Raw genomic sequence first — 70228 nt, 5'->3', positions numbered from 1 at the left:
AGCAGAGGTTTTTGGAGAGTTCTGGAAACCACCTGAGAGAATATTAACAGAGAAAAATAGACTAGACATAATTCAGCCCTGAACTGTGCAGGTCCAGCTCTCAATGGAGCCAATGGAAATTGCACCCAGTTATGGCAGGGCTGAATATAACATTAAGATTTTATTCCTTCCTCTTTTATTAATGAGACTTGTATGTAAATAGGATCTGTGTTTAACGGTTCATCTCCTCTTGCTGATAGTCCCCCATTTGATTGCCATAATCCTCTTGTGAACTTATGATCATTCCCAGGGCAAGTAATTGTGACATGACAGACACAGGATTCTGACTTCATTTGGGGGTTACATAGCAGCAGAGAGCAAGCTTTTAGGAAACAAAAGATCTGTTTTCATGGAAGTGTCTTTAAGTACTAGAGAATAAAGGGAGGGAAAGCCAGAATAATACATTTCAGCAAATTTGTTTCTAATTACTATAATATACTGGCTACTGTGTATTTGTACCATTGCCCCCTACAGCATACATTTAGTATTATTCAACTGTGTGTCATGAGTCCTATACTGCTAACAGTTAATGGAGAGTTCCCTCTAGTTTAAGTGGTAAAAGGCTGGGCTTTTTTGAATCAGGAGATTCTGATCCACATTTTCCAAAGTGACAAGTTAGTTTGGGTACCTGAAGTTCTGGGTAGACAAAGGGAGTCCTTTTCCAGGGGCCTAGTTTTCAGATGGGGTGCTCAGCGCTTTCTGAAAAGCAGGCCTCCTGAAGGCATCTCAAGTTGTGCACCCAAAACTGGAGAAACCTGAAATCATTATCCCCTTTGGAGACTTATGGCCAGAGCTAAGCTCAAACCCAGTGTAGCTGTGAATGCATTGTAGCCATAGTGCGTCTCAGAATGACTCAGTAAAGTACCAGGTGGCCCAGGTGTGTTTCCATATGTAGCTTTGCCATCAACTTTAACATTTTCTTTCAGATTCAGGTCTCCAATACAATAGCCAAAATGGACAGAGATTCTTAAACTTATCTGCATCTTAGCCTGGGAATTCCCACGCCTGTGGAGACAATGTCAGCCACACTTTTAATGTAGTTTTCCTAAGGTGACTAAAAGGGAGAACAGAGACCCTGAGAAATCCCAGTACCAGTCTGTTCTAATGCAATGGCTTTGGGATTAACTAACTCTCTCTTTCACAGCCAAATCGCCTACTCCCGTGGAATGTTGCTTTGATTACGTGACTGGCGCCATTCAGCTTGCTAAACTGGTCGATTTCTACTGGACCCCCAGCGAGTGTCACTTACAAGCCATTGTGTAAGTAGAGACCATTCCCTCCAGGGCTGATTGTCCTCCTACCCTGTTACGGTGCACCTCACTGGCAAGCCAGAGAAGGTGTGAGCCTGAGATGCCAGCTGTCACCTCAGATCACAGAGACCCCAGGGTCACATTAAGCTCTTGTATATGGGAGGTTTTCTTTATAAAGAGAGTAACACGGTGTAATCTCCAGAAGTGAGAAGTATCGTTAATCTTGCTGCAGGGTATTATTGAAACAAATGGCCTAGCAAGACTCAAGAGGATGAGCTACCTAGATGAATGGTATAGCATTCATTAATAATTATTTGTATTATAATTGCATCTAAATGCCCCAGTCTTGATCAGGGCCCCGATGTGCCTGGTGCTTTAGATACGTTTATAAATTATAGTCCCTGCTCCAAATAGTTTACACTCTAAATCGACAAGACGGACAAGGGTGTGGGAAACTGATGCAAGGAAAGGGAAGGGCAAGATTTTTCCAAATTAAAATACAAAGGTGCCCCTTTTTAATGAGCTCTCTTGCTTTTCCATCTGCAGGTTGGAGACGGTTGCTGGCCGCAATGTCTGTGCTGACCCCTCAAAGCTTTGGGTGAAGAGAGCAATCAGGGTCTTGCAGGCAAAGAGGAAACAAGCCCTACGTTCTGAGAACCACAGATAAAAGCTCTATTCCAGAGCCAGGCCAGAAACTACTGCCTCCGGTTGTCTCTGAACATTTCCTGTCTTCATTCCACATACGTCATTGGACTGTTCTTGTTTCAGCACTGACAGACAGACAGCTCAGTCCTGAGAGAGTGAGCAAGCTCTGTGCACTTACAGACGGACACACTGTGCACTACAGCCAGCTACGTTGTGTTTCAGACTGTACGGGTCCATGCAAGAACACCCACAAGCTGTAACAGATGCACATATAATAAAGCTTCATTGCTACACTGCTAGCATTTGTGACTGTTCATGCTACTCACGGGTTGGTATTAACGGCTCGTCGGGCTACACTTTGCTGATTCATTGAAAGAACCACAATTAGAAAGCCTCATTGTGAGGGTGGGTGCGGAGGGGCTCCTTTCTGTTGACCTCCCAGCTCCAGCTGTAGGGGGCAGTGCTGCAGCTCATTGCACTCTTGCTCAGCAAATGAGGTCAGTAGAGGGCAGGCCAGGGGCTAGAATTAAAAAAAAAAAAAAAAAGTCCACCACCCAATCAAAGCCAATTCCTCATGGCACGACATGCATGTGCCCTGAGCAACTGGCTCCCGACCAAGAAGTGTTTGATCAGGGGAAGCTACAGATCAGTGAAATGCTGCCTGGCCTCCAGCTTCCCCTCTCTGGCACCTACCTTCAAACTGAGTGAGGCAGAGTTTAGCCAATCCTTCAACAGAGCCAGGGATCAGTATTCCCCAGCTGTGACAACTTCACTGCCATTGCTGGACCATTTATTCCTTATGGGTGCATCCTGCGTGTAGTCATTGCTTACCCCCACCCCGCATGGGAGTTACTCCTCTGCACTCATTTTGCACCTCCAATATCTCTCCACTGTTTGCCGCCTCCCCAAAGAGGGGCTGCAATTTCTCCATAGCATCTGGCCATGGTATTAGGGGTCTGGCAAAGCAGGTGGAACCCCCAACAGTGAAAAGTAGAATACCAGGTTCTCATTGGTGGCAGTAGGGGTGCAGGCCCCAACTGCTTCTCAGGTTTGGGCCTCTGGGTTCAGTCTGTGGGTCTGGGAAAGAAGCCCACAGCAGGGCACCACTGGCCAGGTGCAATGTGGATGTTACACCTTCATCTGAATCAGCACGTACTGGTCACTGCTGAAGGCAGGTTACTCGGCTAGACGGATTCCCTGGTCTGATCTGCAGGGGAAGTTCCTATGACCTTACTGGACCACAGACAGTCTGTGGAATATAAGAGAGGAGGCCGTGCTCCCTCACGCGATCCCGAGGAGCTTAGATAGGCTCGTCTTTTCACAGCAGTGACACACACACAGTACACAACATATCAACAGGGGTCAGTAGCTCCATTCGTTAGCCAAGCAGCTCACGCAAACAGAGCAGCGCTCTCATTGTCACCTGCCCGCCTCCTCTACCCCCTGGCAGTCTCTAATGTGCATCACAGCCCCCGCTTGCCCTGCTCCAGCGCTGACCCCAGTGTCAAGCTTTCTCTCTGGGGGAATCTTCCAGGCCAGCCACTAGCTCCAGGGTCCCTGAGAAAGGACTGGGCCGACAGGCGGTTTAAATCCTCAGGTGGACGTGACCGAACACTACTATCGAGCCTGCACGCAAGCCTCCAGCAGAGATCCCAACCCAGGGGCAGCAAATCTTTTGTGACCATCTTGTAACATCAGGGCCAGCAAACTCTCCTGGGTCTCCTTGGTCTCCCTGCTAAGCCTGAATCCTCCCTCAGGTCATCGCTGTCCCCTTTGGACACTATCCACATCCTTTGGGGGGGGGGTGTCTCCATTGCATTGCGGGAGGCCGTAGTGATCCCAGGGCTGTCTTAGCCCTGTTCCTTGTCCGTGTACCGTGACACACAAGTGTGTATTGTTAACCAAGGGATGGTCAATTTACTGCAGTTTAGGCACTTATTGATTTTTCATGCTAATTGCTTTAGTGACTGGAAATGGCTTTCCAATTAGCTGGAAGCCAGGCTGCCTTGCTGCATAATGCCTTATTCCTGGAGAAATGGCATCTCCTAGTGGCCAGCTGGCAAAGCACACCTATACCCAGTTCTTCAGTACTAATCATCTAACCCAGGCTCAGCCTGGGTGTATGTGGTCTCAGGTCCAGCTACAATCTCTGGAGTGACCCTAGGTATGTTGGGATCAGTGAAGGATATGAAGGAGAGATGGGGGGGTTGGAACAAGGGCTTTACATCAGTTGTGGCTCTAGTATTCAGAGGCCACCTGCGAGTCAGAGTGACCCCTGACATAAATTACAGCAGCCCCAGGGCTGCTCTAACTGTGCCTGGCAGCTCTGGCCGCTATTCCAGCAGCAAGAAAGACACATTTTCACTTTTCGCCAGCCCCCACACTATGGAGAAGTGGCATGAAGTTGCTATGTCAGTTCTACATTGCTCCAGCATTTGCCCTACTCCAGGCAAGAGTGGTTAAGTTGGAGTGGTACAAAGGGGCTATAGTGGATCTGAGGAGAGGGCCCAGGAAGTTCCAGACATGAGAACCACTGTCAGAGAACTGGGGATCTGGGAGGAGTTGAGGCTTTGGGGGTTTGAGAAAGAAAAGCTGATGCAGGGAGCAGGGGAAGGGATTCGATCCACCTGGGGTAGACTGACCTTCCAATAAACAAATTAGGGAAAATGCAACCTAGATGGAGCTACTATAAGGTGGGTGCAAAACTGGTTGGAAACCCGTTCCCAGAGAGTAGTTATCAATGGTTCACAGCCATGCTGGAAGGACATAATAAGTGGGGTCCTGCAGCGATCGGTTCTGGGTCCAGTTCTGTTCAGGATCTTCCTCAGTGATTTAGATACTGGCATAGAGAGTACACTGGTAAAGTTTGCGGATGATACCAAACTGTGATGGGTTGCAAGTGCTTTGGAGGATAGGATTAAAATGCAAAATGATCTGGAGAAACTGGAGAAATGGTCTGAAGTAAATAGGATGAAATTCAATAAGAACAAATGCAAAGTCCTCCACTTAGGAAGGAACAATCAGTTGCACACATACAAAATGGGAAATGACTGCCTAGGAACAGCACTGTAAGAAAGGGATCTGGGTGTCATAGTGGATCACAAGCTTAATCTCAGCCAACAGTGCAATACTGTTTAAAAAAAAGCAAACATCATTCTGGGATGTATTAGCAGGAGTGTTGTAATCAAGACACGAGAAGTAATAATTCTGCTCTACACTAAGCTGATTAGGCTTCAGCTGGAGTATTTTTTCCAGTTCTGGGTGCCACATTTCAGGAAAGATTTGGAGAAAGTCCAGAGAAGAGCAACAAAAATGATTAAAGGTCTAGAAAACATGACCTGTGAGGGAAGATTGAAAAAACTGGGTTTGTTTAGTCTAGACAAGAAAAGACTGAGAGGGGACATGATAACAGTTTTCAGGTACATAAATGATTGTTACAAGAAGGGGGAAAAATAATTGTTCTTAACCTCTGAGGAGAGGACAAGAAGCAATGGGCTTAAATTGCAGCAAGAGCGATTTAAGCTGGACATTAGGAAAAACTTTCTGTTAGGTGGTTAAGCACTGGAATAAATTGCCTAAGGAGGTTGTGGAATCTCCATCACTGGAGGCTTTTAAGAGCAGGTTAGACAAACAACTGTCAGGGATGGTCTAGACAATACCTAGTCCTGCCACGAGGCAGGCGACTGGGCTAGATGACCTCTCAAGGTCTCTTCCAGTCCTACGTTTCTATGAAGTGACAGAGGGGAGCAGCAGGAAATTCTGGGAAGATTGGGGGAAGTATCAGGTGAGCATCTAAACTCTCTTTTTTGGAGAGAGAGTTCTTCAGCTTTATATGTGTGTGTCGATTCTCTGCCTGGCCATATTGGGGGTAACTTACAGCGAGGAGATACAAGGTCCCTAGTGAGTGCAGGCAGCACACAGAGTATTGGGCAAAACACAGACAGGGATGGATCGAAGAGCGAATGCTTGAACCAACTTCACTTTCAAATATAATGTCTCCTTCTTGGCCACCACTGCTGGATGCAAGACAGTCTGTTGTAGTGTTTCATGAACAATCTATATGCAAACACCAAGGCAAATTCTGCTCTCGGTTACCCAGGCAACTCCACATTGGCTTCGCTGGGGCTACACAGGTAGAAGCGAGAGCAGAACTCAGAGCAATGTATGCGATATCAAAGTAATGCTAAGGGATTTCTGAGCTGATTTACATGGACTCAGTAGGGCTGCTCTGGATTTATATCTGTTTAAATGAGATCAGGTTCTGGCCCAAGAAATTTTCTTCCCCACACCAAGGAAAGGAGAACAGGCCGCCTATACATAACAGTGAGTCAGAAACAGATGCTGTTCTAATCACTTAGCCCTGGGAAAGACCTCTTTTCCTTTCAGCAAGTCTGGTTAATCTCTGTAGAAAATCCCTTCTGTTGTTTACTTTCCCTGACCTTTGTCTATCTGGCCAGCCTTAGCCTGTGAGCATCTTGGGGCAGGGACCATCCCTTCGCATGTGGCTTGAAAGCACCTTGATCACTGCTGCAAACAAAGGGCTAAGAACCATAGCAATGAATAGAAGCATGGCATTCTATGGACTGATACACTCCCAGCCAGACTCTGCCCCCTGTCCCAGCTCTGCATTCTCAGGAAGTTGACCCTTGTTTAAAATATATGGGGGTCAAATCTTTCAGCTTTTACTCTGATGAGACTCTCAGTGAATGCCGCTGACATCGGCAGGCATTTCCTCAGAGGGCTGCAAGTTTGAGACCTAATATTATGCAAGGCCAATAGCCTCAAAGGTATTTAGGCACTTAACTCCCACTGAAATCTATGGGAGTTAGGCACCTGAATAGCTCTGAGGATCCAGGCCCAAGGGCCTTCAGCTTGTAAGTACTCACTTTAAGAGTGTAATTTGTCCCCCGGAGTCAATGGGAGGGCTAATGGACTTAATTAGGCCTGTGCGGGGATACAAGACAGGGAAATCCTGGATGCATCAGCTGTACTGTAAAGCAGAAAAAAAATCACAACAAGGAAAGTAAAAGATTAAAGTGTGGGGTTTTCTCCGCACTAAATGGAAACCCTGAACAGTCTGAGGCTGTTATTCAGGGGCATGTGAGGGGGGTGCTCACCTCTTGAGCGCCTCCTGCTGTTGTGTGGGGGACCAAAGTCTTTTCCCCACTCTTGGTGCCCCCTGTGGTTTATCGAGTTCAGCTGGCAGGTCTTCAGTGGCTCAACCCTCTGGCCAGGTCACTCAGTCAAAATGGCAAAGAGTCCGCCAAGAACTGTCTGTCTGCCCTCATCAGGGTCTTCAGCGCTGGGCCCTTTAAACTCAGCCCTTCTCTCAGGTTTCCAGATGAGCCTTGTCCATTTCTCAGGGTTCACACCACATTATCGGTGGCCGTGGGGGACCCCAGGCCCACCCACTACTCTGGGTTTGAACCCAGGAAGCCTATCTGCAGCTGCCCCATACCTCTCACTTCAATTCATTGCTGCTACTTCCCTGGGCCTCTTCCCAGCTGGCCCCTTTTTTGCCACCCCTGACTTTAGGGATCAAGATCTCAGGGTCTCTTTCTCCCAGCTTAAGAAAAGCAGCTAAAGCCAAGCTCTGGTTGTCCCTTGAGCTCCTTGGGCCAGAGAGATGCTCCTTATAAGCTCTGGTCCCAGCCAGGAACTGACCTGCAAAGGCCCTGCCCTGCCTTTTATCTGAGCCTGCTGGGCTCTGATTGACTGCTTCTGTAAGGCCTCTCTAGGCAGGCCTGGAGAACTCACCTTTGCTGCTCCTTCCGGGTGGGGGCGGGTATAGTAGGGCCCCGGGGCTTCCTGTAGGCAGCTACAAAAGCCTGGTAGACCTTGTCACAGGGCACGTGTTAACTGGGTGTTTGTTCCTAGAGAACACTCCAGCGTGGGAGGAAGATGGGGGTAAACTCCTGTAGCATCTCCCTGGGAAAAGGGACATTGGCCCAGAACCTCCAAGGTGTTCAGGCTCCGAACTGCCATTGCAACCAACGGGATCGAAGGGCTGCCTAAGCTAGCCAATGGGAGATGATGACCAGTGGGGTGTGTGCTAAGTCCCATCCGTCTCATGGAGATCAGCACCTAAATCCAGCCTGCAGGGAGGCACCTGTGCTGGTGATTCCCAGCTGTGACCGCCTCCTAACTCACGGATGGGGAATTGTAGTGATATTCTAAGCACCTAAATGGTAGGTGCTGTGACATCCGGGCCCTAGCCCATATTATCTTAAGAACAAAGGTTCTTCACGAGCTCCCATACATGTATTTTGTTGCCAGAAGTGTGACTGCTTGCTTCCCTGTGTTGGTTTCTGTGGACTGATTACTGAGCTGCAGGTGCAACGCTGTGAAACCGCAGTGCACAGAATATGATTCCACAATGTTGCCAACTCTTGCGATTTGATTGCCAATTTCATGATATTTTCCTAAAGGCCATTTTTATGGTTTTGTAAAATGTCATGGTTTGCAAGCCACGCTCATGGTTTTTGAACTCATGAGGTTGACAACCCCTCTTTTAAATAAGGATCAATAAGATCTTTCTGAACATACATGACTACACTTTGAGAGCCACAAAGTACAGCAGCAGCAGTGGGGGACCCAGGTGAGTGCCCAGTGAGAAAGAAGACTGAGGGCAGACAGACAAAAGGAGGTGGACAGAGGGTGAAATTCAGAATGCAGAATGCCAGCATAAGGCCCAGGTACCATTTAATTCCCCATGAGGCTTGGCAAATCATGTCATCGCTCTGTGCCTCAGTTTCCCATCTATACATTGGGATTAGGAGACTGACCTCCTTTGTAAAGCACAGTGAGATCTACTAGGTATTATCAGTACTTGAGCCAGGTCCTGGCTCTCCGTGGGGTTTAAACTCCCCGTAGGCAGGGATGAATGAAACTCAGACTTATTACTGAGAGAAGGGGAATGCTGGAGTAAAACCCAGGTAGAAAGGAGTTGAATGGTTAAGGCTCTATCACCTGCATATTTTGGGCTGGGCTTTTTCTGACCCTGTGCTGACCTGGCAGGCATCTCCTAAGGAAGTGCCTAGAGATCTGTATATGTTCCCTGCTTTGTTTCAGTCAGGATATGGGATGAAAAACAATGGTCCTGTGTGCACATTCTCCCTGGCCTCTTCCTTTCCACGCTGCATTTAAGAATCAAGCAGCTCTCACCAAGCCAGAACACGTTTCCCTTGAATTCCCCCTTGCCTATTTGCAGAATTAGGATGTTTCTTTTCCTCCCCCACCCCCCGGTGCATATACACTGCAGAATTCTCCAGAGGTCTGTTCAGATGAAAAGGAAACCTCAGCCACTGCAGGAACTTTCTGAAGCTTCTAGAGCAGAGATTGGCAACCTTTCAGAAGTGGTGTGTCAAGTCTTCATTTATTCATTCTGATTTAAGGGTTTTCATGCCAGTAATACATTTTAATGTTTTAAGAAGGTCTCTTTCTAGGAGTCTATAATATATAACTGAACTATTGTTGTATGTAAAGTAAATAAGGTTTTTAAAATGTTTAAGAAGCTTCATTTAAAATTAAGTTAAAATGCAGAGCCCCCCGGACCAGTGGCCAGGACCTAGGCAGTGTGAGTGCCACTGAAAATCAGCTTGTGTGCTGCCTTTGGCACACGTGCCATAGATTGCCTACCCCTGTTCTAGAGGTTAAAGGTTGCAAATCAGCTCTCAACTCCTGCCCTCTCCCCCTCCTCCAAACATCCCCACAATGAAGAATCTGTACATGCTTGTGCAACCCAGGGAGAACAATGCTTATCCAGAGCTGCCAAGTTGCCTAACTGCATGGCAATGCTACAGCAGGAGCATCTTGGGAATGTGCTGGTGGCGGGCAAGGAAAGTGGGGCCTGCTTCTGAGGGTCAATGGGCCAGATCCTCAGCTAGTATAAACTGAGGTAGCTCTGTGGGCGTGAAGGGAGCTACACAGATTTACACCAGCAGAAGATCTGGCCCAAGGTGACCTGGTTATTCCCCACATCATCTCACACCTCCCGTTCTACAGCCAAAATAGCCCCTGCCTCAATCTGTCCTGGGTTGATGGACATTCTTGCTGTCCATGGGTCTGGGGCAGGTGTCAGTTCTCACATCATGGACCTTTCCATAGCACTCAGGAGGGTCTGTCACAATGTGGCCAGAGGGAGGCAGGTATGGGTCCAAGGAATCTCATGAACACCATTTGAATTGTTCCTTGAAGGCCAGAGGTAGAGAAGGGAACCTGCACTTCAGCACTAGACCCATCCTGGGCTGAGTCCCGAAAGGCTCCGTTCTCTCCGTGATGCTATTCAGTATTTCCACAAGACTCCGGAGCTCAGTTAGCAGCACGATGCCGATGCTACACAACTCTATTGTGCTTCACAATCTAAGGTGACACCTGAGGCGTCTGGCCAGCGCAGCAACTGACCGATAGCCACACCGGGGGAGGAAGAGCTGCTAAAATCAAACAGAGATTGTGCTTGTGGGCCGAAGGAGGCATTTCAAAAGTGCTGCAGCATGCAGGGTGACCACTGCTCTAGGATGTGTCCCCACAAACCCTACAATCAGCTCACCGTCAAGGAGTTCCTCTGCACCCCTCACAGAGGCGGAGTGCTTAGAGGGTCCAGTTCTATAACAAAGTGTTGCACCATCTCTGGGTGGCTAGGTGAGTGCGTCCCATCCTGGCGAAAAGACCCGGTCTTCATCCTTTCCTCACTTCCTGTAGAATTGAGGGCCAAGTGTAGGGTCTCTGGCCCAGAGCTTCGAAGTTTTTTTGATTCCTAACAATATCTTTGAGGATCTAGGCTGCTGTCCTCATTTCCAGAGCTCTTCTTGGCTTGGGCCCAAGACACCTGCAGGAACTCCTGATGCTGAGACCCTGATCACCCCCACAAGTCCTCTCTTGAGCCTCAGTGGAGCTGCCCATGGTCGGGTGTGCAGTCCATATGCAAAGCACAGGTCGGCAGCCTGGCCTTCCCACATACCCTCACACAGCACACCAGCTAAATCAACATCACTAACTAATTATAAATATGTGCACAGAGTCTTTCCCCTTGTGGCAGGATGGTGCAGAGAGGCGCCCCCTTGCAAAGATATTAGTCACTATGTTTGTATGTTCAGATACCATGGTGATGGGCACAGTAATGCAGCAATTTTGGTTCCTCTTATTCAGGGGGCACTTGAGGATCCTAGTCCCTGAGTGTGTCCACTGAAGCAGAGGATACAGCTCCCTTACGAAACTCATTACATTGACTTGTAGTCAGCAAGTCCCACTCTCTGCACCTGTGGGTCACATGGGAAATTAGGAATTCCCCTAGCAGAACAAACCAGTGATCTCACTGCTCTGGTGTCTCATCTTTATTACTGGCTGGTCAAGATCTCTTCCCAAAGTCAAATGGATGCTTCCTTCGTCATCTTAGATAAAAAAAGAGAGATCGATAGGGAGCAATACCTTGGGGGGGGGGTTGGCCCTCTTCTTCACCACACTTGAAAAGTGATTGACCATCATCTTTGATGACACCCGGCTAGAAGCATCAGCTTGTCCTTTGTCTTTGAGAAACAGGCTTGTTCACTTCCCACACTTGTCTAGTAACCACATTTCAGTCATGATTTCAGCTTCTGTTCATAACTTTACACACAATGGAGCTACACACATTTCACCATGATATCACTGAGCAGCAAGTTCTTCGTTTTCAAATGACACCTCACAAGCCAAGTTTCCTCTAGGCTGCATGGCCGCGCAGCCACCCATTTAGCGCCGCAGTCCTGGAGCTGCCACAGCTGGAGTAGAGGCACCTACTCTCCCAGACCAGGTGCTGCTGCAGGGAGAGAGAGCTGGGGGGAGTCCTCTCTCCCTGCCGTAGCCCCAGAGCCCCACCCCAGAACCTGCACCCCCAGACGGAGCCCTCACACCCCTGCACCCCAACCCTCTCCCCCAGCCCTCAGCCCCCTCTCCCACTCCAGACCCTCAGCCCCACCCCTACCACATGAATTTTGTTATGTGCACTGGTATAAAGGTGATATGTCACACCGCCTTCATATTGGTGCACATAGAATCATAGAATCACAGGACTGGAAGGGACCTCGAGAGGTCATCTATTCTAGACTCCTGCCTCATGGCAGGACTAAGTATTAACTATACCATCCCTGACAGGTGTTTGTCCACCTGCTCTTAAAAATCCCCAATGATGGAGATTCCACAACCTCCCTAGTTAATTTATTCCAGTGCTTAACCATCCTGACAGTTAGGAAGTTTTTTCCTAATGTCCAATCTAAACCTCCCTTGCTGTAATTTAAGCCCATTGTTTCTTGTCCTATCCTCATAGGTTAAGAAGAAAATTTTTTCTCCCTTCTCCTTGTAACAACCTTTTATGCACTTGAAATCTGTTATCAAGTCCCCTCTCAGTCTTCTTTCCTGTAGACTAAATAAACCCAGTATTTTCAATCCTCCCTCATAGGTCATGTTTTCTAGACCTTTAATATATTTTGTTGCTCTTCTCTGGACTTTCTCCAATTTGTTCACATCTTTCCTGAAATGTGGTGCCAAGGACAGCTGTAGCCACTGACAGGACAAGGAGTTGTGAATCACTGTCATCAGAAACTGGCCATTGTCTTTGATACATGGGTCTTGAATTACCTGTTCCTCCTCCTTGCCTGCACAGACCTTCCTGGTTTTCCAGGTGAAGAGAGGGAGATGGAAAATTGAGCATCGGTGTTGGACGGCTAGGTCTGAAACAGTCAAACAGATACATAAATGACTTCTCCAAGCTTATGCAGAGGCTGTACTGCAGGCTAAGAGATCACTCACCTCCATCTTGGTCGGCCCTACCAAAACATGCCTTAAAGAGCTGCTGAAAGTGGCCAACTTGTTGTGTAGAATATAATTATAGGAGGTGAATTTGCTTGACTTGAAGCTATTAATTTAGGAATCAAATCCTCCTTTTTAATTTTATATGATCTGATCAATAGGAGTAGCAGTTTGATTCTTCTTGGGAGCAATGGTTGTGCTGATCCTGAATGACACGAATATATCAGAGGGGTAGCCGTGTTAGTCTGTATCCACAAAAACAACGAGAAGTCCAGTGGCACCTTAAAGACTAACAGATTTATTTGGGAGAAGAAGAAGAATTCAACAAGAAGAATAAGTCTGCGTGGACTCCTCTTGATGGTCAAAATGACAGACTGGACTGCCACGTAGAGTGCTTCCGCAGACGTGCACAGGCTGAAATTGTGAACAAACAGCATCACATGCCCCATAACCTCAGCTGTGTAGAACGCAACGCCATCCACAGCCTCAGAAATAACTCTGACATTATAATCAAAGGCGCTGACAAAGGAGGTGCTGTAGTCATCATGAACAGGTCAGATTATGAACAGGAGGCTGCCAGGCAACTCTCCAACACCACATTCTACAGGACAATATCCTCCAATCCCATTGAGGAATACCAAAAGAAACTATACCATCAACAAACTCCCTGCTACAGCATGAGAATAAATCTACACAGACACCACTTCAGAGCCCCGACCAGGGATATTCTATCTGCCACTCAAGATCCATAAACCTGGAAACCCTGGACGCCCCATCATCTCAGACATTGGCACTCTTACAGCAAGATTATCTGGCTATTTGGACTCTCTTCTCAGACCCTAAGATACCAGCACTCCTAGCTGTCTTCAAGACACCATTAACTTCCTGAGGAAACTACAATCCATTGGTGATCTTCCTGAAAACACCATCCTGGCCATCATGGATGCAGAAGCTCTTTATACCAATATTCCACATGAAGATGGACTACAAGCTGTCAGGAACAGTATCCCTGATGAGGCCAAGGCATTCCTGGTGGCTGAGCTTTGTAACTTTGTCCTCACCTGCAACCATTTCAGATTTGGGACAATTTATACCTTCAAGTCAGCGACACTGCAATGAGTACCTGCATGGCCCCACAGTATGCCAACAGTTTCATGGCTGACTTGGAACAACGTTTCCTCAGCTCGCATCCCCTAGTGTGCCTCCTCTACTTGCGCTACATCGATGACATCTTCATCATGTGAACCTATGGGAAGGAGGCCTTTGAAGAATTCCACTCCACCATCAAGATTTCAATAATTTCCACCCCACCATCAACCTTAGCTTGGACCAGTCCACACAAGAGATCCACTTTCCGGACACTACAGTGCAAATAAGTGATGGTCACATAAACACCACCCTATACCAGAAACCTACTGACCGTTATACTTACCTACATGCCTCCAGCTTCCATCCGGGACATATCACATAATCCATTGTCTACAGCCAAGCCCTAAGATACAACTGAATTTGCTTCAATCAATCACTCAGACAGAGACAAGATAGGTCTCTAGTGCAGACCTGGCCTCACTCTTAAACTCTTGTCCCAGCAACCACTGGGCTCCTTATAATATGTGGGATGGATTCTCACAACTGTTCTTTGACTTCCTAAATCCTGGTCTGGTATCGGGGAGTATAAACCCTGGGCATTGCAAGGGTCCTTCCATAAGAGAGATCATCTCACAGCCCACTCCCAACCCCTTGCTTCCCTGGCCTTCCCCACTGCAGTTTATGTCCTCTTCTAATTACCCGATGACCTACCACAAAGTGTTTTTTGGATCACTGTGATGTCCACTTGGTTCAGACTGTCGAGCCGCTAAGCCTAGCATCTGCGGTGACACAAGAGAGGACCCAAATTATACTTGCTGTTAGTCCTCATCCTCCAGGATATAAACTGATCATCAGCTGAGGTCAGGGAGACCAATTCCACCCACAATTAACGGGGATATGAAATGTGATCAGCCCTGTTGCTGGAGGCACAAGATACAGATTTTATCTTGAACCAAGTCTAATTAAGGTTTTAGCACTAGAAAGCATTTTATCTGTATTTCTCTTGTAACCAGTTCTGGCTTCAATGCCTTGTACTTGCACTCACTTCAAATTTCTCTCTTTGGAGTGAAATAAACTGGTTTTATTCCTTAATCAAAACTAATCCAGTGGCATGGTTAACTGGGCTGGGTGATAACTCCATTCAAAGAGGCAGACTGTTTGATATTATTTCAGATCTAAAATAGCTGACCTGTCCAAAAAAAGGCTGGGCAGTGCAGAATACATTTTTCTGTGTGGGAAATCCAGGACTGGGGGTCTGTGGAGGTCACCCTGCAAGAGGTAGCCAAATCTGGCAGAAGCCAGGCTATCAGACCACTGGCTAGTTTACTGAGAATGCAGAAGTGATGTGTTCTGCTTTCCAGGGCTGTTCTCAGAGTTTCCTTCCCCATAAGTTAAATCAGACACATTCTGTGGAATCTCTCCACGCTTTCCGGGTTGGTTTTTCTCTGAACTCTGCTGACACGTGGCTTGTGAAGTCGGCACAGACAGAATAAATTGCCTACCTTTGCCTCCAAGATCTCACTTCACAGCTTCCTGGGGAAGAAAAGAACACTTCTACAGTAGAAGGAAACCCACTTCAAAGTCACCATGATCAGCCTGAGGACAGCTCTCCTGGCCGCCTTCCTCCTGGGGCTTGCTTATCAATATGCAACAGGTGAGTAGGAAACTTGATACAGGAGCAGAGGCCAGATCCTCAGCTGGTGTGTGCAGGGGTAGTTCCATTGAAATCTGTGGAGCTATATCGATTTACATCAGGCAAGGTTCTAGCCCCAAGTGTCTGGAATTAGGGAGTTGGTGGCCCGCAGCAGAGGTTTTTGGAGGGTTCTGGAAACCACCTGAGAGAATAATAGTAGAGAAAAATAGACTAGACGTAATTCAGCCCTGAACTGAACAGGTCCAGCTCTCAATGGAGTCAATGGAAATTGCAACTGCTTATGACAGGGCTGAATATAACACTAAAATTTCATTCCTTCCTCTTTTATTAATGAGACTTGCATGTAAATAGGATCTGTGTTTAACGGTTCATCTCCTCTTGCCACTAGTCCCTCATTTGATTGCCATAATCCTCTTGTGACCTTATGATCATTCCCAGGGCAAATAATTGTGACATGACAGACACAGGATTCTGACTTCATTTGGGGGTTACGTAGCAGCAGAGAACAAGCTTTTAGGAAACAAAAATCTGTTTTCATGGAAGTGTCCTTAAGTACTAGAGAATAAAGGGAAGGAAAGCCAGAATAATACATTTCAGCAAATTTGTTTCTAATTATTGTAATGTACTGGCTACTGTGTATTTGTACCATTGTCCCCTACAGCACAGATTTAGTATTATTCAACTGTGTGTCATGTTTCCTATATGGCTAACAGTTAATGGAGAGTTCCCTTTAGTTTAAGTGTTTAAAGGCTGGGATTTTTTGAATCAGGAGAAGCTGACCCACATTTTACAAAGTGACAAGTTAGTTTGGGTACCTGAAGTTCTGGATAGACAAAGGGAGACCTTTTCAAGGGGCCTAATTTTCAGATGGGGGTGCTCAGCGCTTTCTGAAAAGCAGGCCTCTTGAAGGCATCTTAAGTTGTGCACCCAAAACTGGAGAAACCTGAAATCGTTATCCCCTTTGGAGACTCATGGCCAGAGCTGAGCTCAAACCCAGTGTAGCTGTGAATGCATTGTAGCCATAGTGTGTCTCAGAATGATTCAGTAAAGTACCAGGTGGCCCAGGTGTGTTTCCATATGTAGCTTTGCCATCAACTTTAACATTTTCTTTCAGATTCAATACAATAGCCAAAATGGACAGATATTCTTAAACTTAACTGCATCTTAGCCTGGGAATTCCTGCTCCTGTGGAGACAATGTCAGCCACACTTTTCACAATTTTAGTGTAGTTTTCCTGAAGTGACTAAAAGGGAGACCCTGAGAAATCCCAATACCAGTCTGTCCTAATGCAATGGCTTTGGGATTAACTAACTCTCTCTTTCACAGCCAAATCGCCTACTCCCGTGGAATGTTGCTTTGATTACATGACTGGCGCCATTCAGCTTGCTAAACTGGTCGATTTCTACTGGACCCCCAGCGAGTGTCACTTACAAGCCGTTGTGTAAGTAGAGACCATTCCCTCCAGGGCTGATTATCCTCCTACCCTGTTACGGTGCACCTCACTGGCAAGCCAGAGAAGGTGTCAGCCTGAGATGCCAGCTGTCACCTTAGATCACAGAGACCCCAGGGTCACATTAAGCTCTTGTATATGGGAGGTTTTCTTTATAAAGAGAGTAACACGGTGTAATCTCCAGAAGTGAGAAGTATCGTTAATCTTGCTGCAGGGTATTATTGAAACAAATTGCTCATGCTCTTGAGTCTTGCTAGGCCATCTAGATGAAAGGTATAGCACTTTTTAATAGTAATTTGTATTATAATCGCATCTAAATTCCCCAGTCTTGATCAGGGCCCTGATGTGCCAGGCGCTGTAGATATGTGTGCAAATTTTAGTCTCTGCTCCAAAGAGTTTACAATCTAAATCGACAAGACAGATAAGGTGTGGGAAACTGATGCAAGGAAAGAGAAGGGCAAGATGTTTCCAAATTAAAATACAAAGGTGCCCCTTTTTAATGAGCTCTCTTGCTTTTCCATCTGCAGGTTGGAGACGGTTGCTGGCCGCAAGGTCTGTGCTGACCCCTCAAAGCTTTGGGTGAAGAGAGCAATCAGGGTCTTGCAGGCAAAGAGGAAACAAGCCCCACGTTCTGAGAACCACAGATAAATGCTCTATTCCAGAGCCAGGCCAGAAACTACTGCCTCCGGTTGGCTCTGAACATTTCCTGTCTTCATTCCACATACTCATTGGACTGTTCTTGTTTCAGCACTGACAGACAGACAGCTCAGTCCTGAGAGAGTGAGTGAGCTCTGTGCACTTACAGACGGACACACTGTGCACTACAGCCAGCTACGTTGTGTTTCAGACTGTACGTGTCCACACAAGAACACACACAAGCTGTAACAGACGTACATATAATAAAGCTTCATTGTGACACTGCTAGCATTTGTGATTGTTCATGCTCCTTACATGTTGGCATTAACGGCTCGACAGGCTACACTTTGCTGATTCATTGAAAGAACCACAATCAGGAAGCCCCATTGTGTGTGTGGGGGGGAAGTGGCTCCTTCCTGTTGACCTCCCAGCTCCGGCTGTAGGGGGCAGTGCTGCAGCTCATTGCACTCTTGCTCAGCAAATGAGGTCAGTAGAGGGGAGGCCAGGGGCTAGGAATTAAAAATAAAAAGCAATTCCTCATGGCACGACATACATGTGCCCTGGGCAACTGGCTCCCGGCCAAAGAGGTGTTTGATCAGGGGAAGCTACAGATCAGTGAAATGCTGCCTGGCCTCCAGCTTCCCCTCTCTGGCACCTACCTTCAAACTGCGTGACAAAGAGTTTAGCCCAGTGGTTCTCAAACTTTTGTACCGGTGACCCCTTTCACATAGCAGCCTCTGAGTGCAACCCTCTTATTAATTAAAAACATGGTTTATATATTTAACACCTTTGAAAATGCTGGAGGCAAAGTCAGATTTGGGATGGAGGTGCCAGCTTGTGACCCCCCATGTAATAACCTTGCGATCCCAATGGGTCCCAACCTCCGGTTTGAGAAAGCCAGTTTAGTCCAATCCTTCAACAGAGCCAGGGATCAGTATTCCCCATCTGTGACCACTTCACTGCCATTGCTGGACCTTTTATTCCTTATGGGTCCATCCTGCGTGTAGTCACAGGTTAACCCCTCCCCCATGGGAGTTACTCCTCTGCACTCATTTTGCACCCCCACTATCTCTCTACTGTTTTCCCCAACACATAAGGAGCAGCTGCCATTTCTCCACAGGATCTGCCCACGGGATTAGGGTGCCAGCAAAGCAGGTGGCACCCCCAACAGTTTAAAGCAGAATGCCAGGTAGAGGTGCACCCCCACAGCTGTAAGGTAGCAGCACTAGCTTCCCTGTATAATCCATGGGTCTGGGGCGGAGCCATAAGCTTCTCTTAGTGTATTTCTGCGGCACGTGCCGAAAAGTTCATATCAACCCTACTGGCTGCTGGCGTAATTCAGTTAAAACATGACTGGTAGCAGGTAACTCCCCCCCACACCCTGGCCTCACACACACACACACTTGGGGAAAGGAGATTTTTAACGGCTCCAGAACTCAGCTGGGCAGTGGCATCTTTGCTTGCACAGCATATACGGGTTACAGGCTGTCCCAGGTCACACAGCGGGTCAGAGGCAAAACCAGGACTAGACCCTAAATCCCATGACTCCCAGGCCAATGTCCTATTCTTTGGGCCACGCTGCTACCCTGTGGGCAAAGGTGGGAATTGAGCTATTCCAGGAAGTGCTTAAGAATGAGGACACGGCCCTGCCGCTGACCCTCTTCCCCTCAGCTCCCTGGAAAGAGCTCTGTCCATTAGTACCACATAGATAGAAACCTCACTCTCACCTCAGCTTCATGGCTAAACCCATTCTCCCCCCACACCCAGCTCCTATTTGCTCTCACAACTTCAGTACATCTAGAAAGGATTTGGAGTGACAAAATGCATATGGAAAAAGAGATTCCCCAAGCCCCATAAGCACAGCAAGCCCGCTGGGGTGTGTAGCATAGAGGGAGCGGCCCCTGATGGCCTCTCTGTGGGGAGGCAGGCAACCTGCACAAGGGAGCTGAATTGATAATGGAGGGGAAAGCAGCCCACACATGCCAGGAGCGCTACAGTCCAGCAAACAGAGATACATGAAGAGAAGAGTGAAGGGGGATTTGATAGCAGCCTTCAACTACCTGAAGGCGGTTCCAAAGAGGATGGAGCTCGGCTGGTCTCAGTGGTGGCAGATAACAGAACAAGGAGCAATGGTCTCAAGCTGCGGTGGGGGAGGTCTCGGTTGGATATTAGGAAACACTATTTCACTAGGAGGGTGGGGAAGCACTGGAATAGGTTACCTAGGGATGTGGTGTAATCTCCTTCCTTAGAGGTTTTTAAGGCCTAGCTGGACAAAACCCTGGCTGGGATGATTTAGTTGGAGTTGGTCCTGCTTTGAGCAGGGGGTTGGACTAGGTGACCTCTTGAGGTCCCTTCCAACTCTAATATTCTACGTATTAAAATCTCAGCATCGGTCTAGGGGTCGGAGCTTTATTCTCAGGCCCTAAGCGCTCTGAGTTGTTTATTGAGCCATTTGAAGACCATGGGCTGTATTCCGCTCTCAGGAACTGAGCTGTGCTTGAAGTACCTCACTCCATCCAAACTAGGCCCCAGGGCGGGTGTTGCATGGCAGAAGCATTCAGGGGTGTTGCAGGGGAGACCTTCTGTAAGTCACAGTGGGCAGGGCTGTGTTTGCATGTCACTCCCATTTTGCTTCCACTAATTTTGGCCTGTAGCAATCAGTCTGCCATTCCTGAGCCTCTGCCGCCCACATCAGGCCCTTCTAAGGTAGAGCAGCCCATTCTCATTCCTTGGGCCCCCGCATGCCGCCACCAGCCCCCTTCACATCTGTGACCCTCTGCCTCCCTCGTGCGTCCACTTCCCTCCACTGATGTAAAACTGCAGAACGACTTTCCAACTTCCTCCTGCAGCTCAAATCGAAGTCACTGCCCCTCGTCAAAGGGCTCCGTTTTACTTGGCTTTGCATGTGACCATGCAGAGAAGATGCAGGAAATGCACATCTGCTGAGAACATGATTCCCCAGGTTCAATACACAGCAGGGAAGGGGACTGCCTCACTTGTATTTAGTTCACTTTCACCACTAACTTGCAGGCACCCTTTCTGCTTCAGCGGCCTCCCACTCACCACCTCTCCCCACAGATCTGCATTATGACCAGGAGTGTTTATAGGCAGCTAGTTAAGCCCTGTTGACAAAGTGTATTTGAAAACCGAGAAGCTACCTGATGTTTAAGAATTCACAGGTCACTTGTTAACTTTCACTTTTGACTCCAAAAACAATAGGTCTCCCCTGGAGTCGGATTTGTCCCTTTCCAGGTGGCAGGGCATTCCCAGCCTGAAAGGCACCTGTGAAAATACCCTTGTAAGGGTCCGGGTTTGCCATCTCGGGGACTCTCTATTACATGTGCTCAGTTAACAATTAAAAACATGGGTTTGTTTCCCAGGTCCCGGGCCTGTAAACTGAGCCTGGGCTCTGAGAATCAAGCTGGGCCTTTTCCTCCTTATGCCTCATGGCCAGCGCTCAAGGGCCAGCAGGCTCACTTAGGCTCTCCCTGCCACTTACGCAGCAGCCCTATGGCCTTCTGTGCCTTTGCACAAGTGTCGCTGATTGGAGCTTAGTAACCGATCTGGTAACGAGATGAGCAAGGTTTAGCAGGCACACGAAGACTCACTGGCTGCTTGCCTGGTGCCTTTTTGTCCTGGTTCCTTACCGTAACCCATACACCTCCTGGGTGTGGTGTTCTGTCCCATCTAGTGGCACCAAGACCATTTAGAGAGACTATATGGCTTTTGGCTCATGCACGAAGCTCCAGAGGCCCCAGATTGGATCCCGCCCACCGCCGACCGGGCTCTGTCGGTGTCACATTCTCATGCCTGTCTCTCCTGCGCTCAGGTTAGCTCGAGCACTAGGAAGCCGTGGAATGATTTCGGGAGGTAACTTTTCAGAAGAGCTGGTACTTTAGCCGAAAGACACTGGCTGGGTTTTCTGATCAAAGCCACTTCTTTCAGCCTTTCCTGGTGCTGAGCAGCTAAAACGGGGATGATACAATTTCCCACCATTCGTTTTGGTGCTGTTGCAAAAAGCAGCTTCCAAGGCACTTTGCGCTCCTCGGCCACAGTGAGCCCAGCTGTAGGTGAGCACGTGATGTGTCTCCAGTAGAGCTGCACTAGCTTATACTGGAGCTGAATGTTTCCCAGGTCGTTGTCCAGGCTGAAGCAGTTGTTACATCCCCTCAAAACTGCTGTGGACTACAAGGCTCCTGCAGATTCCTAGGGTCTGATTCTCAGTTCCTCTGTTTCTGTGATTGGGGCAGAAGCTGAAGTTAGGCAAGTGAAGGTGGCTTTAAACTACCTCTGCAGTCTCTGTATTCTCTGGCTCTTCAGGGCCCTATCTGGCCCTTGCTGTCAATTAGAGCAACCTCATGGCTGCTCTAAATTGTGTTCTGCTTCTCATGGCCTCTTCTGGAGCTTGGAAGTAGAGAATAAATTGCAGTGGGAATCTGAATGGTGGGACTAATTGGGAATCAGGCCCCAAAAGGCTGCATTGGAACCCCTGCTCTTAAAAAGCAAGGAAAGATCGGCCAACATTTTCATAGCTGGGAGCCTCCAGAGTCCATCTTCAGGCACATAAAAGCCTTTTTAGCAGGGGAGAAATGTAGAGCCATGCGCAGTGCAGACAGCGTTCACTTCCCTTCGCTTTTCCTTCCTCATCTAGGAATCGCTGCCTGAATTCCTTGATTGTGCAAATTCACCAAAGCTTGATTTGCATCTAGCGCCTGTGGCAGACTGCAGGAAATGTAAAGATAGGTTTTTGAGAGAGAGAGAGAGAGAGAGAGAGAGAGAGAGAAAACTCAGGCTGGCCTAGGCAAGACCTTCCCCACCGCATGGGCTAGTGGGCCTCAGGATCACTGACTGGAGAGGAATATGCGAGCACTCAGGCCCAAGTCTCCTCTTAGGGAAGCAGGGTTTGTGCCCACAGCCACATGCCCCCATGCCTCAGCCTGCCCTTCTGGATGACGGGCCCCCCAATGCCCAGCCTCGTGAGGCCCTGACTTGACGGGCTGGAGAGGGCCATGCTGCCATCGAATAGAGGCGCAGGCAGGCCAAGACTCGTGACAATGTGACTTGCTAGCCTAGCCCTGGGATGGTCATGTGGTGCCATCACGTCACCTTGGACATCTATGACAGCCTGAAAGAGGCAGTCCAATGCTGCGTTAAGGCATCATGCCATGGAGGATTTGTGGCTCTCAGTGGCTTTGTCTGACCCAAAGTCACTCCTCTGTCTCTCCCTACTCCCAGCTGCTGAAAGGGAGAGGGAGGCGTTTCACCATCACCCTCCATCCCCTCCACCTTGCATCACTTTCCTGTCCTGGCTTCCCATCCTGCACCATGAATCCTGCCACCTGCTCTCCATGCCCCACCTCAGCATCCACTTGCTGATGCATCCTCTTGGCCTTGCAGATCTTCATCCACCCTCAGCTTTTGTCTTCTGAAGACACTCACCCCACACACATACCCACATGCCCCCTCCCTGCTCTGGGCTTGTCTGAGCTCCCCCCCTGCCCATTAGAAAGGTTATTCCTACTGCATGATTACACACATCCCCCGCTGTCTCCCAGCAACCCCTCTACTCCACTCGTCTTTTCCATGTTTTCTGTTCCCTGCCCTTTCTTCCCCACACTCCCCATCTCACTCAGCCTCTGCACCTCCGCTCCCCCCCGACTGAAGGTCTCAAGCTCCCAAGTTCCTGTTTCTTCGAGCCCCTCCCTGCCCAGCCTGCCCCTGTTTGCCCTTCTAAGTTCACTCCAATCATCACTTCTCTCTCTGTGGCTGTGATCCCTGGGCTCTTCTTTCACATTTGGCTCCCTCGTGTCTAGCTCATCAATGCTTATACTGGACAACATCCTCTCCCAGGTTGCTGGCCCATCTGTTTCCACCCAGTCTCACTTCTTCTCTCTTATTTCCTTATGTGTGTGCCATAAGATTTCTAGAAAAGGAGAAATCTCCAGTTGTCAGATTGAAGACAGAAAGTGGCGATGCTTTTCCCAGCTCCACGCACCAGTCGCTGCTCATGGCAGACTGCAGGTGTTCAAAATGTGATCACGTCTGTCTTTGTGTTCAGCTAGCTTTCAAGAAAAGAGGACAGCCCCTTCCTGAGGGCCCAGACCAAACCAGAGACAGGATAGATGCTGCACAGCACACACATACCCCTGCCCTCAGCTTCCCCTCCTTCCCCAGATGCCCAGGGAAAGTGAGGGGGCTTTGGAGAATGCCCTGAAGGTCAACAGATCTGGGTTATTTTGTGCCAAGGGAGCAGGGATGGAGTTCCCTGGTCCTGGCCTGGTCACAGACAGCCCCCTGCCAGCAGCTCCCTCCCTTTTAAATCCAGGAGGCTCTAGTTCAGTTTGTGATTCTTTCTTCACATCCTTTGCACCATGCCCTCTCTCCCCATGGTCTCACCAACATCCCCAAGGAGAACGTGGAGGGGCTCTGGTGAGATTTCCTTCTCCTCTCTACATTCCCCCTGAACTTTCCTCAGTTTCCTTCCACTCCACCATGCTCATTTTTAACCTGGAGATGTCCCTCTTCTTCTGACTCCTCCTCCTGTCCCATGTCCCTATCCCCCTCTCATTGTCTTCACTAGCTTCTTCTCTCGTGCCCTCCCTCTCCCTCTCTATGATGTGCCTAGTACCAAACCTTCCCATTCCCCTTACAACAGCCACTGGTTCCCTCATAAAACCCTCACTTGACCCTTTCCCCTGTCCAAGGACTGGCCCATTGCCTCCCTCTCCTTTTACCCAATTCCCTCCCCATGCAGCTCACACCCTCTGCTTCGACATCTTCTCTGGCTCAGCCCTTTCTGCTCACTCAAACAGCTCCCAAGAGTCCAATGAGCATCTCTTGGCCAAATCTGAAGGCCTTTCTCTGTCATGGTCCTTGCTCGATCTGCGCCTTTTGCTACTGTTGGTCATTCCTTCATCCTCAGCTCTTCTGTGCTTCCCAGTTTCTCCTCTCTCCCTCTCCACCAGCACCTGCTCTTCTCTCTGCCAAGCTCTTGCCTCAGTCTCCTTCTCTTTTCTCACTATTCTTTGTCACTGGGTGACCCTCTCTGCTTCCCAGCCTCCGCTACTATCGACATGCTGCAACTCAACCGCTCCACCCTCACGTGCTCATCAGGGCCAGATTATCCTTTTGTGGGGCCAGCCCCAAAAATATTTGTGGGTCCCCATGGAGGCAATGGAGCATGGCGCGAGGAGGTCAGTCCCTGGAGCGAGGGGCCAGCCAGAGGCAATGGGGCATGGCAGGGGCGGCCCTGCTCTGCCCAGGGCAAGGGCACTATTTACAAACTGGCAGTTGCTAGTTGCACAGTGGCTGGCGCTGTGCTGCCAGCATGTCCCTTCCCCTCGGGGGTGGGCCTATGCCACACCACACAGCCCCCCTGCCCAACATCCCCCGGATCCACTATGCCCGGTGCTGCCCCAGACCCACCCACAAATGCACAGCACCTTGCACAACACCCCCTGCTCACAGCCCCACCACAACTGCCCAGCACCCCCAGCAGAACCCTCAGTTCCTAGTGCCCCAACACACACAGATCCTCCCCACCCCTTCACAGCCCAGCACCATCCCCCCAGGCTCCCCACAGACCCACTCCCCCAAGCCCTGCCTCCAGGCCGCACTCACCAGCCCTGTTGGAAGCTGACTGTGTCTGCTGGGCTGAGCCAGCAGCGCAGCCAGGGCTGGGAATCGCTCCAGCCCCTCGGGAATAGTCCGATCAGCCAGACCAGGGCCTGCCCCCTCAGGACCCTCTTGCCTGGAGAGGCCCAGCCAAGCTACCCATACTGTCTCCCCCTCCGCATAGCTGAGACTGGCCAGGCTTCTGCACCATTTCACCTTTGCTCCTACCTTCTCCTCCTCTTGCTCCCCATCCACCATCCCTCTTCCATCCTCTCAAAATGCTGCTGCAGAAGTTCTCTTTCTCCTGCTCACCCATCATGTCATTTCCCTCCTGTGGCAAGACCCCTTCTGCCTCACCAGACTTAGCGCTCCCTTCTCTGGCAGGGACAGGGCCCAGGGTAAATCAGCCACAGACTCTGGAGCATGTCTGTCTCCCCTCTTTGGGGGTTGTTTCTCAGAGCCTTCCCGGTAGGCCTCAGGGCAGGTCTGAGGAGTGCTCCTCTGCCAAACAAAGGGAAAAAGTCTATAATGCACTGAAACAAAAGGGGATTCCTTCCCCTGGCCCCCTCACTGGGGCAGGTGTTGTCCTGTCGCTGGCCCCAGGATGTCCATTCTTCCCCTGAACAGGCACTGGGTTTGGGGTGTATCCCCTATGGGGAGGAGAGCAGGTTCTCACACTGGAGAAGCCGATCTCCCTGCTGCCTCCAGCCATGCAACAGTTTGTCTCTTCTGCCCCCAGGCCTGGGAGAGAGATTTTAACGGGTTTCAGGCAGCCCTTAATTGGACTAAGGTGTCCCTAATTGACCTGAAGTAACCTCTTCCCAGCTTGTAGGAAAAAGGGCCTTTAGCATTCTAGGGCGAACATACCCAGACCCTCCTGCAGCTGTCCAGCCTGACTTTGTCACACTTCCCACTTTTGTCTTCTACAAAAATTAAACACCTGCTGAATGTCCTGCCACTGACTTCAATAGGAGCACAGATTTCAGTGTGGGCCTTCCAAGTGTCCAGAAGCAGCAGGCTCATTCAGGAAGCTGCCTTCACTACTATAGCCACACTTGTTCTGCAACATCTCCCTTTGACAGCGCTCCACTTGTCACTCCAGATACTCCTGACGTCACAATTAGTGGGTGCTTAGAATCTCTGGGTGCGGGTGTCTAGGAGACATTACACTGACCTATGAAAGCCACCACTGAAAATAAAGTCCTCTTGGACTATTTTTTGGCTCTCTCTTTGGCAGCAAGCACGTGACTGAGCATGAAACTGCATATAGAACCTAGCGACACACAGAGCTAACGTATGAAATCATACACGATGGCAGTGAACCAGTACAAGAGGAAGCTTGTGAGTGGAAAGGGGAACTAACAGTGAGAAAAGGAGGGAACAGAGAGACAGAGCAATCTCAAGAACAAGGGCAGGAGAGAGAGGGCGCTTAAGCATTCGCTGACATCCCGGGCTCAGGAAGTGAATATTCTGGTAGAGAGAGAGAGAGAGACAGGAAACCCCAGACTCGGAGAGTGGCTCATAGAAGTCCTTGTTGTACAGTGGCTGCCGCAGAGTTGGTGTCAAGGAAAGACTGCATCCTACAAGCCAACATGAGCCTCCAGCTGGCAAACATCTTTCTGCCTTTGCTCTTCCTCCTTTGTCTGCGTATGGGTGAGTTTCCCCTTTGAACAATGTGTTTTCATTGCGGTGTCAGAGTCAGAAGTCTCCATTGCTTGCAAAGTAAAAGCTTCTGAAAGAAAGAAACCCAACAACAAAACCCTTTCTCCCATGGTACACGCGGAAGCTCTGTCAGCAGCTGAGAGGCGAAACACATGGGAACTGGCAGAGTGAATGTTGTGAGCCAGTGACGTACAGATTCCTGGTTGTCTTGGATTTGAGGGGGTTTGTCTTTGGATTTTTGGTTTTGCCATTTCAAAGAGCGCAGGATTAGATGCCTGAGCTGCCCCAATGTTCCCAACTTCTTTTTATCCTATTTAATTGGCCATCAACTTAAAAAAGGGGGGAAAAACACACGTCTTTTTGAAAACTTTTGAACTTATTTTAGTCTGTACCAGCAACATGAACGAAAGAGATTTGAGATAAATATGTATATTTTTTGGAAAGTTGGTTTTCTTGATGCATTTAACAAATACTTTCATACAGTCAGTTTCACGGTTTCCCTTGCTTAGTTGTTTAGATCAATCAGATCCGCACAGGCGCAAGGGTCTGCTTGTGTGGCGGTGATTCAGGATCATGGCTTTAGTCAGTTACCCTTGCAATTTCCATGGGTCTTTCACTCCCTAACAGGAGAGACTTTTTTTTTGAAAAAACAAGCCCATTTGACTATAACCACAGAAACAGGCAGGGGAGACGCAGATGCATGAGTAGTGCCTAAAAATACTTAAACTTTATTTGCTTGTCTATTGACTAGGTTTCAAGTTGACTGTGTCTCTGTAAATCCAAGCAGCTGGAAAGGTGGGAATTGGATTTTTGGTATTGTTTTGTTGTGCCGGAACCATCTAACTGATACAATAAATACTATAAAGACATCTGAATATCATCGAAAATTGCAGAGCCCATAATGTCTTTTTAGCTGACAATTCTGGTTTATGACACTAAGCAATTCAAAGGTTAATTACTATGGAATGAGTGATTTTTATACTGCAAAACGGTGCTTAGCTTATCTGATTATTTCTGCCTTGTGAAGTATCTGGTATCATGGCACAAGTGGTGTCTGAACTTCCCTTTTCTGAGGGAAACTGGGTTGTGAACTTATGTCTTTGTATGCAATCTGCATTCAGTAAGATTTCCTCCCATTCCAAAACTCCCCTTCATGGAAAACTAGGATGGCCTGGCCTGGCTGCATTGCTCCTTCCACTCACAGACCTTGCACTTGGGGAAAAGGAATTGGAAGGTACTGGTAGAGAATCCTAAAAGCATAGGGCTGGAAGGGACCTTGAGAATTCATCAAGTCCTGCTCCCTCCGCTGAGTCAGGACCAAGTAAACCTAGATCATCCTTGAGAAGTGTTTGTCTAACCTATTCTTAAAAACCTCCAGTTACAGGGATTCCACAACCTCCCTTGGAAGCCTGTTCCAGAGCTTAATTACCCAGATAGTTAGAAAGTTTTCCCTAATATCTACCTTAAATCTCCCTTGTTGAGAATTAAGCCCACTAGGTCTTATCCTACTTGCAGTGTCCATGGAAAGCAATTGATCTCAGTTCTCTTTAAAAACAGGTCTTAATATTTGAAAACTGAGGTGGGGCCTGAAAACAGTCTTCTTTTCTCAAGATTAAACATACCCAGTTTTTTCCGCCTTTGCTCCTGGGTCAGGTTTTCTAAACCTTCCATCATTTTTGTTGCTCTCCTCTGGACTCCCTCCAGTTTGTTCACATCCGTCCTAAAGTGTGGTGCCCACTGCCCAGAATTGAACACAGAACTTCAGCTGGGGCCTCACCAGTGCTGAGTAGAGCAGGACAGTAACTCCTGTGTCTGACACACATGGCTCCTGTTAATACACCCCAGAGTGATATTAGCCTTTTTTGCAACTGTGCCACATCGTTGACTCATATTTAATTTGTAATCCACTGCAACCCCCGGATCTTTTTCACATTTTGCAGTTCTGCATTTGATTTTTCCTTCCTAAGCGTGGCACTTGTCTTTATTGTGTGGATGTGCTAGTTTACTGCTATGGCTTCTGTCCCACTCTGCCCCAAAGAGCGTAACATTTTACAATTGATTGTATTTCCCTAAATATCTGGGCTAATTGAGGCCTAGGAAATTGAAGGGGGAAATTTCCAGACTGATTTTAGATTTGGCAGACACTGTCTCTTCTATTTGCTTGTACCCGGCCTGGCACTATGTGGCCCTAATCCGCTGGGTGCCACTAGAAGATGCATAAATCATCATCATCACAACCTCAAAAATAGGCCATTCCTTGACTTTCTGTGCTTCTCTCTCTTCATTTCTCACTCCTGACATGGGCCAAGCCACTGCCCTCTGCTCATGGCAGTCCTGTCTCAAACAGTGTGTGTGCAAACATTAATGCTCTAGCTATAGAACGAGCTGGTTTGTACATTGCATGGAGATGCAATCATCATGGTTAATCTGGTATTTCTGGGCATGGTGTTCTTCCTCTCACTTAGACCACACCTACCCTTGTGGCAGTGTGGAGAGGACAGACACTACACGCCCAGATAGCATGGCTATAAATACCAGTGTAGTCAGTGAAGCACAGCTTAGGCAAATAGAGCACAGTGCCCTTTGTGGCTGAACCCCCATGTTACATTGTGACACTCTGTACCTCAAAATAGCCCCGTGGAACGCCCATCTTCACCACAGTGATGTGATTCAATGTTTTGTACAATGGATGCCTTGTGAGGTATCACTTAAGAAATCCTGATCTGTTGAAGATTAATATCCTGATGAATTGTAGGCACTATCATTGCATCTGAAGTTACCAAGTTTTGCCATGTGCGTGTTACTGAAATATGTTGTGAGCAATTAAGACTGACCAGAGTGGCGTTGATGGCCCATTAAGGAGAATCCACTCTCTCAGTGGCCCTCCCAGAGATTCCTCAGGGAAGGCACATACGCAATGGGAACTGCCTAACCTCCATGTCACAGCAAGCATCGTTCTAGTACTTGGAGAGAAAGTAGAAGTGAGGGCTGATGACATCACACCTGGGCCTCTCTCCTCCCCCATCTCAACACCTGGAGGGTCATTTGGAAGACCAAGACTTTGAACTGGGGAGATTGGTCCCCGGCTGAAAGGGAATTCAGCCTGTGTATTAAGAACTGGGAGCTGCCTGTAATATCTAGTAGAGTGAGAAACTGCTTGATTCAAATCTTGCTGCTTCTGTAGAATTTAGACTGCAGATTATTTTTTTTATTTCTTATGTAACCTACTCTGATCTCTGTGCTTGCTACTTATAATCACTTAAAAATCTGTCTTTCTGTAGTTAATAAATCTATTTTATATTTTATCTAAAACAGTGTGGGTTTGGGTGAAGAGTTTGGGGAATCTCATCTCAGGTTAACAAGGGCTGTTACACATCCACTACCCATTGTAGAAGTGGTAAACGAATTAATGAGCTTGCCCTGTCAGAGGGACGGGTGTTGAGTTCAGTGGGAGTCCACTGTGCTGGACTGTGACGGGGCAGGAATGGAATGCAGCAGGTACAGACTAGAGCCAGGAGGTTGATAAAAGTGGGTTGGCAGTATCTAGAGGGCACATGGGAAAGTGTTTTGTGACAGTGGCTGCAGAGGTCGGCGGGCGCGGGGCTGCTCAGTTTGCAGTGCTAGTACCACTTGGTGTTCCATAATGTTTAAGAGCCGCTCCATGGCTTCATTCTGGTATGCCGTGTTCTTCTTTCGGTTTCTGTTCTTGCTGTCCCGCCACTCCTTCGCTGTAATCGACCAGGGTGTCTACACTGGCACTGCAGCGCTGTAGCCGCAGCGCAGAAAGCTGTACGCCTCTCATAGGGGTGTTTTTTTTACAGCGCTGCAACTGTGCAGTTTCTGTGCACTAAGGGGCTTGGCAGTGTGTGCACCTCGGGAGTTATAGCGCTCAAAGCTGCTTTATTGTGCAGAAAGTTGCTAGTGTAGACAAGGCCCAACTTTGATCTCTGATTGCTGTTTATAATCACTGAAAATCTACACCTTTCTGTAGTTAATAAATCTATTTCATATTTGATCAAAACCAGTGTGGTTTTGGTTGTTCTCGCTCACCAGGGCTCCCTGCCCAGGGCAGGTGGAGGGTTCAGGCCTCCCCCAGTAGACCAGACTGACCTGCTCCAGCCCAGGCTCCTGGGCCGTGGCCCCACAGTCACTGCTCCCCAAGGACTCTGCTGGCCCTGGAATCAGATCCCCCCTACTTGGGCAGCTCTTACTGGCTGTGAACAGCCAGTACCCTGCACTGCCTGATTTCTGCCTCTGACCTGACCAGGAGGCAGGGCCATCGAGAGGGGTGGGGCCTTGTGGCAAGGGGGGACACAGCCCCCCAATTTTCTGTCTGGTCCAGCACAGCGCCCACACCAGGAACAGGCTGGTGGTGCCCTGGTGCATAGGGACCATGTCGACTCCCCCTTTGTATCTTTCTTCTCCCACTCTTTGTTTGGACAGTGAGCTCCTCAGGATGGGGAAGGTCTCATATAGTACGTACCAGGCCTGAAACAGCAGGGCTGTACTGGTGGTTGAGGACTATACGTGCAATAGGAATAAATAATAACGTGAATTGTTGTTTCCTTCCCTCTCAGACTTTCTTCCTCACCTCGCCTCATTTCCTTTTCTTTGTCTATTTCACTTCTCCCTTCCCTAGACCCCTACATCTTTCTATCCCTCTCCCCTGCTTTGTACACACTCTCTTTCTCTCTCTCTCATCCTCTTTCCACTCCCAGCTCTCTCTTTCCCTCAATCTTCTCCCTCCTCCAACTTCCTTTTGTCTCGTGTCTCCCATCTCTGTCTCCCTTCTTTAAACCCTCCCCTTAAATCTTTGTTTGGCCCATTGTTGTTGAGATTTGTCTCCCTGGAGCAGACACTCCACTGTGGGGCCTGCAGACCCAATTCCCTGCATCTGGGCTTCTCTCTAGATCCCTAGGAGCCACCCAGTGCTCTCTCGCTGGCACTTAGCGAGAGGCCCCGTGGAGCCCGTATGGCCGGCTAACAGTGCCAGTAGGGCCTGTGCAAACTGCCCTCCCCACTCACTACTCTGAACTTCATGCCGTGACCTTCAGCAGGGAGTTAATGCTCATGCACTTGGCTTCCGTTTAGAGAAATGGAAACATTCTGCAGTGGATCATTTGCAAACAATTTTGTTTGATTTAATTTTTCCTCCTGTTGCAAGAATTTCAAATAGTGACACTGAACTTTGTGTTTCAGGAGCTGCAGAAAATACTGCTGCTGTCATTGTGGTGAATCAGACACCCCCTTCTATCCGTGCAATGGAAGGGTCAGAGTTCACCATCAAGTGTACATTCAACACAAGCAATAATTCAACCAGGTGGTTTGTTGAATGGAATAAAATCAGAAACAATGTAACAGAAAAGGTGTCCAATGGAACAGATCAAATCATATCAGCAGATAAAGAAAAGAGGTCTCTTTCCCTCACTGTGAAGAAAGCCGACGTCACTGATTGTGGAACCTACATGTGTAGGGTTGGGAGCAAAGATGTGATATATCCTGGGACCGGAACCCAAGTGACCATCGAAGGTAAATACCAGCATTTCCTTCTCTGTTCTACAAACCCTTCGGGGAGCTCAGGACACGGGGCTGGTTCCAGGGAGCTGGGCCAGGTGGTGCTGGGGGAGTTGGAGCAACACAAAGTGTAAAGGGCAGAGCTGTGGGCAGAACTGGGGGACATTCTGTGGTGCGTACAATGGTCCTGATCCTGCATTCCACTGATTTCTGTGAGGGGTTTGGCTGCACAAGGAATGCAGGGTCAAGCCCCAGATATTCAAAAACTGTTTTGAGATGGGGTGAGGGGAGGTTTCTAATTGGCTAAGCCTGTGAGCCCTTGCACGCAACTTGAGAGACAAGGTAGGTGAGGGAATATCTTCCATTGGACCAACTTCTGTTGGTGAAAGAGAGAGAGACAAGCTTTCAAGCTTACACAGAGCTCTTCTTCAGCTCTTGGAAACTTAGATCTGATCTACACTACAGACCTATGTCGCCATAACTACGTTGCTCCCAGATGTGAACAATCCACACCTCCAAGCAACCTAGTTCATTACACCGACCAAACCTCCTGTGTAGACAGTGGTGCAGCTGGGCTGATGCAGTGTTTTAAGTATAGATGTGCCCTTACTCAGAGTGTCACCGGTAAATACAAGGTACAACAGCCGGTTTAGCATAAGCAGTTAAGACACATTTCAAGGGACCATTCAAGGCAGGGTGGCCCGTTAACACTTCTGCAGTCATAGGACAAAAAGAGGGGGTTAGGCGGTTACAGATTGTTGTCATAAGCCATAAATCCAGTGTCTCTGTTCAGTCCATGATTTTTAGTGTCTAGCAGAATTATGAATTTAAGCTCCCAGGCTCATCTTTGGTCCTCATCCTCAAAGGAAGCCTGCACAACTCTGTATCTGACCTGTGAGACTTGTTCCCCACAGGAGACAGGGTGGTTTTGTCTTGTATCATTTTCCTGTGTGAGTTCATTCAAGAGCATAGTTATTGTCTGGTTTCACCCACACCATTGTTATTGGGACATTTAGTGTGCTGGGTGAGGTATCCCACAGGTTGTGATAGGCTTGTGTAGGATCTGTGGCTCTTGAAAGGTGTGTTGTGAGGGAGTATTGATCATTGTAGCAGTGGAGATATGTCTGCAGATTTTGCATCTGTTGTTCTGTCAGGATCTGGTGCTGCTTTGAGTTGGTGTGTCCTGGTCTGTGGGGAGCTTGCTTCTGATGATGCCCTTGGAGAGGCTGGGGGGTTGACTGAAGGTCAGAAGTGGAAGTCAGGAAAGACTTATTTCAGGATGTGGTTCCCATCGAGTATGAGTCATAATTGTTTGATGATACCCCGTAGGGGTTCCAGTGTAGTGTGGTAGGTAGCAATTGATGTGCAGTCAGAGCAGGTTTTATTTCTGTATTCAAGCATGTTTTCTCAGGGTATTTGGACAGCCCACTCCATGATGTAATCTACTTCTCTAGTAGAATGTCCTTGTTTGGTGAAGGCGGTTTTGAGTGCATTGAGGTGTGTATCCCAGTCTGCCTCCTAGGAGCATATTCTACGGTATCTGAGTGCCTGGCTGTGGATCACAGATTTCTTGGTTATTTGGGGTGGTTACTGGGTTTATGAAGGTAAGTGCGGTGATCTGTGGGTTTCTTGTCTAGGGTTGTCTGTGGGGTTCCATTGTTGAAGCTGATGGTGGTCTCCAGGAAGTTGATGCTGGTGTGGGAGCGTTCCCCAGAGAGTTTAATGGCCAGCTGGCTGGCTGGTGGTTGTTGAAGTTGTGATGGAAATCTGTGCGGGAGTTTAAGCATTGCAGTTTGCTGTGGTGCTGAGAGGACGTCTCCCAGACCCGAGGAAGCGCTCTATGGAGCTCAAAAGCTCATCTCTCTCACCAACAGAAATTGGTCCAATAATAGCTATTACCTCATCCACCTTGTCTCTCTAATATCCTGGGATTGACACAGCTACAGTGCACTCAACATGATGGCATTTCTCTTTGTCTGTGACACAATAATTTAGAACACCGCAGACCATCAATTCCAAAATTTCAGGGAGTATTGAAGACATCACTGGGCAGAACTCTGTTAATACTGGGGAAATCAGAAAATCCAAAGAGGAAAAGTAGGGGACACATGGAGTGCCTGCTCCTTGTTTAGCAGAGTAACAGCTTGGAGCAAAGCACCTCTGTAACTGTCTAAATCAAAGAAACAGTTTGTGGCACCAGTTAACACTTTCCAGTAGAAAAACATTCCTCTCTCATCTCTGCTCATTCTCCCAGTAGAGTGTAACATGCTGACACTCTGGATGTCCTGGTCAGGAAGAGGAGAAATAATAACAGTGGGGAAGGGAGGAGGGGAAGGCACATAGAGCCCCTGACATGGGGAGGATGGGGGACCTGGTCTGGGGATAATGCTGGAATGAGGGTACAGCCAAAGCCCTGAGCATGCAGGGAGAATGGGGGACCCTGGAATGGTGGAAAGGGAGAGAACTAGGGTACAGAGAGCTCATGGCTTGGGGCAGAATTGGGGACTGTAGCATCGGGGGGGGGGAGAAATGGAGGACACACAGAGCTCCTGGCACAAGGGTGGGGGCTAGGGAGTCCCTGAAATAGAGGGTGGCACCCAGGGACCTTGTGGGGACAGAGGGATGCAAAGAGTCCCTGGTGCATGCAATGTGCTTGGCCTATAGAAGCAACAAAACGTGGGTATCCCTCTAGTTTAGCCCCTGAAGAGTCTAAGCCAAACCCACAACGGGTTGAGCAGAGTTGGGATGAAGTTGTTTGCTCAGTAATAGGTTATTATTGAGTGTTTGCTTTGCAATGGTGCTCAGAGGCCACAACCAACATGTCAGGCCCACTGCGCTAGGTCCTGGACACTAGAGCTGGTGGTTTCAGCTTGTGAGACATTTCGTTATTTCAGAACTGGCTTCATTCTAAACCAAGACGGATAAGGACTGCACTAGGGCCAGGGACCCGAGGGCTTCCAGAGTCCCAGAGGCCAGTTACCAGTGAATCCCATTTTTCTATAACAAAGGAGAATTGGCCACCCTCTCTCTTGCTCTGAATTGGGCTGGTGGAGAGAAATAGGTCTCAAAAAGGGTTTGAATGTAAGTAATTTGGCAGGCGTGTCAGGTGTACACAAGGTTCGGGTAAGAAGTCACATTGTTGGAGGGGGTTTGTCTAGACCAAAGCTTCTGGGTTTATCTACTCACTAAACAGATCAGAAAAGTCTTGACATGCACAACACAGCTCTATCTGGGGCCAAACGAAAGAACATCAGTTTAAACTCTGAACAAGCAGGGGAAACTAAACAGTGCGACTGGAGAGATTCATTTTGTACATCCACCCTTGTCTGCTGGCCCATTGAACTGTTTCTCAATGAAGGTGCCATCATCTGTGTTTCTCTTTCTGCAGAAATTACCGACCTGATGGTGAATCAAACCCCAACCAATGTCAGTGATTTAGAAGGCTCAGAACTTACCATGAATTGTACATTCAAGACAGTCAATAACCACAGCACCATGTATGTGCGATGGTATAACTATGGGACTGAGGGACTAAAGAAAGAGCTGGTGAATGAGAGCGAAGTGATCACAACCCTGCATTTGGACAATGGGTTTGCCACTCTCACTTTGAAGAATGCGAATTCATCTAATACAGGAACCTACGTGTGTGAGGTGGGGATCACAACAAAGAACCTCTCGGGGAATGGAACAGGAACCCAAGTGACCATCAGTAAGTGCCAGAATTTCCTACCTGATCTTCTTGGGGAAATGGGGGCGAGTGAGTGAGAACAAGAGCACACATCTCCTGGAAGGTGTTGAGTGTCTTCAGTTCCACCTTCAGTGGAAGCTGAGGGTGCTCCACGCCTGCCCAGAAGCACTAAATTCCTTGCAAGTTAGAGCCCCGTAGGCCGGTATTAAGGGGGAACAACGTTTCTGTTTTAGATCCTTTACAGGCAAATGTTTCACATAGTCTCAAATTAGTCTCTAAATGTTTGCTTGCCCATGTTGCATGCACACCCATTGGTACATTCAAAGCCTGCCTGCATGCCCAGACTGAACATTTGGGGCGGGCTGGGGATGGTTTGCTGGTCTTGCCAGGCATCATAAAACTATGAGTGGAACTAAGTGAAAGCATCATTTTCACCTCTGATAAGCAGGGGATGTTAAATGGCCAGGCTGGGAAAACAACATAAAATACTGGAGGGGGAGACATTTATTTTAATATATCCCCAGTCACCAGCCATTGCCACTGAAATTCTCCTGCATCAAGGTGCAATCGTCTGTTTCTCTCCTGCAGAAATTCCCAAGCTGATGGTGAATCAGACCCCAGCCAGTATCCAGGAGTCAGAAGGCTCAAATCTCACCATGGAGTGTAGATTCACGGAATTGAAAAACCACAGGACCTTGTATGTGAAATGGTATAAACATAATGGAACTGGGGGAACGAAAAAGGAGCTGATGAGCGAAAAAGGCGGGGGCTCAGCAGCCCTGGATTTGGAGAAGGGTTTTGCTTTGTTCACTCTGAAGAACGTGAATGTAACCGATACAGGAACCTACATGTGTGAGGTGGGGAGCACAGCTAGGAACTGGTCTGCGTCAGGAGCCGGAACCCAAGTGACCATCACTCGTAAGTACCAGAATTTTCCTATCTGATCTTCATGCTGTGAGAGACAGTGAATGGCAGCCTAATGGCAGAGAATGAATGACTGTTGCTGGCAAAAGCGATTCTGAATTCTCAGGTGTGTACAGTATAGAAACCATAAAAACGTGGGCTCCAGCCTGTGAGGAACTGAAGGTAACATAGTTCAAAGTACCCAAGTGATTTAGGAGCTTCCAATTTTCAGAGGGGACTTAGGCCCTCAGCGGCAGATTTTTAAAGCCATTTCGGCACCAAAAGTTGTAATTGGGATTTTCAAAGGCATCTCAGCACCTAACTCCCATTGAAATCAGTCACTTTTGCCCAGAGGACTTAGGCTCCTAAGTCACATAGGCACTTTTGAAGATTCCCCCGAAATGCCCCTGGAGAGGAGGGTTCAGAAGCTCCCAGGACTCAGGCCTGTCACAAGAACATTAAGCATGGTGATGAACCTAACTCACCACTGCACTGGATGGGATAAGAAGCAGCCCCAAATGTCCATCTGCACCTGCAGCGAAGCTGATGTTATGGCTAAAGAGTTGCTTCTTATTCTGTGAGAACATCTTCATCCATGCGCAGAACACATCCCTGTATGGGAAGTATGTACAAAAGCTGGAAAGGATCCAGAGGTGAGCGACAAACATGATCGAAGGGAAGGAAGGCAGCCATATGGGCAATGGCTGGGTATGTGTAGTTTGGAAAAGAGAATATTAAGGCGGGGGACACGATAGTGCTCTTCAAGTCCTTGAAAGGCTGCCATAAAGAAGATGGAGACAAAGTTGTTCTCTCTTGCCACAGGGGGCAGGACAAGAGGCAATGGGTTCAAACTACAGCACAGCAGATTTAGATTAAATCTCAGGAAAAACTTCCTAACTGTGAGAATGGAACAGATGCCTTAGGAGGTTGTAGAAGCTCCTTCACTGGAGGTTTCCAAAAGGAGGCTGGAGAACAACTCTCTTGGATGGTTTAGTGGTTCTCAAACTGTGGGATGGGACCCCAAAGTGGGTCACAACCCCATTTTAATGGGGTCACTAGGGCTGGCTTAGATTTGCTGGGGCCTGGGGCCAAAGCCAAAGCCCGAGCCCTACCATCCGGGGCCAAAACCTGAGGGTTTCAGCCTTGGGCAGTGGGGCTCACGTTACAGGCACTGCTTGGGGCTGAAGCCCTTGGGCTTCTACTTTGGCCTCCCCTGCCTAAAGCAGTGGGGCTCAAGCTTTGCCTCCCACCCCCAACCCAGGCCAGTGGGGCTCTGGGAGGCTCAGGCTTCGTTCCCCCCTCCTGGGGTAGTGTAGTAACTTTTGTTGTCAGAAGGGAGTGGCGGTGCAATGAAGTTTGAGACCCCCTAGTTTAGACACAACAAATCCTGATCTTGGCGGGGGGCGGGGGGGGGGGGGAGACCAGCTGACCTTGCGGACCCTTCTAACCCTGTGGCTCTAGGATTCTGTGCCTAGGGGACAGCTGCAATATGCAGGCATGGCAATATGTACAGAGAGGTTCTGCTGTAACTCTCGATGGCTGTCCACTGAGTGGGTTCCAGCTCTACAGGATCCTTTCCATCTGCCAAGTGAAAAGGAAAAGCACAGTGGAAACTCATCTGAAAACCCTGCATCCCGGTCATGATAGACCCAACATTTCTAATGCTGATTGCTGCGTCTGAGCTCACCATTCTCATATTGGCAATGGGGTGAGCACGTGCTGCTGGGAGAGTGGAGAGGTGATATATACTTGTGTATTGTTCTGATAATTTTTGGTGCAAGTGGCAGATGCTCAGATGACACCCTGAGATTATGAACAGGAGAGTGTAACACGGGCAGCTCTCAAGCACCAACTTGTGGCCAGAGGTCAATTTTCAGCACCTTGCCCATTTTTCCCCCTTCAGGGCCCTTTAAGAACTCACTCAGTTTAAAGGTAGTTCAAACCATCACCTCCTGCAGTCCAATAAATCAAGTCCCCAGGGGCATATTTGGCCCTCCGGGCCCCATTGCAGTGTCTTGCTCCTGATAATCCAAAACAACATGGTCCTATCTCTCTGAGGGACTGTCTTCCTGCTTCCCAGCACTTCCTACCTGGTGTTTGTCCTCCTCCATAGGCCTTTCCCACTGGGCTTGGCAGTCTCTCCCCTACTTGGCCAGGGCCTCTCCCAGGCCTCCCTGCCTGGAGAGTTTTCCTCACTTTCTCCTGCTTCTTAAGCTTCTCTCCTGCTAGCTCAGAACCCTGCAGGAGTTGTCCCACTCACTGCAGTGTCCACACACGGCCACAATTTCCTGGGCTTTCCCCCTTCTCAGCAACTTCCTGCTTCTTTTGTACTGGAAGCACCTGATTCCTCTCCGGTGGGACTTATCCTGAAATCGGAGTTGGCTCAGCCCAGGCTTTCCAGCCCACGGGGCAGTCATCCTGTTGCAGATGGGTACAGCAGAGGCAGTATATGGTAGTGGCTAGAGCAGGAGACTAGGAATTAGGAGGTTTTTGTTTTATTTCTGACTGTCACAGACTGGCTGTATGACCTGAGGCAAGTCACTTAGTCACTCTGTGCCTCTATCTGTAAAATGGAGATCATATTTCCTCTCCCAGCTTGTCTGTCTGTCTTGTCTATTTAGACTTTAAACTCCTGGGGCAGGGACTGGCTCTTTACGTGTATGTACAGCACCTAGCACAAGATCAGGGTGTGCCTGGTGAATGCTATGATGCCTGGCATGCCAGTATTCACCTGTGATAGTTCTGAGTCACAGCTGGCAATGCCAGCATGGGGCAGGTTTAATGCATGAACAGAAATGAGCTGATTTGTTTGTACACACAAATTCAAGTTTGTTTCCAAACACATCGGTCTGAGGACAATTTGTAACTCCAAAACAAGAGAAATGGAGTTGGGTTCTCAATGCACAGTTCCTTTGTCTCCTCTTTTCTACTGGAGCAGCTGACAGTGCACAAACCTCAAAGATCCAAGGACCCGAATCCCATCCCGCACTCTGGGCTCAGTAACTGTCCTCGAGCATCTTTCCAACTTCAGCCAGTTTTAATTTCCTCATTGCCATTCACCCCCTTGTGCTCTAATGCGCCTCAGTGACTATATTGACCTCACGTTTCCCTCTCACCCACATCTAAGTGTCTAACTCAGGAATCCACAAATTTCTCTGAGCGTCCCCATAACCATAGATAACATTAATATTATGGTAGGTTTTTCTCCTTTTGAGAGTGCGTGAGATGCGAGCTCAGGAGTGATGGACAAAGCTCGAAAGATTTGGCATATTCCTTCACACTCTGGATGCTTATCTGAGTATTATCCAAACTGATCTGAACTTTTATGAGGTTGCCTTCAGTCTCTGTGGCTTATAGTTCCCCTCACTGCCGTCCCACCCTGCAGGCCCTAGAGCCTGGTCCACAGCTCGAGCCCGGAAGTCTACACAACAATGAAACCGCCCTGCAGCCTCAGCCCTGAGAGCCCAAGTCAGCTGGCATGGGCCAGCTGCAGGTTTTTCCTTTGCTGTGTCAACATACCCAAAGTCCTCTTCCTTCTTCCCTTTCTCCCAGTACAGTCAGCTCTCTTGGCTAATCTCTTGGGATGAGTTTGGCAACACCTCCCTTTTTAAACCTCTCCTCCCATGTGAAGTGAAATTGAGCTTCAAAACTACATTAATGATAGCCTCATTTCTCCTTGTAGTGATTGTAGCTAGGAGTGGCACATACCCAGAAGGGTTCTTTGTGGTTCTTCTTTTGTGGTACTAAAAAGATAAATTCCTGTTCTCTTCAAATCATGTATGATTCTCAAAATTTAGATATACTCTCCCTAGGGAAAAAATGAAGTCTCCAGTGAAATTAGAACACAAGACAGCAAAGAGATCATATTCACTCATTGTGCCACTCAGAAGAGGAGTTATCATCCCAGCAGATGGCCAGACGAATTCTACAGCACATACAGCGCCTGCTATGGCACTTTGCCTCATCTTCTGTGGGGTCCTGCCTATGGCTTTGTATCAAAAGGCTTCATACAAAGAGATGTCTGAAGATGATGTTTAGGAAGCTGTAATTTTCCTGCTTTTAGTCAATGGCCAGAATTGTTTCTGGGAAACAGAAATCTTGCTATGGCTACAAGCTGGAAAGGATCAGTTAACTTCTTAACAACCACAGGGGATATTTTAATAGCCAAGCTTTAAAAAGGGGCCTGAAATGCTGGAGAGAAAAACTGTTTCTTTAAATACTTCAGCTCATTGACATGTTTCTGCAGCAAGGTGAAGTCACCCGTATTTCTCTCTCTCTGCAGCTGTTGACCTGCTGGTGATTCAAAGCCCTGCCTTTGTCAAGGAAGAGGAAGGGAAACCGTTGACCATAGCATGTAGATTCAGGGCCCTGGAGAAACCCAGCGCCAAGTACTCTGTTAAATGGTATAAAAACAGGACTGATGGACTCGAGAAGGAGCTGAAAAACAAAGCAGGCTCAGTCACAACAACTCTAGATTTCTCAACGGGCCTGGCTTCTCTGAACTTGACTAAAGCCAGCATGAATGATTCTGGGTTCTACAGATGTGACTTCGGTAAAAATGGCCGTGGGAAAGGAACGAGAGTGATGATTCATGGTAAACAGCAGCATTATCTTCTCTGATCTGCATTGTCAGGATAATACACTGTGGTTGCCACTGACTCACACTTCCCACATGGTAACTGAACCCCCACAGCTACTTCCTAGTCTAGGACAGGGAGACACAGTGTTATCTCAGAGATAGGCTGTGTGTAAATTATAGAGAGTGTTGATGTAGCCATGTGGGTCCCTAGATATTAGAAAGACAAGGTGGGTGAGTGTGTGTACTAGGCCCCATAAAAGGAGCAGTGGAGGTGGGTCCTCCAGACCTGCCTAGAAAGGCTGCAGGGAAGCAGCCAATCAGAGCACAGCAGGCTCAGTTAAAAGGAACTGCTGGGCCGGAGCAGGTCAGTTCTGGCAGGGACCAGAGGAGTAAGGAAGGGTGCTCCTTGATGAAGCTCAAGGGAGAACCAGAAGGGAGGTTCTGGTGGCATTGGCATTTGATAAGGAAAAAGAGGAGTTAAGAACTTCAGCCCTGAGATAAGGGTGAAGAGGAAGGGACTACATGAGAAGCAGCCCAGGGAACAACAGCAGCAGCAGCAACAATTATGACAGGAAGCAGCATGTGGCTGCTATTTGTAGAGTCCCTGGCTTGGGACCTGGAGTAGTGGGTGGGCCTGGGCCAGAGTGGCCAAAATCCTTAGAAGAGGAGAAGTTTATTTAGAAGCCCAAGCACAGGGCTGGAATTTAAAGCGCTGAAAACCCTTCAGAGGGCCATTTGCTGGACTTTGTTACCTCAGAAGGGGACTGAACTGGAAGGCATAACCGAGTTGGGGCAATAAGAACTGATAAGGCAGAGTCTCCAGGGAGAAAGTCCTGGGGGCACCGTTCTATACCAGAGCAGGCACTCCTTGTCCTATGCCAACGAGCAGTGTTAGCTCTGTCGGCAGGAGAAGCTCTCCCGTGGACATAGTGCTGTCCACACCAACACTTCTGCCAGTAAAACTTTAGTCAGTCACAGGTGTGAAACCTCTGCCCCCTGACCGACATAAGTTTCACCAGCAAAAGTGGTAATGTAGACAAAGGCTAAGTTTCCCAAAGCTGAAGACGAGCTCTGAGTAAGCTCGAAACCTCATCTCTCTCAAGTTGTCCCAATAAAAGATGTGACCTCACCCACTGTATGGGTAAGGACTGACATTTTAACAGTCACCATGAGAACCCAGCTTATTCTATTACTATCTATTCAGAATTCTCATGTTACTAGAATATTAAATTTTCTGGCTTCTCACCTGCCACTGTTGAACAGACCCATAAGCTACACAGTAATTTTGTCATTGTTGTGTTGGTGGGGGAATTCCTGACTCCAGCTGTGTTGAAGCATTTCTGAATATTTGCCACTGGCCTTCATTAACTAAGGCTCTATGGATGTCATGGACTTGGCATGCTGCCCTACTATTCTTATAGGTCTGCAGATACCAGGGCTTCTGCTTCATTGGGTTGCTATTGACTAACCAATGTCTCATCTGGAGGAATTGCCAACCCTGCAGCTCCTTAAAGGTCTTAAAATGATCATGGGCGGTGGGGAGGAACTTGGGATGGGAATAGAGGACTTCTCTCTATCCCCTGCTTCCCCATCATTGATTTGACTCCAATTAGCAGGGCTGGATTGCCCAAGAGTATCGACTCGTCATATGTCAGTGGACGACATTTTAGTCTGGCTGCTAGATTCTTTGGGTAGCGTCAATTGCCAGTGATCATTCCTGTGAATATCCGAGATATATGGACCTTATGTACCACAGTAGCGGGGGGGTTCCTGTTCTATGTGGATCCATAATGGGGCATTATGAGCTATGTCTACATACCACTTGGGCTGTCTTAAGAGGAAGAATGTATTACAATGCCAAATACAATCCTTTTTTGCTTGCAAGGTAGTGTTTTTCCATGGATATCAGAACTCCACGTTTAAATGTGAGGTCTAATTTTTTTTTTTAAGTAAAGAGCATGAACAAGAAGGGATGGGGCCAGAGGGACATTGGCAGAGCTTCCCCTTCGTTCTGATCTCTTGATGCTGTAGGAAGCAAGGGGTCACGATTTCTTGTGATCACGTGAGTCAGTAGCTGAGAGGACCAGCTTCCCTCTGCCCAAAAATCAAAACAAAACTTAGATTCACAACCAGAAATGGGAAGAATTTCCAGGGCAGTGCAGTTTGTTTCGGATGATGGTGAGTAAATTGGGTTGAAATAGCAGGACCAGAGCATTTGAGAACATTTCAGTGAATGTCCTACACTGGTAAGCCCTGCTTGCAAATAGTGTCCTTCACATCAGATCCATGAGCCAAATCCTCAGCTGATACCAAGGGAGTGATGCTGATTTACACCAGCAAAGGCTCTGGTTCTGGAACTTCACAACTGAGATAGGAAGAAACCCTGAATGAGGAAGTCATGGAGAGATTCTTAAAATTACCCCCACCCCAGGTACGAGCCCTGTAGCAAGAACTCCTCCCGGGCCTCTGAGTGCAAAAAATAACCTCTTTTCTACGAAAGACCTGTAATTCTAGCCAGACCAAAACAAGGCACCCAAGAATCTCAACATGCTTCTTGAGTAAAGAGGAACCGAAAGCAAACAAATGAGGAGAAATTACTGGCAGAGCCCTGCAGAAACACCCTCCACCCACAGAAGCAATCTTGCTTCCTCCCATTGGAGAGCTTGTTCACTCATCTTTATCCATGACATTTAAAATATTTGTATATATACATACACCAGTCAACTGAAGTGTTCCTGCACCATGGTACAGTCACTTGTGCTTCTCTCCCTGCAGCTGTTGACCTGCTGGTGAATCAGACGCCTGCCGTAATGAAAGGATTGGAAGGAGACAAGCTCACTATAGAGTGTAGATTCAAGGTAGTGAAAGACCCAAGCACCACATCCAGTGTTACGTGGTATAAGACGGGGGCTGATGGACACAAGAAAGAGCTGAAGAACAGAACAGGCATTGTCACAACAGCTCTAGATTCCTCAAAAGGCCTGGCCTCTCTCACCTTGATCAAAATCAATAGAAATGACTCCGGGCTCTACAGATGTGACTTTGGTAAAAATGGCGGTGGAAATGGAACCAGAGTGACCATCCATGGTAAATAGCAGCATTGTCCTCTCAGATCTTCACTATATTTCCTAGGGAAGAATAAGGACTAGGAAAAGAAGAGCAGATGCTAATACTTTACATGAGGTGATATTGATGGGACAGGAGTTGCTGGCAAACAGAAGAAGAAGAGAATGTTATTGAGAAATTTGCAGTGAGAAGTCAGTGATTCCAGGTGGTTTTCCAGATCCTGCACATCTTTTTTTTGGGGGGGGGTCAAAGTATTTGCAACCCTCTCCCCTTTTCCTGATGTCCCTCGCTCAGCAGCACAGCATTGCTGCCCACCAGAATTCTCTGAGCTGCTTGGCAATAGGTGACTCACAAAGGGTTCAGTGGTTTGGAGAAGCAGCTCCAGGTTCAAAAGCTCTTCTCACCCATATTGAGCAGTGTCAGTCAGTCAGTTTCACCAGGACAGGCTCTCTTGTAAGGAGATTTCCAGTATTTCCCAATTTTGAGCGGGATGGAAATGCCTCTTGGTATAGTGCCAATTCTGCTTTCAGTCTTGGACAAAAACAAGTCATGTCTAGATGACAGCCCTAACAACCCACTCATGGCAGCACCACTATTGTAAGCTGCAGTGTCTTGGACCATAACTGTAGAATACTGTCTTTTCTTTTTTTAAAAAATGAGGGAAATCTTGTTAAACCTCAGCACAGGTTCCAGTTTGATTCTGGGTGAGGGTGTAAGCTACTCCTTACTTGATCCTAACTGATTAGCCCATTGCAAATACCATCTTCTGACAAATGAATCCAGCAGATTGGTGTCAGTTATCATTCTTCCAGTAGTGGTGGAGCAACGACCCAGTTTGCTGTTTCTCCTTTGGCTGTTCTGCCATAGGATTCCTTGGGTGGTGGTGGTCTAGTGACCTAGCTCACAGCATCTTTCCCTGCCCCTATCCAGCAGGACTCCTGTAAAGGTGGTAACGCATGACCCAAACTATGTTGTTTTGCCCTAGAACTAGTGGTAATAGGGGTGCAATAACTCAACTTGCCCTGCCTCGGTAGCCCCTGTCTAGTAGGACAACAGTGAATTAATGTTTCTTTCAACAGCACATGACCAAAAGCTGATGAGCTCTTACATTGTTCCTGGGACTGTGGCTGGGACACTTCTCCTCTTGCTGGTGCTTGGTATCCTTTTGTGGAGATGCAGACAGTGCTCCAAAGGTAAGATTTACTTGGACAATAAATGTAAGCAATTTCTGTATGAGGAGAGCTCATAGGATGCCATAGAATCTTCTTTGTGTCCTTCCTTTAGCCGAATAAAGAGTAATTTGGGGAATTTTTGCCAGTGAACATACAGCAGCGATGGTGAACTGGCAGCTCTAGTTAGTGAAGTCTCATACCTAAGCACAGATGCCGCCTGGGCAATGGTAGGACTATTCTGTCTCCTCCCTGACCTGAGGAAGCACCTCACGGTGTGAAAGGTGGATTCAGTCTCCATGTCTATTCCACCTTTGGCTGGATTGCCAACAAAGCCACCAATTATTGGCAATTGCTTGGGTGGGAACGTGTGGGATGTAGATACTGCTCCACTATGAACTAACTAGACCAGCGGTCCCCAATGCGCCCGCGTCCTGGCCGGTGGTCGAGCATCTGCCGAAATGCCGCCAAAATTCGGCGGCGACACCTCTCGATGACGCCGCTTGTCGCTGACAAGCGTCGTCATCAAGAGGCATCTCTGCCGAAATGCCTCCGAAATTCAGCAGCATTTCAGCGGATGCTCGACCGACATCATGGTCCTTCATCTGGCGCTCGCCAGACGAAAAGGTTGGGGACCGCTGAACCAGACTGACAACTAACTCCTTCATTTAAGTGACCCAAAGGTCATCAGAGAATAACCAGCTTAGCCACAACTTCATTTTTTTTTCCAGAACCACTTCAAAGCAGGTCAGAGGCAGAGATGAATCAGATGGAGATGGTGAGTTGGAGAGCTTATCATAAGAGCCTCGTTTAATTTTTCTCTCGAGCATAGGGGAACTGGGTGTTGAGCATCAACTCCAGGAGTACAAGGTAATAAAGAAATCAGTTCTCCTTTTCCAGACTGCAGCTCCAAGAACTTCAGAGTAACAGAAAATGCAGCACTAGTCCTGAATAGGATTAGAGGTGGTACAACATTCAAAAAGTTAGAGGGGAATCAAGAATTAATTATCCTTAGAGCAAAGATAAAGAGGACATAAATTAGTGATTGCACAGGATCTTCAGCAATAATAGAGAATGCAGCATTGCTTCTAGGCAGGGGGACTGGGAGGTTCATGGCAAGAGGGAATCTTATGCAGCTCCAGAAACCTCAAAACACTTGAGAATGCAGCATTTGTTCCATTAGCTTTAGAGGTGTTTCATACTCAGAATACAGCTTCCTAAAAAGTCAGCACATTTTTACGGTGCCTGTCTCAGTGGAAGATGGTCTAGCATTATAATAGTATGATATGGGAATCACTAACCATGTACTTTAGACCTTGCAAAGCAGAAAGGAACGAGCGGTCTTCACTCATTTTCCTCTTGCTTTGCAGTGTTCTCCTCCACCAGCTGATGAGGTGACTTACGTTGACTTGAACTTCCACAAAAGGGACGCAAAAGCGGAGGAAGAGGTTGTTTACACAGAAGTGAAGATACGGCCAAAACAGAGAGATGACGATGACATCTATGCAAAAGTCAAACCTAGTCAGCGCTAGGGGAAGAGCTAGTGGGAATTAACAGAGGGGTGACCAGCATTTCACATGTCCATTAAATGCAAGACTCCATGAAACAACGAATTAGCTCTTAGTAAAAGATGTCCTTGGAGATCAAAGTCCTCTAGTTATGAACAGAACAGGTAGCAATGCAAGATTCTCATTTCCTGCTCCACCAACATGTCTCAACTCCGATCTGGAGAGACCAATTCTGTGGGTAAACGGAGAGTTCTGCTACCCCATCTATGCTTGGTCTATGTGCTGCAATTGTAGCCAGGAAATGAGTTGTGCTGTGGACAGTAGTTCACTAGGAACTGAGTCGAGACCAGAAATTCATTTAACAAACTCATCAGCCATCAGATTGTAGCAATTTTTAGTTGCTATTTACCAGCACTGTATTTGAACAGTGACCAAGAGCCAAGCCCTGGAGCCACCCAAGTATGGAAAATGTTGCCATCTTGTTGTGGGAAGCGCTGTTCTCCACTGAAGATGCCAACTGTGCTGAACAAGGAAGGAAAAGCCTCCGAAGAGCCATGCTCCCTACCCTGGAAGATGTACAATAATGCTGTTAACGCTCAAGAGTGATTTCTCATACTTTCATGAATGAAAGTGACATGATTGTTTAATCTTTCTAAGCACAAAGCAGGCTTCTCTGTTGGGAGGGAATTAAGTGGATGGAATCCAGGGAAACTTAAGAGCCCAACAACAACAATATGAATTGCTTTATTAACTAAAGCTTTTACAGCAAGTTTAGCCCAGGGATTGAGTGTGTGCGATTGCTCTGATTTAAATGGAGTTGTACCTACTTACACCAGGAATGGATTTGTCCCCTTGTGTCTGTGAGACTTTACTGTAAATTTAAAAAGGAATTGTGTAATTTAAAAAAAAGCCATCATTTCTAGTGGTTCAAGTAGATTGTGCTTTTAGATAAATAATAATTTTAGATAACTCCCCAGAAAAAAACAACCCAAAGGGACAGTTGGGCTCCCAAAAATGGAAAGACCTCAAAAAAAAGAACAGGAGTGCCTTTGAAAGTCTGTCCATAACGCATTGATTTTTATGACTATTGTAGATGCATGAGATATAACCTGTGGAGACCATAACTCATGGATTTCCATAAGGATACAACCAGAAGAAACAGCACAGCAACCATGTGAACACTTGCAAAATGTTCTGCTGATTATTAATACCTGCATCCATTCATTATTAACTAATACATGGCATCAGCCATTTTCAAGACTGAACTCCCAAAAGAAAAGGCAGCTATTGAACTGCATTGTGGTTGCACCAAGACAGGGTTTGGTCCCCTTATGTGGGGTAGGTCTTTAGCCACATCAGTTTCATGAATGCAAATGATGGGTTTTTCAGTGGTAACTGTTGTTCATTGCCCTGCAGATCCACCCACGGCAAATCTGCAGAGGCAGTCCTTCCAGAAGAACTGGGTGACTAAATACCCACCACGAACACCACATATGCTGGGTGGAGACCAAATTCAAGCCTGGCTGAAGTCATGAAGGTTTCCACCCATTTACACCAAGACTGTACATGTTCCTTAAGATATAGATAAGAATGGCTATGCTGGATCAGATCAATGGTTCATCTAGTCCAGTATCCTGTCTTTGACCAGTACCAGGTGCTTCAGAGGGATGAACAGTACAGAACAATTTCAAGTGATCTCTCTCCTGTTGTCTAGTCCCCCCTTATGACAGTTGGAGGTTGAGAGATACCACACTGAATGACTAAGCTGAGTACAAAATATATGGAGGTTGGCCTAAACACTACAGCCTGCAGCAGAATTACCGCTAGCGGTTTAGGCCCTTACTATACAGGGCTGCATATACTTCTGAACACACCAAATCCTTCCACTTAAAGGCTTCTTCAAATGCCTCAAATGCCACAAGATTGGAAATAGCTGACTTTGGTTATTGACAAGACAGTGCATTATTATTATTTTTGCCATTAGCAAAAGCCAGATCCTCCCCCAGCAAAAACCACTGCTGCTTGCTGCAGGAAAGTGAAGTTTATGAGTCACCCTGAAAAGGGGAAGTAAAGTCAAAGGGTAAATCCGTGCTGGTGCTGTGCCAGGGTATTTTTAATTTGTAACTGAACCGGTATCTGTATCAACCTATCTGAAGAGGGAGAGTTTGGCAGGAAATCAGCAGTTTGTCAACGTTGATGAAAACGACTAATTACCAATTTAATATTTATTTTACACACATACACACTCTTATTCTTGGTCTCTCTTCTTTCCACTATGAAATTAATTATTCTATTATTTTTAAAAGCAGCGTATTCGAATGAAAGCTAGGATTTCCAAAGGCTCCAGTGCGAGCTTTAGACACAACTCTCAGTGAAAGCCAAGGGAGCTGGGCACCTTGCTACATTATATCCCTTTGCCATCCTCAGTCTAAGGCCCAAGGTCTGTACATTGATTGTACATTGGGTCAGAGCCTCCACGGAGTCAGAACTGATGAGGAAGTGGATCCATAACATTTAAACAGGATTTTGTAAACAAGACACTTTCTAAAAGCTCTCGGTCAGAAGTGCCCGTAACCATCATCTTGAATCTACTGGTGTGGCAGGATTTTTTGGCTTCCAAGGTCTCAGATGAGCTACGATCTGCCAACCTTTAGAAGTAACACAGAGTCAAATGGAAATGAACACGCTGCAAGTGTGTGGCGATCTTGCTGCATATCCAGCTGATTGTCTACAACTGGGGTGAGCAAACTATGGCCATGTCCGGTCTGTCAAAACTTTTAATCTTGTCCTTGATCCTAGCCTCCTGCACCCCAAACCCCTCATCCGCAAATCCACCACAAAGCCTACACCCCCAGCCAGAGCCCTCAACCCAGGGCCAGTGCAAGGATGTTTCGTGCCCTAGGTGAAACTTCCACCTTGCACCCCGCTTCCTCCCACGCGCCTGCCCTGAGGCGCCCCCCTCACGGCAGCTCCCCCCCTCTGCCCTGAGGCACCCCCCTGTGGCAGCTCCCTACCCCCAGGCACCCCCCCCAGCTCACCCCTGCTCTGTGGCAGCTCCCTACCCCCAGGCACCCCCCCCCAGCTCACCCCTGCTCCGTACATGAGCAGGAGCACCCTGAATATGCCATTGCTGCTTCATTTGTCCTGCTTCCCAGGCTTGCGGTGCCTAAGCTGATTGGTGCCGCAAGCCTGGGAGGTAGGAGAAGTGAATCAGCCACGGTGTGCTCAGGGAGGCGGTGGGGCAGGGATGAGCTGGGGAGGGGAGTTCCCCTGCATGCTGCCCCCTCCCCCTTACTTGCTGCAGGCAGCCCTCCCCGCGCTCTGCTGCCTCAGCTCCCTCTGCCTAAATGCCGGCAGCGACCAGGGCGGCCGAAGATCTGGCTGCTGCAGTCACTGCCAAAGAAAATGACACCCCCTCCAAATCCCAGCGCTCTAGGCAACTGCCTAGGTCTCCTAAATGGTTGCACCAGCACTGCCTCAACTCCCCCTGCACTCCGGCCATAGGCGCTGACTCTGTGGGTGCTCGGGGGCTGGAGCACCCATGGGGGAAAAAAAAAAAGCTCCCCATGGCCCTGCCCCCCTCTTCCAGCTCACCTCTGCCTCCTCCTTCTCCCCCCTGCCTCGCAGTGCTTGCACTGTGAAACAGCTGATTTATGGGGGAAGAGGGGGAACATGACGCGCTGGGGAAGAGATGGGGCTGGGGCAGGGAACCAGTAGGGACAGGGAGAGGGCAGAGTTAGGGTGGGGCCAGGGGTGGGGGTGGAATTGGAATCGTGGCAGAGCCAGGGGTGGGGGAAGGTACAAGGGGCACGGGCACCTGCCGGCACTGGAGAAAGTTGGCACCTATGCCTCTGGTCCCCGCCCTGATCCCCCTCCCATCCTCCAAACCCCTCAGTCCCAGTCCACAGCACACCCCTGCAACCAACCCCCAATTTCATGAGCATTCATTGCTCACCATACAATTTGTATACTCACTGAGGCCTTCAGGCTAAAAAGTTTGCCCACCCCGGTCTAAAAGAAAGTGCACTTTCCAGCATGAGCCCTCACCTTTAGTACCTGCCTTATGCTCACTCCAGTCCTGCTTTAAGTCCTTGCTAGGATTATAATTCTAAGAGGCCCCCAGCACTCCTCATCCCAGCACCCCTGCACGTGGCCTCTGTTCACAGGGTATAAAAGGAGCAGGCTGTGGGCAGATCGTCACGTCTGAGAACACCCTCATTCCACAGCATGTTAATGAGGCAGAGACTGTTCAGAGCTGGACTCAGCACTTATTGCCAGTGAAGAACACCACCTTTCTTGAAGTGTGCGTAGTATTGAGCCTAAGTGAGTGTGCCAGGAGGTGGTGCTCTTTGTACTGACTGTCAGCTTGTCAACATACCGGTGGGTGAGGCTGTATCTTTTACTGGACCAGCTTCTGTTGGTGAGAGACGAGCTTCCCAGCTGCACCGAACTCTTCCTCAGGCCTGGGCGAGGTACTGCGAGTGCCACAGCAAAATACAGGATCAAACCGATAGTTTAGCAGGAGCAGTTAGCACAGATCTTAAGGGGTCAGTCAATTGTCTTCTACTGGACCAACTTCAACTGGTGAGAGAGGGGGACCATTCCCCCGGAACACGCGCTGAAGCAGAGCTCTGTGTAGTTCTAACGCTTTTGTCGCTCACCAACAGAATTTAGTCCAATCAAAGATAAGACCTCACCTGCCTTGTCTCACTGATATCCTGGGACCCACGTGGCTACAGCAACACTGCGTACACGTGTGGGCAGAGACATCAAATTTGTGTAGCGCTCCGGTGAAAGGGGAGCACAGAGCTAAGTGTACAATTTGCTGCTGCAGCTGGATAGGAAGAACCCGGCGGCTGCAGAGCAGCTCTTGCAGTAAGGCAGCCTGAAGTTCTCCTGTCCCGTTACACGTGCAGCGCCCTGCACCGGGAGGGTGTTAAGCACAGATCCTCAAAGGTATTTAGGCACCTAATGCCCAGAGAAATCGATGGGAGTTAGGCACCTATAACCTTAGAGGATTTGGGCCTGAATGCTTGAGAGCAGGCTTCGCCTGTCTGGCACAGGTTCTGCTTTGGAGTGACAATGGTGCAGTGATATTACCACTGTAATTAAGGCTGGTTTGCTATTCGCATTCTCTCTCTTACTGACATAGCTCAGGCTGTGACTGTGGAGTCATTTTGTTCCTTTTCCAGCAATTTTATGAAACGTCATTGACATTTGTTCAATTGCACTTTTCTTTGTTAGAGAACAGACGTCAACGGGCTCTGAGTGCTAAATTGCTAATATTTCCTGTGTGCAAATAAACATTGAAAAAAACCTATTGGGTTAATTCTCTGATCAGCAAATACAGTAGAAGTAAAAAGAAGAAATGTTTGTGACTTCCCCCTAAAGGCTTTGTTCAAGCAGTAATCTATTGGGAGTAGGAGGATGAGGATACAGGCCTCATAGGGGACTTCAGTGGGATCCACCCCCCAGGACCAAGTTTTGAAAATGCGGCAAGTTGGCACCAGGGGTGGCAGGTTTGTATAATTTTCGGGTGGTGCCCAGAATGGATTCAAGTTCCGCCTACACCCCTGCCTTGTAAGCTGATATATATTTTTTAAAATAATGTAAAAATGTGAGGGTTGTGAGGATGAGGGGGTCTGGAGTGTGGGCAGGACTCAAGGTGTGGGGGGTGAGGGCTCTGGGGAAATGAGGATGACAGATGGGGGACCCTGTGCTGGTGGAGGGTCCCGCCGGAAAAGGGAAGGGTCCATCTGAGGCAGAAGGGCAGGATCAGCCTGCCCTGGCACTAGAGGTGGGGTGGCGCTAGGACCCTGTGGTGGCAGTTGATGCCAGGAGCAGACAGAGCAGAGGGGATGGGGCAGGAGCAGCTGCTGATGGACAGACAAAACCGTCTCAGAGGTGATGCTCCAAGTGAATATGCAGCCAGAGCTGAAGCTTAGATATAGACTTTAGGGCGATGTCTAACTAACCCCTCTGAGCAGCCGCCGCTGCTTGTCAGGCTCCTGTTGGTGTACCAACGACGGCCCAAAAGCAGAGCTCAGGGGCAGGGGAAACTGACTCCTGGAGTTTTGGGCACTAAGGTAAATGGATTCAAATATCTGAGCAAACATCCTGGAATTATAGATCTTTCTCCTTTCCCTCCAAGCCTTAGACCTGAATGCACAATGGGTGAAATCCTGACCTCATTGATGTCTGTTGGAATTTTTGCCTGGCATTCACTCCACAACATTTGAGAGAGTAAAGTGGCTCTGGACAAGTCAGGTTTATAAACTCTGTACAGACAGCCGGATCCTACCCATGTGCACACTGGCCCTGGTTCCCAGCATGCAAGGGAGATCAGGGATGCCATATATAGATGCAGCTTGGCACAGCAGGGAGGCAAAGGATGACATCTGCCTGCGCCAAGGGCACCGTCACACCCTCTCCAGCTGCTGGAGGAGCTCCTGAGGGAACATTGGCACATACCCAGGGGCTATATAGCTTTGGGAGGGTGTTCATTCCTGTGACAAGTCACACATTCAAGAGTTTTAACAGGGCAACTCCACTGGGTTAAAACCTTTTTAGGCTGTGGAGGATGGCGGCTGAGTTGTAATACAGTTATTGTGCGATTCCTTTTTCTTACCTGTCCACACATCTTTTATCAGCAGTACTCAGTCACTCTTAAACCACAGCTACATTTGGTTTGGGGAAGTGGGGGGGTGGGGACATGCACCCATTTTTTTTTTAACCATTCTTTGTCAGCAGTGCTAACTGCACTTAGTGGCTATCAGGGAGCACTAGTCGCTACTAAGTCTGAAACTGGTCAAGGCTGCGAAGTGGGGGGCTAGGAAGGGCCTTTTAATCACAGGGTGGTGGCAGCTGCCTGTATTGGTGCTTGAATTGCATTCATATTTTTGCACGTCAAGCAAGCTGCAAAGACATTTATTTGTGTTGTGAGGTCCGCTACATTTGGAGATAATGATGGGGTCTGTAAGCACATCACACTAGCTGCACTTTCCCCATTCTTGGGACTTTGGCTCTTTTGCAAACCATGTGGGAGGGGCAGTGGGTGTGGGACAGACAGAAAAGCATTTGCAGTAAGATACAGTATTGCCAACCCCAAATACTCAACAATCATGAGTCCTGCTCACCACAAATCATGAGATTGGCTTTAAAACAATGAGATTATGTACAAGCTAGTAAACTTTGTGTTGTTTTTATTTGCCTTCTGCTTTTTGAGTCTTTAGGGTGCACTGGGGTCACATGACAGCCAGAAACTTACTTTTTCTTTAAGAATGCAGGCTGAACTCAACACTGATCCTCTTGCCTCCAGAAGCTGGGTCGGTAAGGAAAATAATTTTCATGACATTCATGTCAAACTAGTTACATCATTCCAATGCATGTGCTATGGATTCTGGGCCCCAATTCTGAGCCTGAAAACACCTTATGTTCATCATGGCTGGGAAAGAGGAACCTCACACAGGTCAAGGAAATGATAACATTTAATACAAGGACTAACTGGAATATGTAAGGTTTTGGGTGCTAGTGGAGGGTGTGGTCCTGGGAATCCAGCAGACCCCTCCTGGTCAGGGGCAGCGAATTAGCAGATGGACCCTAAAACTTTTTTGGCCACCAGTTTTATCAGTCTCTCCATTAGGGAATGCCTCCTCCCCTATACCAGCACTCCCAGCTATCTTCGAGACATCACTGACTTCCTGAGGAAACGACAATCCTTTGGTGATCTTCCAGAAGACACCATCCTCGCCACTATGGATGCAGAAACCCTCTATGCCAACATTCCACACAAAGATGGACTACAAGCCATCAGAAACAGCATAATACCATCATGGAAAATCTGGTGGCTGAACTTTGCGACTTTGTCCTCAACCACAACTATTTCAAATTTGGGGACAATATATACCTTCAAGTCAGTGGCATTGCTATGGGTACCTGCATGGCCCCACAATATGCCAACATTTTTATGACTGACTTAGAACAAACGCTTCCTCAGCTCTCATCCCCTGACGCCCCTACTCTACTTGCGCTACACTGATGACATCTTCATCATCTGGACCCATAGGAAGAAGGCCCTTAAGGAATTCCACAAAGATTTCAATGATTTCCACCCTACCATCAACCTCATCCTGGACCAGTCCACACAAGAGATCCACTTCCTTGACCATTGCTTATTTAGCACTCTAAACACCACCTTATACCGGAAACCTACTGACCACTACACTTACCTGCATGCCTCCAGCTTTCATCCAGACCACATCACATGATCCATTGTCTACAGCCAAGCTCTAAGATACAACTGCATTTGCTCCGATCCCTCAGACAGAGACAAACACCTACAGAATCTCTATCAAGTGTTCTTAAAACGGCAATACCCACTTGGTGAAGAGAAGAAACAGATTGATGGAGCCAGAAGGGTACCAAGAAGTTACCTACTACAAGATAGGCCCAGTAAAGAAAGTAATAGAACGCCACTAGCTGACACCTACAGCCCCCAACTAAAACCTCTCCAGCGCATTAGCAAGGAACTACAACCTGTTCTGAAGGACGATCCCTCACTCTGACAGACCTTGGGGGGCAGGCCAATTCTCGCCAACAGACAGCCCCCCCATTCTGAAGCAAATACTCACCAGCAACTACACACAACACAACAAAAACACCAACCCAAGAACCAAACGCTGCTACCAACCCTGGTGCCAACTCTGTCCACATACCTATTCAAGGGACACCATCACTGCTCCTGAATCCTTCTGTCCATGCCAATAACCAGGTGCTACAGAGTTCTACTCCGTCTGTCTCTGCTGTCTCTGGGGTGCTGCTCCTGCCCTTCTAGCAGAATGGTTTCCCTCCAGGAAGCTGAAGGCCCTGCCATTTCAGAGACAAGGGTAGCATTAACCAAGAAATCTTCCCCCTTATTGTAATTTGCTGAAGGAGGCCACAATATTGATACTTTTCAGCATTCCAGGAATGTGACTGTTAGATCATCCTTGGTTCCCAGGCAGCTTTCGCAGCCCATGAGGAAGGAGCAGAGGCTACTGGTAGTTAGATATGTGTACTAAGGTTTTTAAAAATTTAGAATTTTCATAGACTCTCTGGGGGCAGGAGAGTGGCAGTTCATTCCAGGGGCAATGCTACCAGCTTACAATTTCTTCCTTAAAGGCCAGCCAACATTTGGAGAAAACAGAGGTTGTCAAGGTACAAGCATGGAACAGGGACATGGCTTTCCAATGCGGTGGAGGAGATCTGGCACTCTGTGCCAGAGAGATGTTTCTGCAAATGGTCACCCCTCTACATGTCACTGAACGGAGGGGTTTGATTGGCTGTGAGGGTGAGTTAAGCAGATATGTACATCAAGACCCAACTTCAGCTTCTGCTACACCACAAAATTTGTTGAAATGTGCTTACAGGACTGGGAGGCAAATCGACTGGAAACTGACTATATCCTCATCAAGCACATGGAGTTGCCCTGCAAAGGAAAATGTGAACTATGACCACCACCTGCCCCAGCATCACCAGAAAATCCTGCCTCTGTGTCTGCCTAACACCAGGGAAAAGCACAGGGAAAGAAAGACACTGCCCCTTTGTACGATTCGCTGGAGTTTCAGAGCACCACAAGCCCCTCACCTCTCCCGAGCAAAGGAACATCAGTGTGTTTATCCAGCTGCCAGACCGGCTTCCCTACGCATCCTCATTTCTGAACCTGTGCAGCATGGCTCAGTGCGGGGATAGGCCAGACCCCAGGGACAGGGAGAGTAGAATTTTGAAATCTCCCAGGGGACAGCAGACTGCTGGGACTAACTTTATCCTCAGATAACTAGTGTCCCCTTCCCCTCCCTGGACCTAACCCCCAGACTACAGCCCTGTTCGGTGCAGCTCCTCTTTGTAAGCGGGTAGTGAGATTGGAGCGAGGGGAAGAGCAGCACTGAAACTGAAGGGACAAAGAAAACAGCTATTAGACAAACAACTGTACATTTTCTACAATGGTTCTACTCTTAATGGGAAGAGTTTTAACCCCCCCCCTCCGCCTTTGCCCAGTCTGTGCAGCCCCAGGACTGTCACTGCCAGTGTGCTGGCTGAGAAATGCCCAGACGGGGGGCACAAAGTTGGGGAGGATGTGTTCTCCAGCCACACACTGATCGGCAGCACCCATGCGTGGTCACAGCTGCTCGGTAGTTGGAAGAGAGTTTCACATCTCTGAAGAAAGCAAACAACTGACACAGGAACCTACACATGTGAGGGGGGGGGATCACAGCAAGGAACCTGTCTGGGACAGAAACTGGAACCCAAGGGACCATCACTGGGCAATGCCAGCCATTTGCTACCTGCCCAGTGTTGTAAGCCCCAAGTAACAAGGGTTAGAGGATGAGTCCACTGAGCACCATGTCAGAGCTCAGCCTCTGCACCTTCCTAGTCTCCCTGAGCTTCAGCCACCTCTGAGAACTGGAGAAGAGTTAAAGGTGCTAAGAGCTGCTGGCTGCAGTTCAACCATTACAGGCTGACACCTGTCAAAAGTGCTAGAACCAAAATCTGGTACAGTTCTGAGTGTGTTTTATTGTTTTCCTTGAGAGTTTAAACAGTTATTTTTATTTTTTCCTCCTTTTATCCACCCCTTCTTTTGTCCATTCTTCCCTCTTCCTTTCTGGAGTTTGTTCATGCAACAGTCATCAGGTCCTCCAGTGACTCATTGCTTTTCAGCAAGAAGGATTTTGGTAACGATATAAATATGCCCCATGCATCAACCTCAGTGTCCAATATTTCCATAAATTGGTCATAAGGAACACTGGGGCACATTTTGAACTGGTAAAAGTGGTGTTCTGCTTACTTCTATCTTCTTTCCTGCTTATGTTTTATGGAATGATGTTTCTGAGGGAGTTAATAAGAGACAGTTGAGAGATCTGTCTTTCCATCTCCCTTCCCTTCAGCTCTCATTAACCTCCCCTCTACAACATAGCTAAACAACTATTTCCTCTCTACTTCCTATTGACACATCTCTACATCTCACAGACAGACATTGTCCTTACACCATCACAGACTGAACCCAAAGCACCCAGCGAAGTACAAATTGTTGCAGTGGAATTAGTTTGCAGTGCTGACTCTTTGCTCACTGGCAAACTCTACAAACCCAGCCTCCTGAAAGCTTCAGGCCAGCAGGGTTGGGACTTGATGCTGACTGGACAGCAAGAGCGTCTCCAAGTGGAAATGAATGGGAGTTCATCCTGACCCCTAGGGCAGGAGCAACAACAGAGCAGGGAGTTCAAGGCAACCCAAGTTACAGGGGTGGGGTGGGGGGGCCTCTCCAGCCTTGTTTGTGAGTGACCCCAACACTACAGCAGAACAGAAAGGGAGACCATTTGGGTCTTTGTTTTACAAACTCATCTGCTGGGAAAACCAAAGCCACATCTGGGGTGGTTTAGATATGGGGGTTGTAGCAGAAAGAGCCTGAAAGACAGAGCGTGGTACTGGATGAGGCCTGAACCAAACATCAGCCAGAGTCAGGCCATGCTTACAATGTCACTGTGCAGTACGTGAACTTGGTAAGAATGTGGCAGGTGTTGCTAAAACAGATACTCCTAATAAATACTAGGCACTAGCTAGTCACTAAACACAGTCCAGAAGAGTAGTACAAGAATACCCTGCTACAGAGTTATAGAATAAATATGCTCCTCGAAGATGGTGCAGGGACACACTGACCCCTCCTAGGGTTTGAGCCAACATGTCCAGATTGTAGGGTGTTAACTAAGCATGTGAGAGGGGCAATACACAACTTGTTTGTATGAGGGTAAAAAGAGGGGTCACAGAAAGTACATCTGGCCAAGGGGGGAGCGGAAAGTCCCACTGCTGACTGAGCAGGTCCATTCTCATGAGTGTACATGTCCTAATGTCCATGCAGAGTCTATAAGGTGCTAGTACAAGTGCTTTTTGTCAGCAACAAACCTGGCCAAGCGCCTTTGACACCGAATGAGTCTGTCACCTTTTGGGCAGTTTGACTGAGGTCTGCAGGGCCAGCTACCTGGCTAGAGCCAGGAAAACATATGGGCCCACACAGCCAATAACAGGTGTCCTTTTATCAGAGCCCCCCAGCGATCATGGAAAGGTGGAGTGATGGTTCTGGTATCTGCCCATCTCCAGCTAACACTGAAACCCCTGCACAGGAGGCGCTGGCTGTCAGTCCACGGGTGGGTCTGCAGCGATCAGCCTAGAACACAAGATGGAGCACAGCACGGTGCCATGAAACACAGCCAACAGAGTTAGTCCTGAGAGAGGTTGGGCACCTGCAGGTAGGGTGACCAGACAACGAGTGAGAAAAATCAGGACAGGGTGTGGGGGAGTAATAGGAACTTATATAAGAGACCCAACAATCAGGACTTTCCCTATAAAAATCGGGAGATCTGGTCACCCCACCTGCAGCTCCCACTGGTTTCAGAGGGAGATGCAGGAACTCAGCACTGCTCAGAACTGGCCCATTGTGATGGAAGTGGAACATTCCACTGTAGGGGTGGTGACCTAGACAGAGAGGTAGAGACAGGTGAGTAGGGTGACCAGACAGCAAGTGTGAAGAATCGGACAGGGGGTAGGGGGGATAAATAGGAGCCTATATAAGAAAAAGACCCAAAAATCAGGATTGTCCTGATTTTATAGGGATATTGGGTCACCCTATAGGTCAGGGCTGCATAAGGGAAAGAAGCCGTTCATGACCCTGGAACTCACTGTCACAAACAGCCCCAGCTGGTGACTTCAGATCTGGAGTGTAATTTGACTCATTTGAGAGTTTAGAGTCAGCCAGAGCCTTCCCCCTACAGCTCCCCGGGGGGGGGGGGGGAAGGGGCATGAAACAGGTCACTTTGCCCAAGTGACAAGGTGATGATGATGATCTGTGACTGTTATAATGCAGTGATTGTTGAGTCAGCCCCCAGGGGCTGCAGCATTTCACACCAGGCTGTGGCCCAGAGCACATGGCTGCTGCCTGTGGATCTGAGTACAGGGATCAGGGCCTTCTGGGACCAACCTGATTCCATTGCTAAAGAAGGGAACATGAGACACAGAAGGATGAAGGAAACAAGGCAGGGAGGGATGAGGTATTGATAAGGGAGGAGAGGGTGTGGGGAGGGGAAAAAAACAAAGAAGTTAGTGAGAAACACCATGGAACTAAGGGGAATGAGAGAAGAGAGAGAAAAAAAAAAGAGAGGAGTGGGCAAAGAGGCTAGAAGAAAAAAGAGAAAGGAGAAGCACAGAAGTGGATGGGGGTAAGAACCCAGATGGATTTCTTTAGCATCAGGTAGAATCGCAATTGCCTTTGTCAGGATATGCTCAAAGCAGCCAGTTGTAACTACTAGGAGTTAACAGTGCAGGTATTTGTACAATTCAAAATGGAAAGGTTACAACTGGCCATAGCCGAGAGCTGGCATCAGCTTGGTTCTTACCTTTCAGGTCCAGCTGCGACGAAATCTCTTATTTCTGTTGATTTGATCACTGCAGCTTATCTGTCAGAAGTAGCAAGAGAACCTGTTCTTATCAAGAGGTAAGGAATGCACCTTCTCCTAGCAATGGAGTGGAAACTAACCAATCTGAGTGTACTTTCAGGTGAAGGAAGTGAATTTATCCTTTGCTGTCAAAGGCTACAAGCAGTTTCAGAAGAATAAAGCAAGATACATAACCAAAGCTTCTGAGAGGTTACAGAAATATTTACTTGTTCTAGTCAAGAATAAGGAAACCACTTATACCTACTAGATTTTAACAGTACAGCTGTTTGTATGGAGAGAAAGAAAAACCAATCCAGCAATTCATCATGCAGAAGGTGTGTATTTATACTCCCTCTTACAAAATGAATCCAATGACAATTCATTTACATTTGTTGCCTGACAAAAATACAGTCTGTCGAACTTTGATCTTTGCAGAAGGTCATATTTCAAGATGAAAGGATGATAGATGGCTGTAGTTTACAGGAAGGAATTAGCTGATCTATCCTTTTAAAGGAGGTAAGAAATATGGGAATGGTGTATTGTAAGAGTCAATGGTTCTGGTCATACTTTCAGGTGGAAGAAATGTAAGTGATGAAAATTTCATCTGTAAAGATCATGAGAAGTTGCTGTACTGAATAAAGCAATAAACATGGGAGCTACCAACTACTCTCCTTTCATCTCAACAGGTAATTCTAACCAATGATGATGATCTCTGCTCCTTTTTCCTTCCCAGAGAAGGCCATTGGATGTTCCAAGGATGTAACAGGGAAGTTATTTCAAAGAACAAGTGCAACTAACCACAGTGTGAAGATGAGCATTGTGCCTGTTCTTATATTTGCAGAGAGGAGTTGTCCAGCTGATTCTATTTGTGCCTAATTGATCATTGTTGCTTATTTTTCAGATGTCAAGAAATGAGTGGAACTGATCATTTCTATCAAGAGGTAAGGAATGCACCTCCTCACAGCACAGGAGCAGGAATTAAAGGCTCTGTTTCTATTTGCAGGTGAAATGAAGGTCTTACCATTCAGAGGAGGATGATAAGAGGCTGCTGAATTTATGAAAAGTAGTCAGACAGGTAACAATACCTGGCCAGAGGGAAAAGCATTTTACTTCTAGTTCAGAAAAAGGCAAGCAGCCATTTATACGCTTCAGGTTTTAACAGGTGTAGCTGGCTGTACCGCTAAGAATCAAAGCCTTACAGTGGAACACAACTGACAAGTAGGTGAGCACTGAAAGGTCTCTAGAAGCCCAATGATCTGCATGCTAAGGAACCTTCTCCATAGCTGGCAATAAGTAATAATAAATAATTCTGTCAAATATTGATTGCAGGTTTTGCTCTTCTGAGATATGAACAGACCAGGTGGTCATTCCTACCAGGGAGAAGTGAGGCTCAATGGTGTGGCTGTCCTGGGCAAGGAGGTGAGAAATACCAGTCTCCAAACATCCATGTGTACATTAAGTGGTGTGGATTTTGCTTTCAGGGAGGAAAAAAAAAAAAACTGTGGATGACCTTACTTGTCATGGAGAATGTCAAAAGCAGACACAAGACAAAGTAACATGGAGTTGCCAGCTGCTCAATACGTGGAGGACTCCAATGACAAGATGCTGTTATTTCAAGGGGGGAAAAATACAGCAAACAAAAAATAGCCACTTCAAATATTTCAGCTAGTCGCAAATCTGAATCAAGTCAGCAGACCATCAGACATGGAGGTAAGCATTTAAGTTTCCCTGATTAACAAATGAATCTGATGCTAAAGCAACACTTGCAGACCAAATAGGTCACATTGCATCTCCAGATGCAAGGACACCAGAGGGCTGTTGTGTTCTAGAAGCAATTAATGCAAATCCAACTAGCTGAACCAGGCATGTCAGTTAGTAAAGAAATGTGCTTTTTCCCCTCTTAACATTCAACTGGAAATGAATAGATCCTCGTACTTTCAGATGAGAGAAATGCAGCCAATTTGAACGTTGAGGGTGTGAAAACTTCAGGAAGTTGCTAGAAGATCTGAGATATCTACAGAAAGGAAACAAGCATAACTCACTGCTACCAAGAGGTAAGAAACTCACCTCATAATGGAGAAATTGATGGATCTGGTTTCCCTTCAGGTGAAAGAAATGCAGCTTGTCCATCAGAAGTAGTAGGAACAGTTTCTCTTACTATCAAGAGTTAAGGAATTCACCATCTCCTAGCAATGGAGTGGAAACTAACCAATCTGGGTGTACTTTCAGGTGAAGGAAGTGAATCTATCCTTTGCTGTCAAAGGCTACAAGCAGTTTCAGAAGAATAAAGCAAGATACATAACCAAAGCGTCTGAGGTTACAGAAATATTCACTTGTTCCAATCAAGACTAAGGAAACCACCTATACCTACTAGATTTTGAACAGTACAGCTGATTGTATGGAGAGAAAGAGATAAACCAATCCAGCAATTCATCATGCAGAAAGTGAGTATTTATACTCCCTGTTACAAAATGAATCCAATGACAATTCATTTACATTTGTTGCCTGACAAAAATATGGTCTGTCAAACATTGATCTTTGCAGCAGGTCATATCTCGAGATGCAAGGATGACACGTGGCCATAGGTTTCAGGAAGGAATTGCTGATCCATTCTTTTAAGGAGGTAAGAAATACAATACATCATTCCCATAATAGTCAATGGTTCTGTCATACTTTCAGGTGGAAGGAAGGTAATTGATGAAATCTTCATCTCTCTAAAGAGCATGAGAAGTTGCTGTACTGAATAAAGCAATAAAAATGGGAGCTACCTGTTCAGATGAAAGGAAAGTAGTTGGTAATTCTAACCAATGATGATGATCTCTGCTCCTTTTTCCTTCCCAGAGAAGGCCATTGCTTGTCCTACAGGGATGTAACAGGGAAGTTATTTCAAAGAACAAGTGCAACTAACCAGTGTTAACAGGAGCATTGAGCCTGCTCTTACATTTGCAGAGAGGAGTTGTCCAGCTGATTCTATTTGTGCATAACTGATCAATTGCTTATTTTTCAGATGTCAAGAAATGAGTGGAACTGATCATTTCTATCAGGAGGTAAGGAACACACCTCCTCACAGCACAGGGGCAGGAATTAAAGGCTCTGTTTCTATTTGCAGGTGAAATGAAGGTCTTACCATTCAGAGAAGGATGATAAGAGGCTGCTGAATTTATGAAAAATAGTCAGACAGGTAACAATACCTGGCTAGAGGGAAAAGCATTTTACTTCTAGTTCAGAAAAAGTCAAGCAGCAATTTATACGCTTCAGGTTTTAACCAGTGCAGCTGGCTGTACCGCTAAGAATCAAAGCCTTGCGGTGGAACATGACTGACAAGTAGGTGAACACTGAAAGGTCTCTAGAAGCCCAATGATCTGGATGCTAAGGAACCTTCTCCACTGATGACTCTTCATAACTGGCAATGAGTAATAATAAATAATTCTGTCAAACATTGATTGCAGGTTTTGCTCTTCTGAGATATGAAGAGACCAGGTGATCATTCCTACCAGGGAGAAGTGAGGCTCAGTGGCGTGGCTGTCCCGGGCAAGGAGGTGAGAAATACCAGTCTCCAAACATCCATGTGTACATTTAAGTGGTGTGGATTTTGCTTTCAGGGAGAAAAACTGGATGACCTACTTGTCATGGGGAGAGTGTGAAAAGCAGACACAAGACAATGTAACATGGACTTGCCAGCTGCTCAATCCATTGAGGACTCCAATAACAAAATGCTGTTATTTCCAGGGGGAAAAAAAATACAGCAAACAAAAAAAGCCACTTCAAATAGTTCAGCCAGTAGCAAATCTGAATCAAGTCTGCAGACATGGAGGTAAGTATTTAAGTTTTCCTGGTTATCAAATGAATCTGATGCTAAAGCAACACTTGCAGACCAAATAAATAGGAAGGACACCAGAGGGCTGTTGTGTTCTAGAAGGAATTAATGCAAATCCAGCTAGTTGAACTGGGCATGTCAGTTGGTAAGAGACAAAAAAAAAAAAAAGCATATTTCTTTAACGTTCAAGTGGAAATGAATAGATCCTCGTACTTTCAGATGAGAGAAATGCAGCTGATTTGAACGTTGAGGGCGTGAAAACTTCAGGAAGTTGCTAGAAGATCTGGGATATCTACAGAAAGGAAACAAGCATAACTCCTCACTGCTGCCAAGAGGTAAGGAACTCCCCTCATAATGGAGAAATTGATGGATCTGGTTTCCCTTCAGGAGAAAGAAATGCAGCTGATCTGACCTCCTGGGGATTGAGGACTATAAGCAGTCATATTACTGAAGAACACACACACACACACACACGTTGCCAGACCTGCAAAAAGTTGCCTTCCTTGACTCGAATGGGAAGACAAACACTTATCACCTTCACGTCTCAAACCCACAATGCAGCAGACCATCACTGACAAGGAGGTGAGCATTTAGGATTCTCTTATTGCCAAATGGAACAGATCATGCAAACAAGTTACCTGTCACATGCTGATCTCTACAGCCACAGCTGTGCTTTCCAGGGACTCGTTTGTGAAGCTGATGTGTCTTTTCAGGAGAAGAGTTACAGATGCTCAGGATTTGAATACGGAGGAATAGGAATGGAGCTGAACAGATCCAACACCTGAAAGGACGATTGGATCTCAAAATATGAAACCAGGAAAAAGACCCTACATTCAATAAAGCAACAGGATTGGCTAAGGAGAGGTAAGCAGCATTTGGTGTCTAACAAGTGACCATAGCAATTTTGTAGCGCTGATTGTAACTTATGTTGTGCCAAAGGTTTGTTACAGCTGATCACGCATCTCAGGAGCTAAGAGGATGTGAGGGGGATGGCAGATGTCAGGGGATTCATCTTTATTAGGAGATGGTGAACCTGCTTGTCACATAATGTTCAAAAGTTGCTGCTGGGATGGAAGCAAAGAAGAAAGCCCTGGAGATGGGTTAGTGCTGGGACACAGACACTATCCTGGAGGGGCCTGGGGTATGTAACCATAGCAACCGGTCCTTTCCCCACTGTGGTCCTGGCTCACATGCACAGGGTGAAACCGATCGCCATGTTTGGGGTCAGGAAGGAATTTTCCTCCAGGGCAGATTGGCCAGAGCCTTGGAGGTTTTTCGCCTTCCTCTGGAGCATCGAGCAGGGACCAACCCTTAGGGACATTTAGGAAAAGACAGAAAATAAAATCCATCAGAGAGAACTTGTCTCCCTTTGTTGTTTGAATTTTCTATAAACCCGTCCTGTGCCCCATAGCCATGCCCATGCTCCCAACCTCACAGCAGGGCAGAGTCTCTCCCAGGTGCACTGCTCCCCCATTTGTGCCAGCATGGCCCCCATGTCACTCTCCCACTCCAGCAGGGACCCAGCACAGGAGAGATCAGCCCACCGTCCCAGAGAGGGAAAAGCTGTGTGCACGGCCCCCAGGGATAGGGAGAGGACATGGCCAGGTGCACCAGTCAAGGGGAAAGCAGGAAGCAGTGACACTTTTACCACGTTCCTCTCCCAGGATGCCCGGAGGGGCCAGAGCAAGGCCTTTGGTGGGCTACATCCAAGAGCTCCCGCTGCTCTGGTCATAAGAGCCCCTCAAAGAGCAGCTATGAAAGGGGAGGTCAGTGACCCCAGAGCAACTCTTCCATTGGCATGGTGGGGCCACTGCTTCCTGAGCTCCCGAACTGGTCTCACAGGCTAGCAGCAAATAGTCCCCCAGGGTGGGTTCAGCTCTGGCTGCTCCTTGCTCCAGAGGGGGCCATTGGGCATCCAGGAAGCTCTTGCCTTCAGCCAGCCCTTTCCCAGGAGGTGGGGGCCGGAAGCCTGGTGTCCTCTGCAGTCTGCTCCAGCTGTGCCCTCTTCTCTTCTAATCCCCCCTCCAAGTCTGGCACCTCTCAGGGCGGTGCTGGGCTGGCCTGAAAGAGCTCATTCCCCCTGTATTGCCCAGCACAGGTCTGTAGATCTCATTGCAGGCATTCTGGGAAATCAGATCTCCATGATCTGCCTCAGAGGGACGGGGAGCATGACCAGGGGACACAGGACAGGGTCAGTATTAGCAGCACATAGCTGGAGGCAATGAGAAGAGAGAGAGAGGGGCCAGCAACATGTTACTTCTGCATCCACTTCCTGCCCCTCCCCAATCAGCTTCCCAGCCACATGCTGAACCTAAACCACAGGGCAATGCCCAAAACGTTGTTGTGGGGTCTCAAACCTCTATAAACCCAGCCGCCTGAAAGCCACCAGGGCCCGATTCTCCCTGCAGGAGGACAGCATCTCCAAGGTGAAGACAATATAAGTGACTCGTACCTTGGGAAGGAGGTTGGGGAGAATGCGATATCCTGTGCAAAGATACCACGTGAACTGGTGTCACTCACAAACAGTGGTGCAGGAGGGGACCTAACACTAGAGAAGAGCAAAACGGGGAAGATAGTGGTCTTGCTTTTGCAACAATCTCCTCATTTCAGCTTCTATTTGGCTAAATGAACCTAAACCAAGGGTCGGGGGAGGAAGGTCAGATCAGGGTTTTATTTTCTTGTAACCCTTCCCCCTACCCCCACCACAAGATCATGGAGAGGTGGAGGGATGGTTCTGGCTCATCTCAGCCTGGCCCGAACACTGCACCACGGTCTGTACACACTCTGCCTAGGAGGAGCTGGCCACAGGGGTATAAAACCATCAGTTAAAACCCCAGATCCCAACATGTGACATTCTGCGGCACTGGTGGTCACAGCCCCACCTACAACAAAGTCTGCTCCCTCACTTCATGGAGAAGGGCAGAGCTTAACATTGCATCTGGCTTCCACACACACTGCATCTCCAAGCATTAGCCAGGGTCAAACACCACCAGACACCAGAGAGTGGGGCTGACGGCACAAAGGCACAGGACAGAGAGGCTGGGCACCCGCAGCTCCCACTGATTCCAGAGAGAGATGCAGGACCTCAGTATGTTGCCAGTGACAGAGGGACAGAGACACACAAGTTGGGAGAGTGATGGAGACCCCGGCAGGAGATCAGATTGAAGGCAGCGTCTGTCACAGCCTAGGGCTACATGAGACTCCTTCCAAAGAAGGCAGCAGGAACCGTGGCAAGCTGTGGAGGAGCCCAGCCGTGAGAAGGGCTCACTGCCACACCCAGGCTCTGATGCAGGTTAGTCCCAAACTGGAACTAAGACAGTTTCTCAGCTCACTTTCTGAGTCTCAGGGGACTCTGGCAGAGGCTTCCTGTCATTTCCTACCTGAGTCTCCTCACAGCCCCTCCCTCTCAGGAAATGCCCTCTGGCCCCGAGAGCCCCAGGTGCTGCCTGGCCCCCTTCATTTGTCCAACAGGGGTGCAGGACCTAGTGCAGTTCCAGGTGCCAGACACTGAGTGACATACCCCCTCCACCCCCTTCAGAAAAACCTGCCTTTCCCTTACATGTGAGGCCCCCTCTGGACTGCTCTCACCCCCAACCCAGAACAGATTCCATATATCAATCAGTCATATAGTCATATTCCCTGAGTGCCCCATACTCCTTAATGCCAGTCTTAGTTTCAGTCAGTCTATAGAATTTCAGCTTCTCCAGGGTTTCGAGGTCTCTGCGCAGTGTCTAGCTCTCCCTAAAGCTCCTGACCATCAGGATCTGGCCACCCCTCTCCACCCCAGTGGCCTGATGTTCTGCCGACAACTCTCCTTCTGTCACTGAACCATCAGTAACTCCATCCTGCAGTCTCCAGTCATTCTGGGGCATCTCCAGTCCTTAGGACAAGAAACATAAAACAGGTGTCCCATTTTCCCTTCTGCAGGGGATCACTTTCACCTTGGCCCTGGAGGTTCCACCTGGGTGCCCATACAACCTCCTCCCACAGAGGCCTGAGCTCCGCCTGGGTCAGGGAGCCCCTTTTCATGAGCCCTGAATAAACTTTAGACGTATTAAGCAGGGTCCTCTGGAGACAGGACAGAACTGGTTTTTCAGAGACATTCTGGGAAATTCAACTAATAGGCCTTTTTATTGGCCAGTCACTATTCCTTCCTGAATTTAGCACAGGGAAAGCCCATCACTTCTGCCTCTCCCCTCACAAGAGGTACCACCAGCAGCAGCCACAAATGCCATTTGTGCTGCAAAGTCCTCCAGGGTCTCTGCTCCACAGCCTGCTTGTTGCTAAAACTCCCCTCCTACATGGGCTGTGTCAGCCTCCCTTCAATAGCTTCTCGGGGGAGTCACATCACTCTCCGACTGGCCAACCTTAGAGCTCAAGTCAGTCAGCCTCTGGCCTGTGATTGCTGCTGGGATGTAACAACCACAGGGGAGGGGAGCAGTTTCCAGGTGGTGACACTTCAGCCCATAACATCACTGGGCATTTAATAGCCGCCACCGTTGACCACAGGGACTATTGTTGCTGGCAGATCACTGCCTCCCATGACTGACACTGGAACCAGTCTCCTGCATCTTAAGATACTGATAAGTTACTGGAGATACAATGTCCTTTTCTCCCATCAGCCTTAACACTGTCCATTTCCCAGTCTGTTACCTAGGATTATCTGCACTTTCCTACATCACTGGTGCATTGTGAGTTCACTTGAAGAGGGAACAGAATAGGGTTTGTGACCTGGGACAAGTTTTTTCTTGCTTGCATTTCACTCTTGAAATAGATTTTTCCTACCCTCATTTTGGCAGAGCACTTTGGAGGACTGACGAATTAAAGAGGATACAGACTGTATCCTCAAAAGGTATTTAGGCCCTGAACGCTTGTTGAAATCCCTGGGAATTAGGAGTATAAATATCTTGGTGGATCTGGTCCAGTGACCTCACAATAGACTGAGCACCAAGCTGCAAGTGGTCCAGTGCTCAAATGAGGCAGGAGAGAACCCTGATCTCCAGTGGAGCTGGTCAAACTTTGCTCAAAAATTTCCTGATGAAAGTTATTTTGGAAACAATGTCAGTGAGGTGTTGCATTTAAAATGATTTGAAAGAGAGCCAAAAAATTCAGTTTTCAAAAACTGAAAAGTTTAGGGACTTTTTAAATAAAACCCCAAAGAATTCACAGAAACAGTCATTTATTCCTTTAAAAGTTTGTGGAAAATATTTGATATTTTCTGACCAGGTCTAGCCCCAAAGTCCCTGTACAATTTTCTTTCATGCTGTCTGCATCAATCCAGCCACTGTAACAGAATCTAACTTACCCAGTTCAGGAGAGTTGTTGTAGCTGTGTTGGTCCCTGGAGTAGACACAGACAAGATGTGAGGTAATATCTTTTACTGGACCAAGTTCTGATGGGGAAAGACAAGCTTTGGAGCTTGTGACCTGAGGAGCTCCGTGGCACCTGAAAGCCAGAAAAGTTGGTCCAATAAGAGATTACCTGCCTCACCGACCTTGTCTGTGTTTTACTAGTGTCAGTCACCATGGTACTGGAACTCTGTGGAGCTGGTAGCAGAGCTCACAGCAACCAGCCCAGGCAATGTGTGCGCCTGGCAGCCTGACATGCACATGTTATGCAGCTCATTACCACCATCCATTGACGAAGAAGGGAAAAAGCAGCCAACAACTGTTTACCCAGGACTCCATAGACAAACTGTTCAGA

The 70228-nt window shown here is 47.9% G+C and overlaps 3 protein-coding genes and 2 long non-coding RNA genes across 6 annotated transcripts in view; all 5 read left to right on the top strand.

Annotated features, from left to right (window-relative positions):
* Nucleotides 1-2220, top strand: part of LOC115660424 (C-C motif chemokine 17-like) — a 12673-nt gene extending 10453 nt beyond the window's left edge. Inside the window, exons 3-4 of the mRNA XM_030581851.1 lie at nucleotides 1184-1298; nucleotides 1836-2220. Coding sequence (XP_030437711.1) covers nucleotides 1184-1298; nucleotides 1836-1956 — 236 coding nt within the window. The 3' untranslated portion in view covers nucleotides 1957-2220. The remainder of the gene's footprint in view (nucleotides 1-1183; nucleotides 1299-1835) is intronic.
* Nucleotides 2221-15322: 13102 nt separating this feature from the next.
* Nucleotides 15323-17808, top strand: LOC115660471 (C-C motif chemokine 17-like). The gene is made up of 3 exons (XM_030581940.1): nucleotides 15323-15459; nucleotides 16786-16900; nucleotides 17437-17808. The coding sequence occupies exons 1-3, from the start codon at nucleotides 15393-15395 to the stop codon at nucleotides 17555-17557; spliced, it is 303 nt and encodes a 100-aa protein (XP_030437800.1). The 5' UTR covers nucleotides 15323-15392; the 3' UTR covers nucleotides 17558-17808.
* Nucleotides 17809-26565: 8757 nt separating this feature from the next.
* Nucleotides 26566-50103, top strand: LOC115660577 (titin-like). 2 transcript variants are annotated; one of them, XM_030582101.1, is made up of 9 exons: nucleotides 26566-26812; nucleotides 32021-32350; nucleotides 35724-36044; nucleotides 36612-36941; nucleotides 41209-41520; nucleotides 44281-44592; nucleotides 45651-45764; nucleotides 46472-46518; nucleotides 47111-50103. In XM_030582101.1, exons 1-9 carry the CDS (start codon nucleotides 26752-26754, stop codon nucleotides 47270-47272), a joined length of 1989 nt encoding a protein of 662 aa, XP_030437961.1. In that variant the 5' UTR covers nucleotides 26566-26751; the 3' UTR covers nucleotides 47273-50103. The 2 variants fall into 2 exon arrangements, with proteins under 2 accessions (XP_030437961.1, XP_030437962.1); XM_030582102.1 differs by lacking the exon at nucleotides 41209-41520.
* A 12085-nt stretch (nucleotides 50104-62188) lies between these two features.
* On the top strand, nucleotides 62189-64011 carry LOC115660452. The gene is made up of 4 exons (XR_004002824.1): nucleotides 62189-62418; nucleotides 62650-62762; nucleotides 62938-63152; nucleotides 63253-64011. It is a non-coding gene; the product is annotated as an uncharacterized LOC115660452 (long non-coding RNA).
* A 128-nt stretch (nucleotides 64012-64139) lies between these two features.
* LOC115660453 lies at nucleotides 64140-65804 on the top strand. Its single transcript, XR_004002825.1, has 4 exons — nucleotides 64140-64247; nucleotides 64438-64522; nucleotides 64745-64860; nucleotides 65239-65804. It is a non-coding gene; the product is annotated as an uncharacterized LOC115660453 (long non-coding RNA).
* The last annotated feature ends 4424 nt before the right edge of the window (nucleotides 65805-70228 follow it).

This window comes from Gopherus evgoodei, chromosome 12 (assembly GCF_007399415.2).
Source record: "Gopherus evgoodei ecotype Sinaloan lineage chromosome 12, rGopEvg1_v1.p, whole genome shotgun sequence".
NCBI classification, from domain to species: Eukaryota; Metazoa; Chordata; order Testudines; family Testudinidae; genus Gopherus; species Gopherus evgoodei.
The sequence above is the reverse complement of the archived record's forward strand: the minus strand, read 5'-3'. Positions and strand labels throughout refer to the sequence as shown.

Excerpts from the sequence above, each read along its gene's own strand:
- LOC115660471 (XM_030581940.1), top strand. The coding sequence starts at position 15,393 with ATGATCAGCCTGAGGACAGCTCTCCTGGCCGCCTTCCTCCTGGGGCTT. Across the intron at positions 15,460-16,785 it reads TGCTTATCAATATGCAACAG|CCAAATCGCCTACTCCCGTG; the intron begins GTGAGTAGGAAA and ends TCTCTTTCACAG. Across the intron at positions 16,901-17,436 it reads TGTCACTTACAAGCCGTTGT|GTTGGAGACGGTTGCTGGCC; the intron begins GTAAGTAGAGAC and ends TTCCATCTGCAG.
- LOC115660577 (XM_030582101.1), top strand. The coding sequence starts at position 26,752 with ATGAGCCTCCAGCTGGCAAACATCTTTCTGCCTTTGCTCTTCCTCCTT. Across the intron at positions 26,813-32,020 it reads CCTCCTTTGTCTGCGTATGG|GAGCTGCAGAAAATACTGCT; the intron begins GTGAGTTTCCCC and ends TTTGTGTTTCAG. Across the intron at positions 36,045-36,611 it reads AGGAACCCAAGTGACCATCA|AAATTCCCAAGCTGATGGTG; the intron begins GTAAGTGCCAGA and ends TCTCTCCTGCAG.